This window comes from Pelobates fuscus, chromosome 11 (genome assembly GCF_036172605.1).
Source record: "Pelobates fuscus isolate aPelFus1 chromosome 11, aPelFus1.pri, whole genome shotgun sequence".
Lineage (NCBI taxonomy): Eukaryota > Metazoa > Chordata > Amphibia > Anura > Pelobatidae > Pelobates > Pelobates fuscus.
The window spans coordinates 114,813,894-114,885,982 of NC_086327.1; the positions used below are offsets into that span (position 1 = coordinate 114,813,894).

The 72,089-nt window shown below is 38.8% G+C and overlaps 2 protein-coding genes across 2 annotated transcripts in view; one reads left to right on the forward strand and one right to left on the reverse strand.

Annotated features, from left to right (window-relative positions):
• Positions 1 to 2,615: 2,615 nt before the first annotated feature.
• Positions 2,616 to 51,148, forward strand: LOC134577393 (uncharacterized). The gene is made up of 12 exons (XM_063436108.1): positions 2,616 to 2,928; positions 11,142 to 11,223; positions 11,731 to 11,787; positions 13,836 to 13,982; positions 24,471 to 24,557; positions 27,109 to 27,181; positions 27,352 to 27,494; positions 35,448 to 35,594; positions 36,623 to 36,709; positions 42,450 to 42,525; positions 49,802 to 49,878; positions 50,087 to 51,148. The coding sequence occupies exons 1-12, from the start codon at positions 2,840 to 2,842 to the stop codon at positions 50,156 to 50,158; spliced, it is 1,137 nt and encodes a 378-aa protein (XP_063292178.1). The 5' UTR covers positions 2,616 to 2,839; the 3' UTR covers positions 50,159 to 51,148.
• A 12,736-nt stretch (positions 51,149 to 63,884) lies between these two features.
• LOC134577625 (uncharacterized) overlaps positions 63,885 to 72,089 on the reverse strand; it is a 13,425-nt gene continuing 5,220 nt past the window's right edge. Inside the window, exons 2-6 of the mRNA XM_063436471.1 lie at positions 69,767 to 69,910; positions 69,007 to 69,094; positions 67,876 to 67,946; positions 65,997 to 66,134; positions 63,885 to 64,173 (exon numbers count right to left, since the gene is read on the reverse strand). Coding sequence (XP_063292541.1) covers positions 64,055 to 64,173; positions 65,997 to 66,134; positions 67,876 to 67,946; positions 69,007 to 69,094; positions 69,767 to 69,910 — 560 coding nt within the window. The 3' untranslated portion in view covers positions 63,885 to 64,054. The remainder of the gene's footprint in view (positions 64,174 to 65,996; positions 66,135 to 67,875; positions 67,947 to 69,006; positions 69,095 to 69,766; positions 69,911 to 72,089) is intronic.

Genomic DNA, 72,089 nt, shown 5'->3' on the forward strand with positions numbered 1-72,089 from the left:
GGTTAATACAGCTTGTTTGGGGGTAAGTGATTGCTTTGTGAATATGTCTGGGTGGGTAGATATGAGTATGTGACGTTTGGATGGCAGTGCATGACAAGGTAGATGGCGTGGTACCTGGCTGAATGTGTCAATGACAGCGTGAGCATGTGGCTGGAAATGTGACTAGGTTGTGTAAGCGTGCATGGCCTGGGGGTGAGGGTAGTATAGAGCTGCATCAATATTGCCCAGGGCCGTAGCCAGGATACCATACTGGGATCTCTTTCTAGAACACTGGGCTGTTTTCTGTAATAGGGGGGGTGTGTGTGTGTGTGTCGAGTTGTTAATGTGTCGAGGGGAGGTTTAGTATTGTGTATATGTGGTGGCTGATTGCTCTACAAGAGGGGGGCATAATCCCTGGTGGTTCTTTGGATTCCTGGTTCCCAAGGAAGAAGTGTGGGATCTGCACCTCTGTTAGGTGGTCCTGTGGATCCCTGGTGATACAGTGGTGGGTGAGCGGGATCCTTTGTGGTCCAGTGTGAGAGCTCGATTGTTTGTGATTGTACCAATATCCAGTACAGACCACTTTAAGATTATCCTCGCAGTTCAGTCAATGATTCAGAGCGGCTGTGGCACCCTGTGTCATCAAGAAGCGGTGGGGGACATCAAGGGTGCTCTTAAAGTGGTCTGCACCTGATATTGGTAAATACCACATTGTTGTGAAGAGGCGTAGGGCTGTGCAGGGTGTTTTTTTTTTTTTAATTTTTTTTTATTTCCCTGGTGGCATGAGGAGGGCCTGCTCAAAGTCAGAGATTTAGGCCTAGACATGGGCCCAATAGGCACCTGTCTGAGCCGAGCCCCTACGTGGCCTCCTTGGTCTCCTAATGCATAATCCAACTCTGTTCATGAGGCATTTGCTATGAAATTCAGGGCATTGTAATCCATGTATCTATCCTTCTGCAGCAATTGGACTGCCTTGCTGGACAGCCTGTTATGTTTGACATCTGTGAAGAATTAGACACTCCCTTCACAGGGGGATGCATCATGCACGATGCTAGTTGTATGACACAATGTATTAACTAAAGGGAATAATCTGGGTCAGTTTAAAGTGAATTTCAAATTTAAGGTTAAAATAGCCAAACTAGAACAATTCTCAGTCAGCTCTGCTTTCAGTTCGTCTACTCTGGCCTTAAATTTTAACTTCACTTTGAATGCTCACTTTAGTAAATAACCTTCTCTCCTAAATTCCGCAGGCCTGATAAAGAGGAACTTAAATATATATTTGATATTGTATTTTTTTTTCATTTCTTTAGTTGCCATAGCCACAATGGTTTCCTAGATACAAAATGTCATCATTTTGATTGGCAACATATGAAAATGCTGACTTTGTATATACGGAGGGTTCCTGATTGAAGTACTGACTTTCTACTTGCAGTATTTAAATTATACATACACCAGGGAAGCAATATTCCTACGTTGCCCATCACTAAGTCCTGGACAACATAGTCAATTTGGCATCACCACATATTTGCCATGTCATTCATACTTGAATGCTCTCCGTGTAAAAGAGGGGAGTCTTAATAACGAAGGAGCATGGCAGCAATTCAATGTGTAATACTTGTGACTTGTGGCGTCAGGTGTGTCTGAATAGTGAATCTGTCTGTCTGGCTTGTTTGTATGTCGAGTTGACACAGAGCCTGTCCAACAACTAGAGTTGCAGAACTGCACTTTCTTGGGAAGTAATGTCACAGCACATTCAATGTGCTCAATGTTTACTTTTTGGGCGATACAGGACAGGGTTCCCAAATCAGTCTCTCTCTTTGGATCCAGGACTAGAGAAAGCAGGAGAGGGGACTGTATGTTGAGGGATTTTCACTGAAAAAAATACCAATGATACACAAGAGCCAAAAATAAAAAAATATTTTTTTTTTTTTACTAATTTAATTGCATTTTATAGTGGTTTATTCACTAAACTGGGAAATTGTCACGAAAAATGAACAGTTTATACTATAAAAGCAATGCTGGGGGGAAACAGCTGAAATTTAACTTTTTTCAGTTGAAATATTTAGCTCTTAAAATTTACAATTACCTTGTAAAAAAAAAATAAAGAAACAAATAAAAACCTGTAACATACAACCAAAACTGCTGCAAAAAGTATGTTATTTAGGAAGCCATAGTGAAAGCCATTGTTTGCGAATAAAGAATCGAGTGTAAAAAAAAAAAAAGTTGCCATTTGTTCACTCTTAAAAAAATTGTTAGAAATCTTTTTATACTCAACAAAGAAAAGAGCCCAAAACAAATGGTATACATTTAGTATCAATAGCGTCATTCTATCTACTTGTCCTCCAATGCCTCTCTCAGAGTTGAATATCTTCCCCACAACTGAAAAGATTTTTCGCTACACTATTAATTGTGCGTTGTTATACTGTATTTCAGGTTCCTTTATCATCCCAGAGCGTTACACTCCTTCCCATCTCCCTTTTGTCATTTTGTCTGTTTGCTTTATGCAGGCCCCTTTTCATCCTGTCTAATAGTTTTTTTTTTTTCGTTTTTTTTTTTTGTTTTTTTTTGAGAAACTGAGAATCTTGCTGAAACATTCCTCCCCCCCTCAGGTCATCACTTTTTCTTTTGCAGGAAACTGAAACATGCTTTAACCTAACAGGAAGCTTTTTGCATTTCACACTACCGGTTTCTGATATGGCAGTGTGTTGAGTCTGTCCCCCACCCCCTGTACACAGGACAAGGAGTTTCAATCCTGGTTTTACGGAAGGATGTGGGAGTCCTTCTCCCTGAGCTTGTCTCTGGTTTGATACATGGTGGCCATGTCATGGAACCTGGATTCTTGTGACACAACTGTCCCAGGATGGGGTGCTGCAGTGTGACAGCCAGGAGAGTCAACTCCAAAGATGATGTCCATGAAGAAGTTGAGTTGCTACGACGAGAGGAGAGCAAGTAAGTGACTTCAGGGTCCACCTGTATTCTCAATATACATACAGAATTACATTTTGTTCCAATTATCAGTAGGGGAAGTAGGAAAAAAACAAAACAAAACAAAGCACAACTCACTAATGTGTTACATAGTGACATAGCTGAAAAGAGACGTGTCCATCAAGTTCAGCACTTCTCAATATTACCATGTGTTCTTTGGGAAAGTACCCTTGGATTTGGGGAAATTACTTTATTATGCCACGCAAGAGAAAAAATAATTTGCTTATTCTCCTTATCATAATGCATCATGCGTGAGTGTCATTAGTTACATCCTTTTGTTATCCCGTTGCTTCCTAAGGTGGCAAATCTGTTTCCTTTCAAACACTTAGAAGTTTTAATTTTGAATTGCAATTTTATTTCTAACATGCTAACAAGTACTATGGCAATTTGGCCATAGTGTGATTTTACATGTGTTCGTTTTTAACTATTTCAAAACCTGGATGGTGTTCAGTGCATTAAAGGGACACTCCAGGCACCCAGACCACTTCTGCCCATTGGAGTGGTCTGGGTGCCAACTCCCAGTACCCTTAACCCTGCAAGTGTAATTATTGCAGTTTTCTAGAAGATAGCCACTAGAGGAGACTTCCATGTTCATAGAACACAAAAAGTGGTTTAAAACGACTCTGGACGTCCTTACGCTATGTGAGGACCTCCAGCATTGCTGAAATCCCTATATGAAAGCATTGAAAGCATTATTCAATGCTGTCCTATGGTAAAGTCTAACATGCGTGGGTCTCACCCGCCGGCTGATGTCGATGGGGGAGGAGTGTAGGCGGAGCTTGACCCAGCGCCAAGGGACATTGGCGCTGGACTCCGGTAAGTCATTAAAAGGGTTTTAACCTCTTCAGCAACTTGGAGTGGGAGGCAGAGGGGCACTAGAGGGTCCTGCAGTGCCAGGAAAAGAAATGTTTTCCTGGCACTGGAGAAGGCCTTAAAAGTAGTTAGGGTTTACTATATCCAAAGCAAGATGTAATATGTGTAAAACGACTTTGCTCCAGGGGTCAATTAGCAAAATAAGGAAATGTGGCGAATTGATGAGAGGTTTAAACATTTGAAACCAAAAATAGACAAATTGGAAAAACTTTGCAGATGTATTTATTTTCATGTTATTTTGGCATACATTTTAGTTTTTTCTTGATTCAATGTATAACAATGTGTGATTTATAGGCTAAACACATTTTACTGAATTGTAAACTAAATCGCAAAATTCAGGCAACAGTGATGATTTGTAATATTTCTCCAAATTAGATGCAGTCACAATTTCAATGTTTCAGTCTAATTTTAAAATTTGAATTCCAATTCACTGCAAGTCGGTGTTAAGTCAGTAAACCCCTGTAAGTGTGTGGCAACGTTTGGTGAAAAAAAAAGACTTGTGTTCTGCAGAAAAAAAAATCTATACAGAAAACAAGAAGACTGAGCATTATGGAGAATATAGCTTCAACATATCTACAGTGTCATATTACTCTAACTCGTAATAATTTCCTCCGAATCTTCACCTGTCTGTGAGTCATAACCTTATCTTAATCTTTTTGAAGCATATTCCTGCTGCTTCGGAGGTACGGACAGCTGATCAGTCCACATTCATCTGAATCACATTTCAGATAAATAGAAATGCACAAGTCTAGTCAAGACCTAGCCAGCATTTTTTTTAATTTTTATTATTATTCTTTTTCTGTTTTCTGTGCTTTTAAGCCTGGTTTTATTATCTTGCATGAAATGTACTTTACCAGACACGATGCAGAAAGTCTGAATACAATACGAATATAAGCCCTTGATAGTTCAGGTTTTCTGCAGCCCTTGATCCAGCCAAATGTGTACCTTCCTACACTTATGCTTCGTGACACTAGTGTACATTGATACATTGATACAAATATGTTGCATATCCACTAAACATAAAGTTTGTAGATTTGCATGTAGACACATATGTATCTTCATATACACATACTCGTACAAAAACATCTGCACACACAAACACATCCATCTGCAGAATCAAAACAATATAGATATATAGCGTGTTTAACCTCCATATTGCATAACATAAAAAATATTAACCAGAAATGTTCCCTTAAGGATTATGGAGTTAACATTGTACATGCCTCACTCTGGGATGGCAGTGGTCATAAAGCCCCCCCCCTCCCCTCCCCCCCCAATTAAAGAAAACCTAAAACCTACCTAACCCTAAAAAAAATACAAATGCAGTGCAATAAAAATATTACTTGTTCTATACTCTGCTCAAAATGAGCTGACAAGGTGGCTTAACCCCCCAACAGAGTCAACCAATCAGAGTGCTCTGAATGATATTGCATAGACTGGGAAGCCAGCCAATCAAAGCCCTCTGACTGAGCTTGTATAATGTTTTCTCTGAAACTATGTTTTCAGCAGCAGGGTTAAAACTAGATGGGCCTGGCACCCAGACCACTTCATTGATCTGAAGTGGTCTGGGTGCCAATAGTGGTCCTTTAAGCTGTAGTTGTTCTGGTGACTATAGTGTCCCTTTTAGCTCCGACTTTGGCTTCTGCAGGCTATGTTATATCTGATGTTTCTGTTTTGGTATAAATCATATTTTAAGATATCCGTAAAATGTAAATATGTTGGTATAGTGTTTTCTGGTGGTAAAATAGCAGCATATTTTATAAATATTAACCTTAAATAAATCATGAGATATTTATTTGTTTAGTCCAAGCCTCGATATTCAGCTCAGCACAGAGAAACCTTTGAGTGGGTACGCAGCTAGATCTTTGTATGAAATGTTATAAATTGGTAAAAATCTAATTCTAGTGCTTTGAATTTGGAAATGTGTTTTTGTTTAACAAGAACGTTGATCTTGTGGTTTCCAGATTAGTTTAATTACAACACTCCATATTCTTATCACTTGTTTTATATTTACCAAGAAGTACAACAGAAACTAAAACAGGAAGTTAATTTGTATCGCAATGTTTAACAAGAAATAATGTTTATTATATGGATGCCGTAAGTAATATAATAGCATCAAGATCATTTATTTACTGTGGAGTCTGCTGACAAGTGTCTGTGTGTGTGTTTAAAATTAACGTTTAACCCCTTAACGCCGTTACGGCGTTCTATGCCATCCCGGCTTTAAAGCCGTTGCGGCGGCATAGAACGCCGTAACGGCTTAAGCCCCCAGGAGGTGAGATCTACTCACCTTCGCCACGATCCTCTTCTGGAGGGCTGCCTGACAGCCCAGGCAGCCCTCCCCTGGAAAATGAGGCCCCCGGGGGCCATGTGATCGCCCTCAAAGAGCGATCACATGGGCCCCCTATAGCTGGCTGTGGATCTGCCAGCAGGGGGGCTGTCTAAAATATCAGACAGTCCCCCTGCTGGTAGGTAGTGTAAAAAAAAAAAAATTAGACAAGTTTAAAATTAAATTAAAAGTATTTTTATATATTTATATATATATATATATATATATATATATATATATATATGTAACGTCATACAAAGTGTATTTTAATACTAATATTAGTGTGTGTGTGTGTGTGTGTGTATATATATTGTATGACGTTACATATATATAATATGTATATATACACATATATTAAATATACGTATAATTACAATAATAAATAAAATAATAAAATATATTGAAACAAAATTTAGTATAAATAATATATTCATATGTAATTTTATCCTAACTGTATTTTGTCATTAATATATATATATATATATATATATATATATATATATATATATATATATATATATTTGTAACAAAATACACTTAGAATTACATTCTATATATAACCACAAATAAATATATATATTGTGATAAAGTGAAGGCAGAGAGGCCATTTAACCCCAGGGGAAGTACGTGTAGTTTGTGTGTTGCACAACACAAAGCTAGGTTTAGTTATGGCCCCCTGGGGTGGAGCATTTGGAGAGAAGGGTGGGCCAATGCTCCACTCCACATTTTAGTGGTTTTCCTGGGAGACATAGATCCAGGCCAGGGTTTTTTGGACTGTCTCCAACCCACTGCTCAGCTGCAGATAATCAGCTGTAGCAGTGGGAATAAACCCCTCCCTGCTAGGCAGGTAAAAAGGGGGGGATTGCTGGCTTCCTCCCAGGAAGCAGGTAGGAGAGAGGCTGTTCTCTCCAAAGAGAGAGAGTCAAGGAGACTAGGCACTGGGAGTGCAGAAAGGGAAGCAGTTAAGGCTGGCTTGGAGCACTGGGAGTGCTGAGAGCGGACAAAAATCAAATATTTTGAATCCTAATATCCTAACACCTCACACAAAGACATAAATATATTCACTTACAGTGAATATACACAGAAACATACATTCACTTTACATGCAAATACAAGGTACATCTACAACAGTGTGTGTGTGTGTGTGTATATATATATATGTGTATATGTATATGTGTGTGTGTGTGTGTGTATATATATATATATATATATATATATCTCTATCTATCTATCTATCTGGAGGGGGCCCAGGTCCTAATTTTGCCCGAGGGCCCAGGACTCTCTGTCTGCCTCTGTCTGCCCCTAATGACAGATGCAAGAGAGGAATCAGTCGGGAGCTATTAACAGTTTAATTGATACGCTTTTATGAAGAAGTGGGTTTTGAATGATTTTTTGAAGGTGTGGAGACTGAATGGGCATCTAACAGAGGAGGGAAGTCAGTTCCACAGGAACGGTGCAGCCCTCGAAGTCTTGAAGGCGTGCATCAGAGGTGGGAGTACGGACAAAAGATAGACGTAAGTCTTCAGCAGAGCGTAAGGGCCTAGATGGAACATACTTGTGTATTAGGGAGGATAGATAGGTGGGAGCATTGTGGAGAGATTTGAAAGCAAGAACCAGAATTTTAAATTGAGCCCTATATCTTGCAGGAAGCCAATGTAGGCACTGACAGAAGGTGAGGCGTGGGAGGAACGGGCGGACAGGAAGATAAGCCTCGCCATCGCATTCATTATGGACTGTAATGGCGCAAGTTGGGAGCATGTAAGACCACCGAGAAGCGGATTACAGTAGTCAAGGCGAGAAAGGACATATCCAAAACCAACCAGCTGAACTGTTTAGCCTAAAGTTCTGGGCTCTCTGCAAATGCGTGAGAAACCTCTCTTCATAAATAGAAATGTTTTTTAGTGTGTTATGAGTACATGTAATTAATAATTATAATTAATTCTTCCAAAACAAAAATGTGACAGTCATCAGTGGTGATGTCATGTTGGGCAGGAATAGTTTGAGTACATTGTTCATGTGTTAACAATGTTGTGATTTTTGAGCAGTCTGTTATGAAAACACAACTTTAAAAAACACCAAAACAACTTTCAGTGAATGTAGTCGTTTTGTTGTGTAGATCAATGTTTTCAGCTTCAGGGATGAAATGCTTTGCCAGCTGTGGAATTTAAAATGTCACCATCCTTGCACGGTTGTATTTAGCACTGAGCAGTGTGTGTGTCTGAATTTAAGGCATATTTTTTTATGGAATGTTTTTTGTGTGTGTGTGTGTGAATGTTGGTGTTTGAATGCAGGCATGCATTTGTATCTAGCGTATACACTGCCACACACTGATATACACACACCGACATACATGTAAATACAGACACACCGATACATGCATTCACACTGATCTAGACACACTCACAGGTACACACATGTTTGCAATAACCCTCCTGTTGGCTTGCCTTTTTCTACAGAGGGGTGGCCTGCTTGTGGTGCTGTTGGCCTGATGTATGTAGGCCCTGCAGCAGCTGGATTAAGGGATGATGGTTGAGTAATAAGGCTGTGTTAAGGAGATTGTATCTCCTGCTGACATGGTTTACTGTTCTACCTAAAGGTTAAAGGGACACTACAGTCACCAAAACAACTTTAGCTTAATGAAGCAGTTTTGGTATATAGATCATGCCCCATAGTCGTGCGCACGGGGTGTGCCGGGTGTGCCTGGGCACACCCTAATCCCCATGGCACGCCTATGTATTAAGTCCTGCAGGAACAGCGTTCCTGCACTTTTATTTGAGCAGGAACGCTGTTCCTGCAGGCACTCAGCTCCCCTACCTCCCCCTATGTTCCCCCTGTCATGGGGGGGAGGAGGGGGGCCAAGAGGTGAAGGACCCCCACCCCCCGGTCAAGCGCCGGTCTCCACTCAGCTGCGGCGAGGGAGCTGTGTGCTCTCTGCTTCCTCTCGCCGCGTGCTGTTTGTTGATGCCGGAGCCTGAATATGACGTCATATTCCGTGAATGTCTGTGAATGTAGGTGTGTGTGTCTGAGAGTGTGAGTGTGTCTGTGAATGTGTGTATGTGTGTCTGTAAGTGTGTCTGTGAATGTAGGTGTGTGTGTCTGAGAGTGTGAGTGTGTCTGTGAATGTGTGTATGTGTGTCTGTAAGTGTGTCTGTGAATGTAGGTGTGTGTGTCTGAGAGTGTGTGTGTCTGAATGTGTGTGTCTGTCTGTGAGTGTGTGTGTATGGGTGTGTGTCTGTAGGTGTGTGGGTGTCTGTGAATGTATGTGTGTGCACGCGTATATATATGTGTGTGTCTGTGTATGTGTGTCAGTGTGTGTGCACATATATATATATATATATATATATATACACACACACACACACACACGTGTATATTATTTTTTTTGGGAGGTGGGAAAAGAGTTCCCACACTTTATTCCCCAGGACTTCACTGGAGATCTCCGGATCTCCCCTGTCGGCTCACGCAGAGTCGGCACTATCAGAGTGCCGGCTCCGCTCTAAGCCTCCATGGGCTGGCGGGGAGATCAAAGATCTACCTCACCAGCCCACAGCAACATGGAGGGAGGCAGTAGAGGACCCGGGGAGCTCTAGACAGCAGCTCCGCCAGGTTCCTCTCACGAGATCTGAGCATTGCCATGGCAACACTCAGATCTCGCGAGAGTTAACTCTAGCCCCGCATGCTAGAGTTCACTCTCCACTGGACCACCAGGGATGGCACATGGCAGCAAGGATCCCCCCTCCCTATATAAGGTAGGGAGGGGGGATATTTACTAATCTGCCCCCACCTCCACAATCCCTCCAAACATACAGCCCGCACGCTCACACACACAGTACACTAACCGCACCCTCACAAACACACACAGCACCTTTACAAACACACAATTCCCTCACACACAGCACACTAACAGCACCCTCACAAACACACACAAACAGCACCCTAACAAATACACGACACCCACACACATCACACAAACGGCACCATCACACGCACACGCACACATCACCCAGCACAGCACCCTCACACAGCACAGCACCCTCACACAGCACAGCACCCTGACACAGCACAGTAACAGGACCCTAACAAACACACACACACACACAAACACCCTCACCCACATAGCACACTACCAGCACCCTCACACCACCCTCACACAGCACACGAGCAGCACACCCATACACAGCAGTGTATGTGTGTGTGTGTGTGTATGTATGTATATGTATATGTGTGTGTGTATATATATATATATATATATATATATATTACATATATACACATGCGCCGTGTGTTTGTGCTTTAGGGTGCACACCCTAATGCAATAGGCTGCGCACGCCTATGTCATGCCCCTTCAGTCTCACTGCTCAATTCTGTCATTTAGGAGTTAAATAATTTTTGTTTCTGTTTATGCATCCCTAGTCACACCTCCCCTGGCTGTCACTCACACAGCCAGCATGAGAGCAATATGGTTTCATTTTCAATCAGATGTAACTTGTTTTAAAAGTATTTATGTACTGCTCTGTAAATTGGACTTTAATCACACACAGAAGGCTCCTGCTGGGTCTAGCAAGCTATTAACAAAGCAGGAAATAAAACATTCAACATTAAACAGAATATTCAATAAAGGAAGTTTACACATTAGATGACTCTTCACAGGAAGTGTTTAGGAAGACTGTGCAAGTCACAGTTGTGACTCGGGCTGAATAAACAAAGTGATTTCACTTCTAAATGGCAGAGAATTGAGCAGTGAAACTGCAGGGACATGATCTACACACCAAAACTGCTTCATTAAGTGAAAGTTGTTTGGGTGCCTATAGAATCGCTTTAATAGTTGGACAGTAACTTGGGGATCAAAAGTGCTGCAGACTCTGGCAGCATAACCGTTACATCAAGGTGCAAATGGTATTTTGATCGTCCCTTCAATGCTAAGAAATTCTGCAGCATTATCTATAAAGATCTGAATAAATGTTATCTTACATAGGAGACAATCGTCCATGAGATCTCCATCTACACCATTGCCAAATGGAGAAACTGCATGTTTTCGACAAGAGAAGAAGGAGCCGGTGAGTATCTGTTGATCTGTTGATACTCAAACTCAATATGTATTGATCATTTACAATTATAAATAACACACACATATACATAAATTATACATACATACAACAATGTACATAATAATCTGAACTGACAATATTATATTATTATTATTATTATTAAAGTCCTCATCCGTGTGTACTTGGACCTTCCATTCTTCTTGTAGAAGAAAGGTTCTCTGAGGGATGAAGTAAATAAGAATTCACTTTATAGTCTACAGTCAAGAACTATCACATTGTTTAAAAAATAGGGAATGGACATATTTTTGTCAAGGGCTACCTTTTTGAAGTAGTAAAAATACATACAAAGCTTTTAGATTGCAAACAATATATTTGAAAGGAAATGTAAATCACAAATCCCAAGCTTACCAATGTATATGAAATATTGTCAAACACATGTTATAAATAATGATTTATAATCAGGATGTTTAATAATGGCCATAGTTAAATAAATTGAGCTGGTTTGTATTCCAACAGATCTCAACTTCAGAAAATGGCTTATCCAGTACAAAGCAAGCACATTGTAACTCACAGGTAAAGCAATATGATGCTTAAATAGTAACTAAATATTCTATACTTCACTGTGTGTACATGAAAATTTAAGATTTGCTTGTATTCAGTTTACACCCTTATTTTCTATACATATATTATTTTTTTCAAAATATGCATTAGATGCAAGTTTTTTTTTTTTTTTTAGATTTTAAGTATACTTGTCATGGAAAAATTATATACCATCACTTTATTGAAATGAATAAAATATATTTTACTAGCCAAATAAGAAAACCCATCTGGGAAAAATTGATTTCATCTATGGTTGTTATATTAAGAGCAGTAAAGAAGCGGAATTCTCAGCATAGAAAGGTTATTTATCAGATTATGTATATTATTTTAAATAATATATAGACGATTTAAAAAAAAAACAAAAAAAAACATACAAATAAAAAACTGAATTTCCAATGACATAGTAAACTTGTGCATTTGGTTTCCATCTAATTGCAGTTTTGTCTGAATTCAGGCTCAACGGTTGTTTGAAAGCATGTCCCAAGAAAAAAGATAGAATGGCTTTGCCACAGAGAATAACAATTATAAAAGACAATCGGAAATGACAAAAATATAGTTCAAGTATTTTGAAAATATAGAGTATATAGTCCCATCAATAAAAGTTCTTGCATAAAAGGATGCCTCTAACTTAGAGGTGTGTGCAGCTTTGGACTTGGTGGCGGTGGTTGTCCAAGTTGCTTAGGTGTCTGTATATAAAAGGAGATAAAAAGCAGGGGAAACCAATAGTGTAATATATCAAAAACGCAATAAATATAATCAGAGTAGCGATATCACACTCACATGTAAAAGAGCTACCTCTTTTGGCATTTGAACAGTTTGCCTGATGGCAAGTATGTGTCTGGTGAGAAAGGCACTGTGCAAGTAATCTTACAGTCTAAAAGTCCTGACTATCTGCTATTTTTGTATTTGTATTAACATGTTTAAAATTGACCTTTAGGTGTTTTTAGTTGCAAAATTACAGTTTCAAACTTGCATTTTGAAGTTTTGCAAGATATTGAATAGCTCAGCAGTTTATCTCGTCCATTAATGTAAATGTACATGTACATGTACATATTTTGATCACTGTTTCCATACAACACAAACCTCATCTTCAGTAGTTAAATATAAAATTATTGATTTAAAGAAACTTTTCTTTTTTTTTCTTTCAAATTGATTTTTTTTTCTGTCAACCAATTCAAGGCAAAATGATACAGATGTCAGTAGTGTGTTTTTTTTTTTTGTGTGTGTGTAAAATTTGTTTGGTTAATGTGGGGATCACTGGTGGGACATGCAATTAATCATATAAAGCTTGAAATACTTTAAATACGCGATTCTATGTTACGTATCCCCATCATGCTGAATTTTACACTTCTATTTTATTTAATTTATTTTTTACATTTTGTTTTACATTTTACTGTGCTCTAAATCTTTAAGCCGAAAATGATCGCCACAAACTTGCACGATTTTTATTAAAAGCATAACTTTTTTTTAGATAGGATTCACAACAGTAGTGCGTGTTCACACTTCTTTGACACATCTTATGTATCCATTACTTGCTCATACATTCCTCTAAATTTGCTAAAATTAGCATTTTTTTTTTTTAAAGGGACACTATAGTCACCCAGACCACTTCAGCTCTATGAAGTGATCTGGGTGCCAGGTCCTCCAGGTTTTAACCCTGTAAACATAGCAGTTTCAGAGAAACAAATCAGTTTTCCTGGCCCTATAGGTTTTAAGATCCCCCCCCCCCCTCCTGTGGGGCTGAAGGGGTTAAAACAAACACAAAGGGCAGACTTACAGCTGCTCTTGAACTGCAATGCTTTACATTGCAGCACTAAGTGCATAAGTGTCTCAGCACCCAAAGCTGAAGTGGTCTGGGTGCCTACAGTGTCCCTTTAAAGTACAATGCATAAACCCACCTTATTTGTGAAGGGTCTCTCTAATGTGTTACTGTACATGGTTTACTTTTTGTAACCCTCTAATTTTTACTCTTTTCCTCTTATTATTGAAATTAATATGTCTTAATATTGATATTATTGTAGGCTACTTTATTTTGGGGGAAAAGCCACGAGAAATTAAATGAAACGATAATCTCAGAACCAATTCCTGGATGGGAAGGTCAGAATATCCAAACATACGGCAGTATTGCCATGTCTTCCTTGGCAGTCATGCAGATGAACCAAACTCAGGTACTCTAGAATAGTAACAATTTATGATATTTGAATTTGCATTCAACTGTATTTAAAAGGTATCAGTTAATTGGCCCATTTTGTATAGAGTGCAAAACTCTAGACAGGACTGACCAATGCTCCATTCTGAATCGGTGGCCTCTGCAGCTTCTTTAAAATTGTTAATGGCTCCTAATCTTCAGCATTAATATAGAACTGTTATAATAATTACTTGTATAAAGAGCTTTATGGGCTACTCCACGAGTAATATTAATTATCCTCCAATAACAGACTGTTCAGAGAGGGCCACAGGCTTTCAGCCAATAATAGCGCTTAGTGAGTTAGAGACTCCAACAACATTATTTGTCTTCTGCTGACTATATCATATTTCCACTCACTGTTCCACATCTACATACCTCTCTGGATAATAGAAAATCTACAATACAATAACAACAGAAAAACATAGTGCAATAATGCTATAACACTTTAAAATGGTGAGTAGATGCAAAATAGTCACACTCACAAACAGAAATTGATTGTAGGCGTTATCATAAACCTCAGGACTTGCGAAGCATCATGGCAGATATAGAGGAGAAAAAATATATAAAAATAATAGTGCAGAGTATCTTTGATAAAATGAACACTTTAATGTACAAACACACTTACAAAATAGAAGTGGGAAACAGGCACATCAATAAATCCAATCTCAGGATCCCTGGAATCAGGAACATCAAAATGACCAATGTCCAAAAAAGAGATGTGGAAATAAAATACAAAATAAAACCAAAATAAAATTCTGCACTACAATAGAAAGCCCTACGCGTTTCGTTCAGTAACCTGAACTTCCTCAGGGGAAAATGAATCTCCTAGTCTGCATGCAACGTCCTTCAAGTCCCGGTCTTCTTTTAAACTCATCTGAGTTTGGCGCGCAGTAAGTCCCAGCCTATCCGCACCATACTTCCGGGTTCGGCATTTTCCATACTTCCGGGTGCGTTCCAATGACGTCACCGGAAATGCGACTCCGGTTTCATCTTTAGACTAAACCGGAAGTGATGATGCGTTCCATTCGGCAATTTTGCGTTCCACCACTCGTCAAAGGGCGGAAATGGACCAAAAGGTGAAAAAACAATAATTACCAAATCAGAAATCGATCTCATATCCCATAAGTCACCAGGATATCACTAAAACAGTAAAACAAACCTTCCTCTATAAAAAATGTTTAAATACATAAAGGAAAATTATAGGAAAAATAGAAAAATATATATAAAAGTAGAAATAAAATATAAAAATAAATATAACATTTTTATGGAAAATAGCTTAAGACATATATATAGGGTCTTAAAGAAACAACCCATCAAAAGATATACATATATCTCATGCAACAAATTGGGTACTTAGAGAAAACAAACCAAATCAAACTCTACATTCAGCCCCCTTGGTTGCATAGTTTGCAAGGTGTATATCCAGTATCCTTCTCTTTTCCTCAATAGTAATCAAAGGTCACCGCCCCTTTCGTCCAAAGACACTTGTTCAATAACAGTACATTGGAGGGTACTGAAATTGAAGGAAGGGCATTTATTACAGTGCACTGGCACTGAGTGTGTTACCATTTTCTTTTTAATATTGTTTCTGTGCTCTTGGAATCTAATTTTAGCCTTCCTCCCTGTCCTCCCCACATATTGTAACCCGCATCCACATGTGATCAGGTATACGACGTGTGTTGAGGAACAGGACACCAGACTTTTGATTTTAAACTTCTTTTTAGTTTGGAAACTGCTGAAACTTGAAACAACTTTATGTTGATGGTTGCAACTGATACAGTTGCCACATGTGTGGAAGCCTGTTTTGTTCATAACCTTTTTATTCTCCAATCTAAAAGTGCTAGGTGCCAAGATTTGTTTAAAATTCGTTCCCTTCCTAAAAATAATTTTCGGAATTTGGGGGATTTGCATATTTAAATAGTCGTCTTCAATTAATAGACCCCAGTGCTTCTTAATGATTCTCTGTACATCAAAAGCCTTTGAGCTATATTGCGTATTAAAAGAGAAATCGAACATAGGGTTTCTAATGTCCGTCTTTCTTTTATTCACTAGAAGGTCGTTTCTATTTATATTTCCCACTTTTTCAATTTCTGCATCCAGAAGTTCCGAACTGTATCCCTTTTCTAAAAAACGATTTTTCAAAACTTCTGCTTGTGAATAAAACAGATCCAGATCGCTGCAGTTCCTACGCATCCTAATAAACTGGCTCTTAGGAACCCCCTTGAGCCAGTTTGGATGGTGTCCACTTGCAGTATCAATGAAACTGTTTGAATCAGTTGCCTTAAAAAATGTTTTAGTCTTGATTGCTCCACCCTCAATGAAGATGGATAAATCAAGGAAATCTATACTAGAAATACCTATCTTAGGTGTAAAAACCAAAGAAAGAGAGTTCTGATTGACGTACAGAAAGAACTTTTCTAATTCAACCAAAGGACCGCGCCAGATCACCAGGACGTCATCTATGTAACGCCTCCAGAGCACCAAGTTTGCACCATATGGGTTGTTGGACCAGATAGACGATCTTTCCCAGTAGTCCATAAACACATTAGCATAACTTGGTGCAAACTTGGTGCCCATCGCCGTGCCCTTTAATTGAAGAAAAAATTCCTTGTTGAAACTAAAAAAATTATGGGTTAAAATGAACCGAATAGCATCCTCCAAAAAAATTGAAAAGCAGGTGTTAAATTAACATCCCGTTCCAAATTATTTCTAACCGCCTCTACACCGAGATCGTGATCGATCACAGTGTAGAGAGAGGTTACATCCAAGGTAGCCCAGACAAAATCTTCCGCCCACTCAATAGATTCCAACTCTTGGATAAGGTGTTTGGTATCCCTGAGGTAAGATTTTGCTCCCTGAGCGTATTGTTGTAGATGGAAATCAATATACTCGGATAGCCTAGAGGTCAGGGAGTCTATGCCACTGATAATTGGCCGGCCAGGGGGTTTTTCTTTACACTTATGTAATTTCGGGAGAAAATAGAAAGTAGGTACCTTAGGGAATTCCGTAAAAATAAAGGAGTAGGTAGATTAGTCTAGAGTGCCTGATGATTTAGCCGTATTTAAAAGGGTTTTTAACTCTCCATTAAACTTAAAGTTCGGGTTATAAGTTAATTTTTTATAGGTGAGGTGATCGTCAAGTAGTCTGTATGCTTCTGTTACATAATATTCTGTAGACATAATGACAACCCCTCCTCCCTTGTCTGCACTCTTGATGGTTAATTCTTTTCTATTTTTCAAATCCACAAGGATCTTACTTTCTATACTCGTAAGATTCTTATGTTTGGTCTCCCAATTTGAGTTCTTCCCTAGTTTCTCAAAATCTCTGATGATCATTTTATTGAAGGCTTCGATCTGGCTACCTTTCTCATTAGGACAGAATTTAGATTTGGGTTTAAATTTCTGCATTGATTTATTGGTATTAGAGACGTCATTAGTATAGCCATCTATGCTTTTCTTAATGAAAAATCTCTTAATTGACATTTTTCTTGTAAACTTTTGGGCATCTATATGCAGCTGAAATAAATTTGGAGGTTCTTCCGGGACAAATTTTAAACCTTTACTAAGGAGAAGGATTTCTTGAGGGGTCATGGAGTACTTTGAAATATTGAAGACTCCTAGATTTTCTTCCTGCAACTGGGTGAACGTTAAATTCCCATTGCTCCTCCACTCAATCTCCTTTTCTTCCCTGGTGTGTTTCTTTCTCTCAGTGGCATGAATCGGTTGGTTAGGGGCAATTCCTGAGACCTGGGAGGAAAAAACTCAGTTATCTCTCCCTTTCTTCGGTCTCGCCCCTTCCCTAAAAAATCCCTATTATGTTGGTGACCATGCGTCTGTGGTGAGGCGGTGATTCTCTCAGTCGGAGAAGGGTCAGGTCTGGATCTAAAGGTCACCGGGGGCTGAATAGGTTTGTCATTTCTTAGTCTAGAGGAAGGTTTGTTATTCATAAAACGATTAGATGGAGATGTATGCCATCTTGAGTGTGAACCTGATTGGTTTCTCGTTTGTGCATTTTTTTCTCTGTCAAAATTCCTATGATTGTGTCTACCACTTTCTCTATATCTGATTTTTCTGTCAATTTTGTTAATCGTGGAATGAGTATTATTAGCTTTGTCACTTTTGTCTCTCACATATTTTTTATTTTTCGTTTGTGCAATACTATCATCTAATTTTTCTATTCTTTCAAAGAGAACCTTCTCCTTCTTTTTAAAGTCGGAGGAGTCTCTAATCAATTCATTAGACTCAGTCAGATTATTCATTTCTTTCGAAACAGCCATTAAATTCTCTTTCTCAAAATCGACAATTTCCATAAGACTTTTTGAGCATTTCTCTAAAGCTAGATCCCAACGTTCAATATGTTTGGATTTCTCCAATCCATTTGCAGGTCTTTTCTCAAGCCTAAGGCCTCTTGGAATTAAACCTTCCTTTAAGTAAGATTCTAGGAAGGATATCTCCCACCATTTTTTGGTTTCTCTAAATGAAAGTCTCTCCAGTTTGGAAAAATAATCATCCAGAGTCACATTAGATTCCTGTTGTGGGATAATGGAATTATTAAATAGGGATTGTAGCTTTGCTTCTCTTAGTTCTCTCAAATTTGAGAACATGCTCATAACTCTAATCGGAAAATATACAAATAAATGGTGGATCTGTATAGAGGAAAAAATATATATAACTAAATACAGAAATGTCCAGATACACCAGAGCGTGGATAAAAAAAGACACACACTTAGTGGGTAAATAGATAGAGAAAAACTCTAAAAACAATTACCCTTGTACTGAAGTATTGTAGATAAGGACTCCTCACAGTCCTCAGATTAACATGGAAAATAGAAAATCTACAATACAATAACAACAGAAAAACATAGTGCAATAATGCTATAACACTTTAAAATGGTGAGTAGATGCAAAATAGTCACACTCACAAACAGAAATTGATTGTAGGCGTTATCATAAACCTCAGGACTTGCGAAGCATCATGGCAGATATAGAGGAGAAAAAATATATAAAAATAATAGTGCAGAGTATCTTTGATAAAATGAACACTTTAATGTACAAACACACTTACAAAATAGAAGTGGGAAACGGGCACATCAATAAATCCAATCTCAGGATCCCTGGAATCAGGAACATCAAAATGACCAATGTCCAAAAAAGAGATGTGGAAATAAAATACAAAATAAAACCAAAATCAAATTCTGCACTACAATAGAAAGCCCTACGCGTTTCGTTCAGTAACCTGAACTTCCTCAGGGGAAAATGAATCTCCTAGTCTGCATGCAACGTCCTTCAAGTCACGGTCTTCTTTTAAACTCATCTGAGTTTGGCGCGCAGTAAGTCCCAGCCTATCCGCACCATACTTCCGGGTTCGGCATTTTCCATACTTCCGGGTGCGTTCCAATGACGTCACCGGAAATGCGGAAAAGTATAGAAAGTAAGATCCTTGTGGATTTGAAAAATAGAAAAGAATTAACCATCAAGAGTGCAGACAAGGGAGGAGGGGTTGTCATTATGTCTACAGAATATTATGTAACAGAAGCATACAGACTACTTGACGATCACCTCACCTATAAAAAATTAACTTATAACCCGAACTTTAAGTTTAATGGAGAGTTAAAAACCCTTTTAAATACGGCTAAATCATCAGGCACTCTAGACTAATCTACCTACTCCTTTATTTTTACGGAATTCCCTAAGGTACCTACTTTCTATTTTCTCCCGAAATTACATAAGTGTAAAGAAAAACCCCCTGGCCGGCCAATTATCAGTGGCATAGACTCCCTGACCTCTAGGCTATCCGAGTATATTGATTTCCATCTACAACAATACGCTCAGGGAGCAAAATCTTACCTCAGGGATACCAAACACCTTATCCAAGAGTTGGAATCTATTGAGTGGGCGGAAGATTTTGTCTGGGCTACCTTGGATGTAACCTCTCTCTACACTGTGATCGATCACGATCTCGGTGTAGAGGCGGTTAGAAATAATTTGGAACGGGATGTTAATTTAACACCTGCTTTTCAATTTTTTTGGAGGATGCTATTCGGTTCATTTTAACCCATAATTTTTTTAGTTTCAACAAGGAATTTTTTCTTCAATTAAAGGGCACGGCGATGGGCACCAAGTTTGCACCAAGTTATGCTAATGTGTTTATGGACTACTGGGAAAGATCGTCTATCTGGTCCAACAACCCATATGGTGCAAACTTGGTGCTCTGGAGGCGTTACATAGATGACGTCCTGGTGATCTGGCGCGGTCCTTTGGTTGAATTAGAAAAGTTCTTTCTGTACGTCAATCAGAACTCTCTTTCTTTGGTTTTTACACCTAAGATAGGTATTTCTAGTATAGATTTCCTTGATTTATCCATCTTCATTGAGGGTGGAGCAATCAAGACTAAAACATTTTTTAAGGCAACTGATTCAAACAGTTTCATTGATACTGCAAGTGGACACCATCCAAACTGGCTCAAGGGGGTTCCTAAGAGCCAGTTTATTAGGATGCGTAGGAACTGCAGCGATCTGGATCTGTTTTATTCACAAGCAGAAGTTTTGAAAAATCTTTTTTTAGAAAAGGGATACAGTTCGGAACTTCTGGATGCAGAAATTGAAAAAGTGGGAAATATAAATAGAAACGACCTTCTAGTGAATAAAAGAAAGACGGACATTAGAAACCCTATGTTCGATTTCTCTTTTAATACGCAATATAGCTCAAAGGCTTTTGATGTACAGAGAATCATTAAGAAGCACTGGGGTCTATTAATTGAAGACGACTATTTAAATATGCAAATCCCCCAAATTCCGAAAATTATTTTTAGGAAGGGAACGAATTTTAAACAAATCTTGGCACCTAGCACTTTTAGATTGGAGAATAAAAAGGTTATGAACAAAACAGGCTTCCACACATGTGGCAACTGTATCAGTTGCAACCATCAACATAAAGTTGTTTCAAGTTTCAGCAGTTTCCAAACTAAAAAGAAGTTTAAAATCAAAAGTCTGGTGTCCTGTTCCTCAACACACGTCGTATACCTGATCACATGTGGATGCGGGTTACAATATGTGGGGAGGACAGGGAGGAAGGCTAAAATTAGATTCCAAGAGCACAGAAACAATATTAAAAAGAAAATGGTAACACACTCAGTGCCAGTGCACTGTAATAAATGCCCTTCCTTCAATTTCAGTACCCTCCAATGTACTGTTATTGAACAAGTGTCTTTGGACGAAAGGGGCGGTGACCTTTGATTACTATTGAGGAAAAGAGAAGGATACTGGATATACACCTTGCAAACTATGCAACCAAGGGGGCTGAATGTAGAGTTTGATTTGGTTTGTTTTCTCTAAGTACCCAATTTGTTGCATGAGATATATGTATATCTTTTGATGGGTTGTTTCTTTAAGACCCTATATATATGTCTTAAGCTATTTTCCATAAAAATGTTATATTTATTTTTATATTTTATTTCTACTTTTATATATATTTTTCTATTTTTCCTATAATTTTCCTTTATGTATTTAAACATTTTTTATAGAGGAAGGTTTGTTTTACTGTTTTAGTGATATCCTGGTGACTTATGGGATATGAGATCGATTTCTGATTTGGTAATTATTGTTTTTTCACCTTTTTGGTCCATTTCCGCCCTTTGACGAGTGGTGGAACGCAAAATTGCCGAATGGAACGCATCATCACTTCCGGTTTAGTCTAAAGATGAAACCGGAGTCGCATTTCCGGTGACGTCATTGGAACGCACCCGGAAGTATGGAAAATGCCGAACCCGGAAGTATGGTGCGGATAGGCTGGGACTTACTGCGCGCCAAACTCAGATGAGTTTAAAAGAAGACCGGGACTTGAAGGACGTTGCATGCAGACTAGGAGATTCATTTTCCCCTGAGGAAGTTCAGGTTACTGAACGAAACGCGTAGGGCTTTCTATTGTAGTGCAGAATTTTATTTTGGTTTTATTTTGTATTTTATTTCCACATCTCTTTTTTGGACATTGGTCATTTTGATGTTCCTGATTCCAGGGATCCTGAGATTGGATTTATTGATGTGCCTGTTTCCCACTTCTATTTTGTAAGTGTGTTTGTACATTAAAGTGTTCATTTTATCAAAGATACTCTGCACTATTATTTTTATATATTTTTTCTCCTCTATATCTGCCATGATGCTTCGCAAGTCCTGAGGTTTATGATAACGCCTACAATCAATTTCTGTTTGTGAGTGTGACTATTTTGCATCTACTCACCATTTTAAAGTGTTATAGCATTATTGCACTATGTTTTTCTGTTATTGTATTGTAGATTTTCTATTTTCCATGTTAATCTGAGGACTGTGAGGAGTCCTTATCTACAATACTTCAGTACAAGGGTAATTGTTTTTAGAGTTTTTCTCTATCTACTTACCCACTAAGTGTGTGTCTTTTTTTATCCACGCTCTGGTGTATCTGGACATTTCTGTATTTAGTTATACCTCTCTGGATATAGTTTGCTGTCTTCACTTCTCCCCTGTTTCCCCTTCCGTCTTTTCCTTTTCTCTTTCCTCCCTCTTTTCTTTTTCTCTCTCCCCCTCTTTTCCTTTTCTCTCTCCCCCTCTTTTCCTTTTCTCTCTCCCCTCTTTTCCTTTTCTCTCTCCCCTCTTTTTTATTTTTTCTCTCCCCTCTTTTTTATTTTTTCTCTCCCCTCTTTTTCATTTTCCCCTCTCCCCGCTCTGGTCCCCTTTTCCCCTCTCCCCGCTCTGGTCCCTTTTTCCCCTCTCCCCGCTCTGGTCCCTTTTTCCCCTCTCCCCGCTCTGGTCCCTTTTTCCCCTCTCCCCGCTCTGGTCCCTTTTTCCCCTCTCCCCGCTCTGGTCCCTTTTTCCCCTCTCCCCGCTCTGGTCCCTTTTTCCCCTCTCCCCGCTCTGGTCCCTTTTTCCCCTCTCCCCGCTCTGGTCCCTTTTTCCCCTCTCCCCGCTCTGGTCCCTTTTTCCCCTCTCCCCGCTCTGGTCCCTTTTTCCCCTCTCCCCGCTCTGGTCCCTTTTTCCCCTCTCCCCGCTCTTGTCCCTTTTTCCCCTCTCCCCGCTCTTGTCCCTTTTTCCCCTCTCCCCGCTCTTGTCCCTTTTTCCCCTCTCCCCGCTCTTGTCCCTTTTTCCCCTCTCCCCGCTCTGGTCCCTTTTTCCCCTCTCCCCGCTCTGGTCCCTTTTCCCCCTCTCCCCGCTCTGGTCCCTTTTCCCCCTCTCCCCGCTCTGGTCCCTTTTTCCCCTCTCCCCGCTCTGGTCCCTTTTTCCCCTCTCCCCGCCCTGGTCCCTTTTTCCCCTCTCCCCGCTCTGGTCCCTTTTTCCCCTCTCCCCGCTCTGGTCCCTTTTTTCCCCTCTCCCCGCTCTGGTCCCTTTTTTCCCCTCTCCCCGCTCTGGTCCCTTTTTTCCCCTCTCCCCGCTCTTGTCCCTTTTTTCCCCTCTCCCCGCTCTTGTCCCTTTTTTCCCCTCTCCCCGCTCTTGTCCCTTTTTTCCCCTCTCCCCGCTCTTGTCCCTTTTTCCCCTCTCTCCCCTTTCTTTTTTCTTTTTTTCCCCCCTATACCAAGGGTATGTCATAGTTGGGCCAAATAGTTTATTACATTTTATATCAGGGATGGTCCTGGTGTTTACTACATTTTTCCTAATATTTAATCTCTCTATATAAAATGATATCCAGTGTCACACTGGTCAATAATGGAGAGAGTTAAGGTTGACAAATATATAGAATGTATGGCGAGAATAGTGTCTTGAGAAATGAGGGGGAGTAAATACTGTTTGGCAATGCATATCAAGATTAAAGCAGAGTACAGTGATGAGAACAAAAAAGTCCTAGAGTAAAATATTTTTAGACAACAAATCTAATTCAATTAGACCATCTAATGTTTTAATTTTTTGAATGTAATTAATTGCTTGTGTTTTGCAAGGTTTTTTTTTTTCTTCTATCATGATACCCTGGCTTCATTTTTAAGCATCCCCACATTATTTTTATTTGAAGGATATAAACACTCTCTACTCCATTTCACTAAAAATGAAATATTTAACATTTAAACCTGTAATGAATAGCACATAATGGCTAGCACATGATTGTAGGAGCATTTTCGTGTATATTCTGCTGTTCAGGTATACTCTCCAAAATTGTGTAATTATTTAAACTTCCAATCTGTTTTCATTATTATTATTATTCTTTCACAAAATTATATGAAAAACAAAATTTCAATGTACAAAAAGTACAGTAGCCAAACAGAAACCTGGCATCTGTATTACACAGGGCAATAGTCTCCTGTAATGAAATCTGAGATCTGCCAAGGAAACTCCCCTCCTCTATTTACTAGAGCATGCTTTTATTTTGTACAATCTGTTTTTCCACTTGATCAATACTGACATTAAGGGGAAAGGTAGGTGAAGTTTTATGGGCAAACATTTTTGCAAATGCCTTAACGTAATATTTGTAATCAGAATTTGTTTGCTGACACTGCATCACATTTTTTGTAGGAGTTATTCGAATGCTTTTTGGTTCTGTTTCCTTTTCACTTGCTGATCTTGACGATGGATCATCAAGAAAGGAGATTTGTTTACCAGGTAAGTTAAGTGTGCTTATGTGGCATATAGCGTGATAATACTGAGAGGGTGGGTTTGCAGGTATCACCCAACAAATATGAGATTTTTTTTGTATTAGTTTTTAAAGTGAAATAATACATTTTAATCCATATCCTTTGTTTGACTTTGATCTGGGTGATTTTTGGATATGTTGTTCACCCAGATCAGGACTATATGGGGATGTAATATTTATGGGGATATGTTATGTTTTGGGGTGTTTTCTGTACTTTGGGGGGAAATGTGTGTTTTTCTGCATGTGGATAATTGGGTTGTTGCATTGGCTACTTTAATTATATCCCAGGCAGAGGGAAGCAGGCCCGGACTGGCCAACGGGCACACCGGGCAAATGCCCGGTGAGCCGCGGTGAACATGGGCCAAGGCCGGCAGGGGAAGGTCCCAGGACTTCCCCTGCCGGTCTATGCAGGGCCGGCACTATCCGAGCGCCGGTCCCGCTGCATTCCATGGCGGGCCGGTGGGGAGATCAAAGATCAAAGAAACGTGCTCAGGTAATTGGAAGCATTGAGCAAGCATTGTAGAGTTGCTATCATTAAATTACAAAAAGCACCTTCTTGTTTATCTACATGAAACAAAATAGTAAACTAACTACAGGCATACGTTTTTTGTAACTTGAAAATGCAGACAGATTGTTTTATTTTATAAGAATCTACTTGTGTTTATTATAAAATATATTAATCGATCAATTTGTTACTTCAATTTTTTTTAATCATTGTTCTTTGTCCCTACCTACATAGTTTAACTTCTATGTTTTCCATTAAAATATATATACATTCTGATCTTGAGAAAGACCCTTTTTAGAGGTCGAAACGTCGATCGTTTGAACACTGTTTTTGCACAATAAACAGATTTAATACCTTTTCAAACCCAGGAGTGCGCCGTCATGATTTTTTGCTGCATATATATATTGCGGGTTTGCACCTTGGTAAATTCTTATTTATATATGTTAGATGGGAAGAGTGTCAAACTTTATTTTCCAGTGTTTTTCTTTTCCTTCAATTCGACAATTATCAATCTTTAAATATAGATTATAAATTGAGCTATTACACAAACATTTATACAAATTAATCAAAATAGGTCATAAGTAGGGATGAAGCGTCCTATTATAACCGTAAAAAAAATTGATGTGGATCGGGCAAGCACAGGGGGGTAAGAAGACAGCCTCCCACATCATATAGACATAGCAAAATTTCAATAAGGGTAATTGGCCGATAATTAGAAGTTTGTGTAGGGTCTATGTCTGATTTAAGAGTTGGCATGATGGAAGGAAGCCTGGAGCATCTCTGATGGAATAGTTTTGAGTCTCTTGAACTCTGTGAAAGTCCTCAACATAAAGGGAGCAATGCTACAATTTAGCTTCTGGTAGAAATCCGATGAGAAACCATCTGGTCCTGAAGATTTACTGCCCTTCAGATCACTAAACTCCTACAAGGAGAAGGGACTATTTAATTGGGTCATTTCTCCCTCAAGATTTTTTTGGAAGTTTTAAATTATCCAGGAACTCTGTATTTCTAGGGAGGAGGAATCGTTTGGTTTTAGGTTATACAGGTTCTTATAGTACTCTCCAAATGCTTTCCTTATTTAGTTTGGAGAAATACATTTTGTATTCCTCTCAACGATTTTCTTAATAGTTTGAAGTTTATTATTATTTTTTATTAATTTGTAAGTTTCCTACCGATTTTATTATTTCCATAGTACCAACCATACTTTAATATTAGAATTGCTTTATTTATTTGCTCTTGGGTTCTTTCTAACATTTTCTTTGTAATTATCTTTATTTCCTCTAAAACCATGGATCCAGACAGATCTTATGGAGCCTCCCAGACTTTACCAAATCTATAGATGTCGCTGAGGTCTTTCCCTTACTGTTTTTTTATATTAGCGCCCAGTTTTATAAGCCAGCCACTTATGACATTTGAAAGTACACCAAAGAGTAGCGTCTGAAACATCACCATTATCATTGTTAATTAAATTCCCTGACCTGGGCACACAAATCTTCAAATTTAGTTTCAGATCTTAGAAGGGTCTAATGTTGTCTCCTTCTGTCCCTGCATTTATACTCAGAATTATAGGAGGACTGGTGCATGATCTGACCATGTTATAGGTCCAATTCCTACACTGTTGGTCCACTCCAAGACAATCCGTGCCCTAGACTAGAAGTAGTCAATTCGTGTATATGACTGGTGGACGTTCCATTAAAATATAATTTTATTCTTTGCTTCGCCCACTAGTGTTATCCTCTCTCATTTACAATTTTCTTTAAATTGCATTCTCCACTTACTTATATATGAAATTAGATCTGTTGTCTTTAATAAACATTTTTTTTTAATTTGGTCAACTATTTATATACTTGTCTACCTACAGTAAGAACATTCTCTTTTAATTTGCACAGGGCTCTTTGAAAATAAAATAGTGTATTTCCCTTTTAAATAGCCTTTTGACACATAGCATCCTGCTGTTCACAAGTAGACAATGCATATTTTTCAATACAGTGAAACATTGTGTACATGCTTTTCAGGGACTTCTGCCTCTTTCTGGAATGAGAGTGATTTGCGCTAACACAAGTGCAGGCCACACCTTGCAAATCAGTGGTAAGTACACAATATAGCTGATTGTCTTAGTGTCCTTCTGAACATAAAACACACGTAATCTTAAATAAAGTATGTTTATGTCAAGTAGTCTTCTGCTAAATCAGATTTTATTCTGTGTTTACGGTCTACGTGGCAAATGAAGAACTGATACTTTGTCTTCTCTGCTATAGGGCCGATGATAGAACCTCGTCAAGTGTCTTGTCTCACTGCCAATGAGAGGAATAGCTGGATATCTTCACTACGGCACCACATCCATGAAGCCAATTCCTATTATCCTGCTATATTTCCCTCCATCAGCATATTGCCTTATGTGGTGAGTATAAAAGAAGTCTCAAATGCATAATGCATTGAGCGCTTCAGCGTGCAAACAACTGCATGCGATCGCAAGTCATTGAAATATAAATTGACTTTGATTTCAAACCTGACTATATCCCAACAAATAAGTTTACTTTTTATAAAAAATGCCTTAATGCACAAAGGGAAAATCATCTGTTTAAGAGAAAAAAAAATACGCAATTTTTAAATGACAAAAGTGTAAGAAAACATTTCAGATTATCCCTGGTGGTGCCTTTAAGCATCATTCTGAGCACCAAAACAACTTTAGTTGAACAAAGTGGTTTTGGTGTATAGATCATGTCCCTACAATCTCCCTGCTCAATTCTCTGCCAATTAGGAGATAAATCACTTTGTTTATGCAGCCACACAGAAGCCACACCTCCCTTTTATAGCATTTATAATTTTTCTTGTATATAATGTTAAACATATAAATTGTATCTATGAAATTAAAATGAAGAAAGTGACCTGAAGGTGCTGTTGTATAGTAATCCTTGAGCTTTAATTAAACGGGCAGAGTCTGCATTTCTACCAGCAGAGTGCAGCAGAGATTTGGCGTCTGTGAATGCAGAGGGTCAATTCGCCAGCGACGAATGGTTAAGTATACTTTACCTTAACAGGTCTCGGGTCGCGCCAATTGAGAGGAGCTGCTTGGCGTGGAGCAGGTAAGTATCGCCACAGAGTGAACCGTGATTCACTTCTGGCAGCTAACTGTATACCCAATATTATTGAAGGGTAGATGTTAGAGAACCAACAAAAGTTACTTCAAACGTGTAAACCCAAAGCTTTATCCTATGACTTCATTTAGTTTTAAGAATGGGAACTACTCTGCCCTACTCTCACCTGTCTCTCAGAATGTGACATTAATAGTCATTACTACTCTTTAATTAATGGACAGAATGCATTAATCATGAACGGGCACAGTTCTTCCCATTTCTCAGTGGGATGATCAGTACTATATGTTGGTAATCTATAGTGATATTTTTTGGTATAGTTTTCACAGGGTCTTGTTTATTAAGATATGTCTGTTAGAGACTGTAACTTGTTAAAGGGACACTATAGGCACCCAGACTACTTCAGCTCATTGAAATTGTCTTGGCGGAATGTTCATGTCCCCTTTAGTACTGCAGTGTAAAACATGTGTGTGCGTATTCAGTGTACTTTGTGTATGTACTCTGCAGTCTGTCTGTGTGTGTTTTCAGTGTACTGTGTGTATGTACTCTGCAGTCTTTTTGTGTAATCCGCAATCTCTGTGTGGATTCAGCAGTCTGTGTATGTACTCAGCATTCTGTATGTGTGTACTCAGCAGTCTGCGTGTGAATGTGTTCAGCAGTCTGTGACTGTATTCAGTCTCTAGTGAGCTTGTGTGTGTCAGTAAGCTTTTCTGCAGTGAGCATGTGTGAGTCAGCTTGTATTTAGTGAGCTTGTGTGTGTCAGTGAGCTTGTGTGTGTCAGTGAGCTTGTGTGTGTCAGTGAGCTTGTGTGTGACAGTGAGCTTGTGTGTGACAGTGAGCTTGTGTGTGTCAGTGAACTTGTGTGTGTCAGTGAGCTTGTGTGTGTCAGTGAGCTTGTGTGTGTCAGTGAGCTTGTGTGTGTCAGTGAGCTTGTGTGTGTCAGTGAGCTTGTGTGTGTCAGTGAGCTTGTGTGTGTCAGTGAGCTTGTCTGTTGTGAGCCTTGTGTGTCTATATTAGAGACCCTGTAATCTACACTAGAAGTGGGCAGAGATTAATTATGTCGGTAGGACATACTGGGCGGAGCTTTGCAGCAGTGGGTGTGGTACATTTTCAACGTATTAATTGATAGCTGTGCTGCAAAGTGTCCCTGGAATTTTTTTTTTCAAATGTTGGCAACTATGATGTTTGCAGGTTTATGTATTGAAATTTGTACCAGCGGGGGGGAGGGGAGGGGGGGGTGAAGAATCCCAAATATGTTCTTGTTTGTTTTATGTCCTCAAATTCAACATATAAAAAAATAATCATTTGCCTAACTTTACATATGCAGTCTACATGCATATACTGGGATAAGAGGGAGATTGGCCAATAGATGACAATTGCTTATGAATGCTATAGCTTTTAACACCTTGTTGAAATAAATAACTAAGGGAAAAAATTTGACTAATCAGCTTTTCTACTATGGATTATTTGTGAAAATTGGTTACTAGTGCAGCTTTTCAGGGACATACCTGTGATTCATACCAGCATTTGGCTATGGCTCTTTGCAAAACATGCAGGCATCTGGCACAATTAAAAAGTTAATGATGTAAAGACGTTTCTGCACAATATTTTTTTTTACTTTTGTGTATGGGGGAATGCTACCAATTTGACTTTTGTATTTGTTTTCTCCCAAAAATTGTGATTTATAAAAATGTTTGGCCATCGGTGGATTGTGAATAATTCTGTATTTCCATATGGAAGTGTGATCAGCAAATAAAACGGCCAATGGATATGCCATATTGTTTGCTTTGTAATTCCGACTTTAATATTTGTAGGCAGCACTAGTAGCCAGCAGGCAAATGGTTAAAAATAAATCAATAAAATAAAAACACGCAGTGGTGCTAGGATTAATAAAGATTTTATTATTTAGTAGACCTGCGTCCAACTGCCATGGCAATGTTTGTATCTACTAAACTTAGTGCAGCCAGATATTGCTACCCGGTCGCTAATAGAATCCAGGGGGGCCAACAACAAAATAAATAGGAGTTGGAAATTAAATGCTATCACACAGGAGAGGGATTCAATGTCCTAGACCCTCTGCCAGCGTGCAGCGACAGACTTAAAATATGCACAGAGCTGACATTTGCCGTCTGGAACAAATAACCACATCAAAAAGCAGAAGTGGTCATGGACATTGGAGTAATCCTTTAACCTTTATTAGTACGGTAAAAATAAATCTCTCACATTTTCTTAGATTAAAGTACTAATCAAAAATGTTTAGAAATAAAGAAAAATAATGAAAACTATTTTTTTTTATTATTCCTAATTGACATCTAAAGATCTATTTTATTAAAATTAGATCAGAAAATACTAATCTACGCCCCCTCCCCCCCCCCCCCCATATGTTGCAAGGCTACTGCTAATTGGAATTCCACCACAAGGTGGCCTCATACTACAGGAAATCTTCTTTTTCATAGTGGAGAGCAATACAGCTGTTGCCTATCGTGCCCTATATCCACTTACACTAAACTGGTATGTCCCTACTTATTTGGTGGCTGCCTGTCCCACAGTAGACAGCATGAGTGTGATGGCAAAGCATGTGTGTGTGGGGGGGGGGGGAGTTCGCTCTGTAATGACATAAAGCTTGATAGGAATACGCTGATCCAGTGGATTGTTGAAGTAGGTCACATGATGATTAAATTATGGCAACAGTTACCAAGTGGTGATACTGATGTAAAAACTGCCCCAGGGACACCTTTCAAAAATGGGTCTCCTATCTTCATGAAAATTACATTGGTCTGAAACCGACCTCTGTGATGGGACAGATTGAATTTCTAGACTTCAAAATTTATCTTAAACTCCTCAGGTCAATTGATCACATATTTGTATCACAAAAGTACGGCCCCCAATAGTTTTCTGGATTGGGGAAGTGTGAAATAATTCCTAAAACCGTTGTAACAGCTGATCACTAGCGGCATTCCATGTTTATTTTATTAGAGGGACACAGTATGGTAACTTCAGTAGTAGCTGGATGTCAAGATAAACTTAATGCCCAATGTGCAGAACTTAAGAAATAACTAAAATAGACCGTTAAACGTATTACCAGACCGTAGAATGGCCGGATATAACGTTAATATAGAATAGTACAGGACAGGCCAAGGTAAAAATAAACTGAGTGTATGTAAACTGTTAGAAAAGCCAAAGGTCAAGAGGTATAGAAGTCAGAAAACAATCCAAAGTCAAATTATACAGGAATCAAAATAATAAACGCACTCTCGTATAACCAAAATGCCTAAGGATGACTGTGATAGGTTACAACAGATCATGTGACAACTGAACATGAGTGCTTGACGTCACACGCATGCTCAGTCACTTGAGACCTATGGAACCTAAAAAAGGTTCTGGTGTGCAGTGGCCGGCATCTTTAATGCTTTCAGAGCCGGTAGATATATAGATATATATATTTAGAGAGAGAGATATCTATCTATTAACTTCAATTAGGAATTATAAAAAAAAACTTCTTATTTTTAATGGTAAGTTAAGCAGTTTAGACTAGTACTACAGCCAAATTAAATGTAATAACTTTATTTATTAATTACTGTCCACTTTCTATTCATCAGCTCTGAGAGTGAAACCTAGACCATGAGCCTGCACCCATGGGCATTGGGTTGGGTGTATAAAAATAGGGGGTGGTTAACAAGTCTAGTGAGAGATGAGACTTGCCTGTCAGAGTGCTCTGGGTGGCTTGCAAGTCAACCCCTTAGAATCTCAGAGCACTCTTTTTCCCACCTAAAAACCTCAAGCTACTTGGGACCCTTGCGGGGTTCACATAGGTTTACTCTTGTTACAGCGTAATTTAATTTTTTTCATTTATTTTTGCAATTTTCTTTATATATTTTTCACTATTGTATTAGATTTATTGCCCCTAACTATTAATAGAGATGAGGGGTTGATATAGCATTTTTTTTTTATCTGAGGGTAACTAGGGACTTGGCAGCCCCTTAACTAGTGATGTCCCGAACGGTTCGCTGGCGAATAGTTCCTGGCGAACATAGCGTGTTTGCGTTCGCCACGGATGGCGAACATATGCGATGTTCGGTCCGCCCCCTATTTTTTTTTTTTGTGGCCAAATTTACTAATACTAAGCAAAAATTACTTTGTATTAGTAAATTGTACCCCTACTCGCAATACCGCGAGTAGGGGCATGTCTATTAAACAGTGAGCAGCCTGTTTAATAGACATGAAGATTACATTTTTTTTTTTTAATTACGTCGGTTATTATGTTTTTTTTATTTGGCCTTTTTTGGGGCTGAAAAAAGATTTTAGAAGAAAGAAAACATCGAATGGTAAGTTGTTTTTATCTCATTATTTTTTTACAGGTTTTTAGTTAAAGGTCCCCCCCTCATTATTTTTAGGGTGAGGGGGGTAGGTAGGGGGATCATTTTTTTGGGGGGGAGGGGTGACTAGGGTCCCCCCCTTATTGTTAATTTTAGGGCCCCCACCCACCGCTCAGGGGTGGGGACGAGGGGACAGTAGGTCCCGCCCATATTGTTAATTTTAGGGCCCCACCCACCGCTCAGGGGTGGGGGCCGGGGGGGACAGTAGGTCCCCCCCTTATTGTTATTTTTAGGGCCCCCACCCACCGCTCAGGGGTGGGGGCTGGGGGGGAAAGTAGGTCCCCCCCTTGTTATTTTTAGGGCCCCCACCCGCCGCACAGGGGTGGGGGCCGGGGGGGAGGACAGTAGGTCCCCCCCTCATTATCATTATGGTCCCCACCCGGGGTGGGGGCCGGAGAGGGGGACGACAGTAGGTCCCCCCCTCATTATCTTTATGGCCCCCACCCGCCGCCCAGGGGTGGGGGCTGGGGGGAGGAAGGAGAGTAGGTCTCCTCCCCCCCCCTTCAACCACTATTGTGGCCAGAAAGAGTCCCTGTGGGTTTTAAAATTCACCTGCCTATTGAAGTCTATGGTGGTTCGCCCGGTTCGCGAATATTTGCGGAAGTTCGCGTTCGCGGTTCACAAACCGAAAATGTTATGTTCGCGACATCACTACACTTAACAAATGGGAGTGTGGGGTAGAGTTGTCCCCAACTTTGCTGGGTGGGCAATGGCATGTCCATTCCTCCTATTGTCCTTAATAAACCCTCACCTGAAGACTACAGGTGGTGGTGAAGACAAAGGCATGTCTAGCTCCCCATGCATTATTTTCAAATAGCCCTGCCTGCTGCCTCTTTTTGGGGATTTGGGGGAACACTGCTTTTCCTAATTTTATTCTACTAATACGGGATGGGATCTGGGGAATATTATGCTTTGCACCCCCAATTATTCATTAATTACTCTCATGACACTAGGTCCCCACCCATTTATTTTATTATTTCCCACTTAGTGCTCATGGGTTAGGACTGGGGTTGACATTAGGATGCCCCCTGCTTTTTTGTTTAATAAATCACAACCTGCAGGTCATGGTGGGCTACCACCACATCTCTCCACTAATGGGATATAGGGGTGGATAGTTTCTCCCCTTAATCTGTTGCCATACATCTTTAATTGTATCACTAATTGCCTTTTGTGTGTCTCTAAGATAGTTGCTTGCTTCTTAACACTGTCACTTGTTTCTTGACACTGTCACTTCCAAACAAAATGTATCTTATCCCTACTCCACTGTCAGATCTTATACCTAAAATGTAATAAAAATCTAATTCCTCAGGAATGTTACAGCAATTAAATGATTAGTGTGTACTGAGACATTCCCTTGAGTTTCCAAAACCCACCCCTAGGTGTCACTGCATACTGCAAAGTGACCTTTAAATCTAAAATATTATTTTCTGTTATATTTTGAAATAATTGAATTCTTTATTTCTGCTATCTGCAACCACAATATATATTTTTCCAGTCCTTAGAAGGCAAGCTGAATATCTTTTACTTTTTTAATTTCATGTCATGCCCACTACAATCATGCTGATCTACCCACTACACATTTTGTTTCCACTTACAATAATCCAATTGCTTGAATAGTCTCATGTGCTTCATATAGAGAGGGTAGATATCTATTGTCATAAATTAAATTGATCCATAAAGATTAACAAATACTATAAATGTGTTTTAACTTAATATCAACCGTACTACAATCTGCCCCCTTCCACCCCCCACATACCCCACTCTCAAAATAGCTATACATGAACAGAAACAAAAGTGGTTTAAAGGGACACTATAGTCACCAGAACAACTAGAGCTTAATGTAGTTGTTCTGGTGAGTATAATAGCTCCCTTCAGGCATTTTCATGTAAACACTGCCTTTTCAGAGAAAAGGCCCATAGGGACACCTCCAAGTAGCCACTCCTCAGATGGCTACTGGAGGTGCTTCCTGGCTCAGTGCTGCACAGTAAGCAGCCCTGCCGTTCAGCGTCCCCACGCTCTGCATGGAGACGCTGAATTTTCCTCATAGAGATGCATTGATTCAAAACGGCATTTGGCACCACCCCTGTGCCGATTTTAGCCATTCGAATGCTTTCCCCATGGATTGGGCATTGGATTGGCTAATAATCTGCCATTTTGAGGATATCACAAAGGGGCAGAGCCAGCACCAGGGACTTGCGTGCCGCTGGAAATAAGGTGAGTTTTAAACTTTTATATGGGGGCTTAAGGATGGGGCAAGCCACCTAAATGGTGGGTTTAGCACTATAGCGTCAGGAATATAATTTTGTGTTCCTGACTCTATATAGTGTTCCTTTAACTCATAATTGTCAGAGAATTGGCAGAGAAACTCCAAAATGGCAGTGGAACTGCAGGAGCATGATCGATACACGGAAACTGTATGCCTATAGTATCCCTCTGAATTTTCACTTAAGTGAATAATTCTGGAAGTGTCAGTGGCTTTCAACCTGTGTCCCTCAGTATATCTCAGTATCAGACAACCAAATTGACTCTACAGCTGTAGTAGGTTGTATGCAATGCTTTATAATATTTTTTGCGTGTTTGCATTGAAATTGGGATTCTCATCTGTCCATTAATCAAAACAAATTTGTTAGTATGCCGAGAGATATGCATATCTCACTAGTAAGGTCCATTAAATAAAGGTACCTTGAAAATTTGTTCTGTTAATTGAAGTGTTTTGGTCTAAAAAAAGTTGGTAGCCACTGCTCTAGATGGCTTATTTTTAAAGTTGTTTTTGTTTTTTAATATGTATATTGTGCATACTCTATTGATAGGTAGGTAGATAGATAAAGGAAAATGTTAATGTTTACGGTAATGAACTATATATATTTTTTCTTTCTCCAAAAGGTGCCATGTGACAATGTGTGGAAGAAGAGAGAACTCATTAAATATTTGACATGTTGCCCTATTCAGAAATGGGAAGGCAAAGCAATTCAGCACTTGGGCAATACCATTTTTCTCTCCATGGTTCGAGTGGCTCACACTATAGATTCGGTACAAAACCTTCATCTCTTATTGTAGACGTTAGAACCAGTTGGACGCAGATAATTTCTAGATACAAATCAGAAAATCATGATCTAGAATATTCGCCAACATCAACAAGGGTACTAATAACAAATACAAGCTTGTTGCAGCTGAGACAATACCCTACTTGCAAGAATGTTATTAAATGCTGTATTGTTTGCACCTGAGGTCCACTAATATTTAGCTGCTTAACTCCAGAAACACGATTTTATAGAAAAGCAATAACACGATGGTTGCTAGATATGTACATTTAGTTTTGGCCAAACTGCAATTTGTCTACATTTAGGCTGATTGGCTGTTCGTGTGAATTCAGCATTTCTGAAGTGCCATATGGAATAAAAACCAAGCAAACGACTAGCGCCATGGCCAAACATGTTCATTTAATTTGGATTTTCTCCCATGGACTGGTTTTGGGAAAAAAAGATGATTGATGGCTAGGGGACAGTTACCAAATGTTTTTATTCACAGATCAAGCGAGACATGAGAAGTGACCACTAGAGGAGGGGAAAAGAGCAGCAGAAAAAATATATGTTCTGCAAGATGTGTACGCAATGGCCTAGTTCTGCACCCTTTTTAGTAAATGCAGATTATTTTTCAGAATATGTTTTATGGATAACATCTGGACAAACAGAATAATTAACCGGATGTGTGTCAAGGGTACTAATCTGAATTTTATTTTCAGAAAAAAAAAATGGTTCACCTGAACCAAACTGTAACGCCAAGCACAAAATGTAATTTAAAAAATGTGATTTATAAAAGCTTAATTAGATCTAAGTGCTATAACTGAGACCATGGTGTTCTTTATGGTGTTGAGTCCAATGTAATCTCTTTTCCCCACTTTGGATACCATTTATTATTTATTTTAGTTTTCTGTTCACATTCAATGTAGAAAATTGCTAACCTTAAAGGTTAGAAAAAAATCCCAGGATATTGTCAATTGTTTTATATGTGCAAATATTACATAATTTCTAAAGCCAGATTATATTTCCAATCAATAGGACTTTGAAGATCGCCTTTTAGTATTGTTCCCAGATGACTTGGTATTCCTTTCTGTAGACACAGAGAAAACAACTGTAACGCACCAGGTGAGAGTCCAGCTGATACCCCAAAATTGACCCAAGGAATGTCATACATAATCTACTGGTCCTTTATTACTATTAAATTATAAATAATCACCAACATACGTGTGTGTGAATGTGTATATGAATATGTATGTATGTATGTATGTATGTGTGTATGTGTATATATATATAATATATATATATATATATATACAATAAACAATGCACAAGATCCAGCGCACTCTCCTATCCACTAAACAGCAACTTCAATGTTGACAGATTTTATTAGTTTGTAAAAGTTTTTTTTAAAAACACCTAATCTAGGCAAAAAAATTGGGATTTAGTTACATTATATGATCATACATTGCATAAGCCTGCCACAACGTCAATGTACAAATCTGTCAACATTGAAGTTGCTGTTTAGTGGATAGGAGAGTGCGCTGGATCTTGTGCATTGTTTATTGTATAACATGGCCCCCAGCAGCACCCCATTTGAGCATGTTTAGGTGAGTGCAACCATCCCCCCATGTTTCCGAATATAAATATATATATATATATATATATATATATATATATATATATATATATATATATATATATATATATATATATATATATATATATATATATATATATATATATATATATATATATATATATATATATATACACACACACACACACACACACTCATGGGAAAATGAAAGTACACCCTGTCTGATTTGTATGGTTTTACAGATCAGGACAGTACAATCATCTGTTCCTTAGCAGGTCTTAAATTGGATAAATCCAGCCTCAGATGGACACACGTTACACGGTGTCATGATTTATTTTAACAAAAACAAAGTCATGGGGGCATGGCTTGACAGGGTATTGAGCCTCCTAATAAAAAGCGAACTTAAGCTTACCTACAGCGACTATACACAGAGCTAACTGTCCCTGAGGCACCATGGACTAACGCACTCCCAGCAAACCACTCAAAAAAATCTCCCGATGCGGGTACAATGGTCACGAACCTGTTTGCGGCCTCTGCGCTTCACACCACGAGGCCCAAGATGGCGGCGAGAACAACTTCCTCATGCCTGCCTCCCTGCCCCCAGGCGCCCTAACGGAGGATGCACCGTAGATCTTAGCAAAACTGGCAGAGGTAAAGACCTTCCTAGCCTGCGAGATTGAACGGTGATCCAAAGCTGTGATGGCAGAGATTTACTCCCTGGGCGCACGGACCGCGGCCCTAGAACCTTACCACCCGGCTTGAATCTAGAGACGGCCCTGGAAGATCTTGAAATTGGTCTAGCTGAAATAACTTTTGCATCTGCGGCCTACCTGAACAAAGGAACAAGGGCCTGGAAGCTGGGATTGTCCTCTCCATCCTACAGCCTCTGCTCCCAGATATGCCTCCAGATCAATGGGTGGTGGAGCAGGCTCACAGAGCTCTCCGGGCACTGAGGGAAGACAACCTACTGCCAGGCAATATAATCGTGCACTTCCTCCACTTCCAGACCAGGGAGGCGGTGCTGAGACAGAGCCGAGAGGGCCCTATAATGTACCAAGGCCGGGAGCTCACCTTTTACCAAGACCTGGCCCTTTCCACTCTGCAGAAACCGAGAGAGTGGAAGCCTATCACGGACCTCCTGCATTCCAAAGACATACAGTATAAATGAGGCCACTCATTTAAACTCTTGGTCTTAAAGGAGGGCCGGCCCCTCATCCTCCAGCCAGGCACTGATCCTCTTCGCTTCCTCCTGGACATCAAGGCTCCAGCGACGTTCACCATGCCAAAAAAGATGACTACAGCGCTGCCAACCCAACCACGCGACTGGAGCACTGTGGCCAACTGATCCGACCACGTCGGTGACTCCCACTAACGTTACAGATTGGCGGACCTCGCCTGTCCCGACCTCTCCTGCACATTTGGTCCACCCTACATCCAGCCAGCAGGTACCGGGACTCTGGTATCTCCCCCTTGTTGGCCACTGGGATCCCTCGGAGTGTGCTGTGTCGTCGATCAGGGGTTCTCAAATGGAGTGTCGTAAGGCCTGAAGCTTTGTTAGGATTTTAGTGGTTGGATTGGTTTTGTGCCTTTGTTCAGTTTTCTGCATGGAGTTCAAAAGGTTTGTGAGTTTTATAGTTTTTAGCTTCTTTTTATGGGTTGCAACCTTAATGAGAGTGCCCTGTATCACCACTTTGAGTGTCCCAAGGTGTTAGGTTCTCTTGGAAGTGTGTGGAGATTTGTTGGTGATCAGTTTCCACAACGGTCGGGTCTTTGAGTAGTGAGGGGTTTAGTTTCCATTTCCATGGGAGGAGGTGTGTAGTTCGTGAAGGTATATGGCTACGTCTGCGTGGTCAGACCATGCTATTTTCCTTTTTAGATACATTAGAGAAGCCCGCGTGGTTGGTAAGAAAGAGGTCAATGTGTGAATAGATGTCATGGGGAGGTCTTGTGCCCTCCATGCGTCTGAGTCCTGTTTTATGGATGTAACAGTGTAGGAGTTTGTCTTGTCCACCCATGTCATGTGATCGTGTGATCCCTTAGCGAATGCTTCTTTTGGCAGCCTGGGATAGGTGCCGCGTTGAAGTCAATATGCCCGGCGAGAGGGATTCAACCAGATCGGCGATCCGCTCCCAGAAGTCCGGTGGAGGGATGTTGGGCGTGTATATATTAATAAGGTGTACGGTGCGTGAGTTGATCTAGCCCGTAACTAGGATGAATCTGCCTTCAGGGTCAGGGGTCTGGTGGTAGAGGAGTAGTGGGCATCTTTTGTGAATCATAATAGCTACTCTGTTGCATTTGCGGTAAGCCCTAGTCTCAATGGTGGCAGTATATGTGTGATCCTGAATGGAGACCTGGGGGGGGGGAGGGGGGAAGAAGTATAGCAGAGTGGAAAGAAAATAAGAAACTGTAAACCATCGCAGAGTAAGTCTGGTCTTAAACATTGCCAGACAAGTCTTCATGACTTTTTTATAACAATATATAACCATTCCCCGAAACACGACACCCTGGTTGACCCCCAACTTCCACAGATAAGACTTTCTCTCTACCATTAAACTGCCCAAACTTTACACCAAAGCAATTGAGGCTCCCAAGATGCGATAGATCTCAGCCTTAAAGGGAGGCAAAGCCTCGGTTCCAGACGGATTTGAGGGAGGCTACTACAAAATCTTCCTAGCCGAACTAATCCCGCACTTAGAATCCCTTTTTAATGACCTAATGGCCGGACACTTACCTGACAGGGACATGACTGGGGCTAACATAGTCCTCATCCCTAAACCTGGAAAAGATATCACGATGCTGGAGGCATATCGCCCTATCTCCCTAATCAACCACAATAGCAAAATCCTGGCCGAGATACTGGCGCAGAGATTGAACCCCTTTCTTACCCACTAGGTCCACCAAAAATAAAACAAAGCCAAAATGGAGAAACCATGTGTGGGGAAAAGTGCACTTTATGATTCAATAGATTGTAGAACCACCTTGAGCAGCCATAACTTGAATTCTTATTTTTTTTCTGTATGACTTTATCAATCTTTCACTACACTTAACTTTTCATTGTGGAGGAATATTTGCACACTCTTCTTTACAACCTTACTAGAGTTCATTGAGGTTTGCTAGCATTTGTTTATGCACAGCTACCCTAAGGTCCCCCCACATCATTGCAATCAGGTTGCGGTCTGGACTATGACTGGGCCAATCTTTTTCAGACATTCTGTTGTAGATTTGCTGATGCGCTTGGGCTCATTGTTCTGTTGAATGACACAATTTCAGTCAGGCTTTAGCTGTCGGGCAGATGGCCTCACATTTGACTCTAGAATACTTTGGTATATAGAGGACTTCATGATCAACTCAAGGACTGCAAGGTTCCCAGGTCTCGTGGCTGCAAAACAAGCCCAAACCATCACCACTCATCTCTGTGCTTGAAAGTTGGTATGAGGTGTTTGTGCTGATATGCTGTTTGTTTTTTTTCCAATGTGGTGATATGCATTATGGCCACACCTCTCCACTTTTGTCTTGTCTGTTCAAAGGACATTGATCCAGAAGTCTTGGGTTTGGTCAGGTGCAACTTTGCTAACCTAAGCCATGCTGCCATATTCTTTTTACAGAGAAGATACTTTCTCATGGCAACACTTCCAAACAAACCATACTTGTTCAGTCTTTTTTTATTGTCATGCACTTTAATATTTAACATGCTAACTGAGGCACATGGAGTCTGTGATGTAACTTTTTTGTTGTTGTTGCAATTTCCCTGAGCATTGACAGTCTGACCTTTGAAAAATCTCTGAATTGAATGAGAGGTTTACTCCTGGGAAGATTGGCAACTTTCTTTAATGTTTTGCACTTTTGAATAATCTTTCTCACTGTAGAATGATGGACATTAAAGCCAAACTGCTAAAACGTTGGCTTTTATAGAGATGGTCACACTTGCTGGTAACTAATAACCATGGGCATTTGATTAGAAGCACCTATGGAAGCCGTAATGGTTTACTTCGTCTTTCACGCATGGCTTCACCATTTTGGCTTTTTTGTTGTTGTTGTTGTTGAATCATGACACCGTGTAACATATCACGTGATGTTAATCTAAGGTTGTATTTACCTAAATTAAAACCAGATATCAAACATGTGATTGCTATTATGTCCTCATATGTATAAAACCATATAATTCAAAGAGGCTGTACTTTCTTTTTCCCCATTACTATATCTACCTACATTATTATTATTATTATTATTATTATTATTATTATTATTATTATTGCATTAATAACTATCTGAAGGACCAAGGAATGCTTTAAGCACCATAACAATAACGTTTACATAATTAAGCATTTTGGTGTATATATCATGCCCTTCCATCTTGTTTAATTCGCTGCCATTTAGGAGATAAATCTCTTTTCTTTCTGTTAATGCAGGTCTAGCCACACCTCTCCTTTAATTTTAAATGTGTTTACTTTAGAAGTTCTTATCTCCTGCTCTGTTAATTGAACCTTATTCACACACAGGCGGCTGCTGAAGTCTCTGGCCCACAATTGACAGCAGGACATACATACTAATAACATGCAATAATGAAAGCAAAAAAAATGGAGTCTACTCTCTTTCCCCTCCCCCCACCCACCCTCCCGGGAGTGTGTTAGAAGGTTGTGTGAGTTACAAAAATGGGGGAATGGCTAAGACTTCAAAAACAGAGTGATTTGACTGCTGAATGGCAGAGAACTGAGTGGTGAGACTATAGGGAATGATCTATGCACCTAAACCACTTAATTAAGCTTAAGTATTTTTGGTGCAGTGTCCCTTTACTTATGTTTTTTTTTCTATTTAGCAGAAAACATGTCACAAAGTAAATGTAAAAAATGACCTATACTTTTTTTTGTTTGTATTTCACTTGTGTATATTTTTACAACTATAATTATCAGTCAACTATATTGTAACATGCAATACATAATATAATATATCTGTGTGTCATTCTATAATTTACATTTTCCCCCTTTTACACAAGACTTAAAGTTTATGGATACATTTAATGACCAGACTATATCTGATGTTAGTTTTGATTGTTGAAAAAAAAAAAAAAATTACTCAAAGTGTAAACATGATTTGTTTATTTTATGTGGCTACTTAATAGTTTGTTAGATACCTTTCTGTTCGTAAAGTGACATTCTAAACCCAATTTTTTATTCTATTTTTTGACATGTACAATCAATATTTAGTGAGTTGGCCAAGCTTAAAATGTGTTTCTCTCTCTCTTTATTTATTTATTATTTATTTTTTTAGGGTACTCTTCCACTTAATGCAATTCATGTCAAGGAAGGTCTAACCTGGAATGGAAGATTGGAGTTCCAAATCGCAGGTGAGTGGAGTTCAAACTATATCTTCAGGGACCAATAAGGTGTGTGTTGTGTGTGTTTTTTTTGTTTTTTTTAAATAACCCCTACATCACACTGTTAGATAATCACCTGGAATACAAATATGTATCTTATGTAGCTGCTGTTGAGCCAGTAGCAAATCATCCAAATATTTGCGTCGTTGTTGTTGTTGATACAGATCTGTTTGTTGTTGACACACTATTTGATTCAATATCTGCTCTTTGGTGAACATATCTTAATTTTGTGTTTCTCTTTAAATAAAGAGATCAAATTTGTTCTACAGTTGCACAGGCACCTGTGGGCAGTGCATTGTAGTGTAAACTAGGCATTTGACTTGGGAAGCACTAACGGAGATTCTCTTAAAATATGCCAATTTCTCTCTAATGCTTTCATCTTTCAAGTAAATCCATACTCCCTAACAGCAGTGTCCAGTAAAGCAGGAAATCAATGGGCAGTGTAAAAGGGTTGGCCAGTGATGCAGATCAAGTAACCAGAACTCATGAAAGGGAAGAACATGTTCAAAAAAGGAGGCGTGTCTGCCCAAAGAATTCAAAGCCAACAGCATCCTGAGCTTGGCATAAATGCATCCAATGATGTGCTCGCTCCAAGCTTTCTAAGGACTGTCTCCTAGCACTCACATGTCCACTTGTCTCCTTACTGTCTTACTAGCAGGCAGAAGCTCCTGGTATGCAGTCTGAGACAGAGAAAAGGTGGAAGTAGTGCGTGTAGAAGAAATGCCACATGCCACAGTGTTAGATTGACCAAGTCAGTATTACCTTAACTAATTTAACCCCTTAAGTCCGGAGGGCGTACTATTACGTCCTTTTAAAAGCGGCACTAAACGCCGCCGGACGTAATAGTACGCCCTCCGGTTTTTAGTAACTTACCCGGTCACCGGCGGTCCCACGCCGGCGATCGCGGTTGGGGGGACTCCCAGGGAGCCCCCCCGCGGCACATCTTCCTCCTCCGGTGCCTCCCGGTCATGTGAGAGTGAGGTCCTTGCGAGGACCTCACAATCACATGGGCGGTATAGCTGGCTCAGGCATTGCCAGCAGGGGGACCAACTGTAATGACAGTTGGTCCCCCTGCTGGCTGAAAATAAAATAAAAATAATGTTAAAAGTGTAAAAAAAAAAATTTATACTTAGATCATATATATATATTATATATATATATGATCTAAGTATATATATACACATATACATACACACACATACACCGTCTAGGTGTATTTTAATATTAATATATATAATTATATATATATATTAATATCAAATTACACGTAGACTGATACTGATTAAATATATATATAATTATTGTTATATATATATTTATAAATAATATAAAAAAATAAATATGTAAATACGTAAAAAAATAAAATAAAATAAATAATTAAAAATAAAATATTAAAAAATATATAGATGTGTTTTATTTCGTTCTAACTGTATTGTGATATTAATATATATATTTATATCAAAATACACATAGAAAGAAATAATATATATATCTATATACATAAATATATACGTATATATCACTATATATATACCTATCTATAAATAAAAATATTAAAAAAAATACATATATTAATTCTACACATATATTTATGTAATAATTTTACATAATTAGGTATCCTAATTAATTACAATTAGCGGGACCTGCCTGACCACCCATGCCGAAAGTATAGGGAATTTAATTTGCTAGCACTATATTTAACCCTATAACTTTCCAAGACACCATAAAACCTGTACATGGGGGGTACTGTTTTACTCGGGAGACTTCGCTGAACACAAATATTAGTGTTTCAAAACAGTAAAATGTATTACAACCATGATATCGCCAGTAAAAGTGAAATTTTTTGCATTTTTCACGCACAAACAGCACTTACAGGGACGATATTATTGCTGCAATACTTTTTACTGTTTTGAAACACAAATATTTGTGTTCAGCGAAGTCTCCTGAGTACAACAGTACCCCTTATGTACAGGTTTTATGGTGTTTTCAAAAATTACAGCGTCAAATATAAGGCTTGTGTTTAATTTTTTTCACATTAAAATTCGCCAGATTGCTTACGTTGCCTTTATGACCCTATGGTAGCCCAAGAATGAAAATTACCCCTATGATGGCATACCATTTGCAATAGTAGACAACCAAAGGTATTGCAAATGGGGTATGTCCAGTCTTTTTTAGTAGCCACTTAGTCACAAACACTGGCCAAAATTGGCGTTTTTTGCATTTTTCACACACAAACAAATACGAACGCTAACTTTGGCCAGTGTTTGTGACCAAATGGCTACTAAAAAAGACTGGACATTGCTTATTTGCAATACCTTGGGTCGTCTACTATTGCAAATGGTATGCCATTATGGGTGTAAATTTATTTCCTGGGCTACTATACAGTCTCAAAGGCAACGTAACCAATCTGGCGAATTTCAATTTCAAATGTAACACGCTATATTTGACCCTGTAACTTCCCAAAACACCATAAAACCTGTACATAGGGGGTACTGTTTTACACGTGAGACTTTGCTGAATACAAATATGTGTATTTTATTGCAGTAAAAGCAAACAGTATTATGACATTGACAGTTAAAATGTCATGTAGAACGAAAAAAATCTAAAAAAATCGTATTTTGTCCCATTTTTTTCATATTAAATTATGTTTCATAGCTAAATATTTGATATTAAATGAAAGCCCTGTTTCCCCTGAATAAAATGATATATAATAAGGGGGGGTGCATTTAATATGAAAGAGGTGAATTACGGTTGGACAGACATATAGCGCAAATGCCAGGTTTTGTTTACGTTTTGTTTCGTTCACAACTTGTACATTTGGCTGCGGTGTTAAGGGGTTAATTTCAGCCAGTACACGTACGTTTTGTTTCCATATATCCCTCTTAAGTTTCCATACTTAAGCAAGAGTATGTGAAGAATAGTTAGGGTTGCCATCTTTCTTGGTAGAAAAAAAAAAGGCCTTACTAATTTGCATAACTAATTATGTATGCGTGACATCACATGATGTAAATCACAAGGAGAAAATTCTGTAAAAAAAAAAAAAAAAAAAAAATACAACCATGAAGTTTGATACACAAATCTTGTACAATGTAAAAGGAAGGATGTGTGCTACTAACTACAATCCCATTGCAGATATATTCATATGGGCAGAATGAATACCAGGAATTTTTTTTTTTTTTTTTTATGGTATTTTAAAAATATATACAATTTATATAATTCTTGATTTCGGTTAATTATGTTGTCTTATCCGCCTACAGCCTGCTACATTAGCTGTGGAATCATTTAAGTAAAATTGTCTAAGGTTTTTTGTAATGTATTATTATAAGTCGGTTTTCTTCGTTTTGTCGTGTTACTATCTCAAGGAAAAGACGTAGGTAGATTTCTGTAAATGACTCACACTAAACATTATCTGTTTTGGAAGCTTGTAAATGTGTGGTAGTCGTAGAAAGAAAATATTTTATATTATTCATTAAAGGAGAGTCATCTAAACGAAGAGGAATAGCACACAGTCATACCATTCATATACTGTTCTTGCCAACATTTTGTTTCACATGTCAAAATATTTCTTTGAGTTACTGTTTTTATTTTTGCGGCCTGCAAGTTATATATTTTTTATGAATCCTTTCCGAAGTATCTTTTCTATGCAGGTTTCAAATCAATTTAGATGAATTTAACAGTTAATAAAGGGCTCATTTCATAAATGGATGATTTGGCCTATGTTATACTTGAGAGAAAAACTTGCTTAAAATGTATTTTCTTTTTCTGTTGATAAATTTAAGGGTCAAAGTAATACTTCCTATGTGACAATTTAGAGGAAACTTTGAGATTCCTAGTGAACTTTCAATCAATTCACTAAATATTACTCAACCCCATCACTCAAGTCTAAGCTAAAAAAAGGATCAGCGTAGGAATCTGGATTCTTAGTGAGAGGAGGGACAGTGTAGCTGCTGCTGATTTGATAGGGAAATCGATAGCTACGCTAGTGTATTCAGTGTCCACTACAGTCCTGAAGAACTCATCTGATCTCTGCTGTAAGGACAGCACCCCAAAAAGCCCTTTTTAGGGCTTGAACATCAGTCTACTTTTTTTTTTCTGTGTAATCTAATTGAAGTTGCCTGCCTGCCAGCGTGTGTGTCAGACTCACAGCGTATACTGTGCCCACTTGCCCAGTGCCACCACTCATACCTGGTGTCACAATAGCTTGCATTTAAAAAAACAAAAAAAAAACTTTTTGGCTGTAATAGAATAGCAGTAAGTTTCCTTCACACGTGTGCATTTCAGGGCCTGCCAGGGCACAATGTCACACCAGTGCAACTCATATCTGGTGTAACAGTAGTGTACATTTAAAAAAATAAATAAATAAATAAAATACAATTTTGACTGTAATAGATTGACTAGCAGTTGTCTGCAAGCGTGTGGGTCAAGCCTACAGCATCTACTCTGCCAACTTCTGCCAGTGCACAGTGCCACTCATATCTGCTGTCACAGTAGCTTGCATGCATAGTACCACTAATCGAAAAAAAATGACAGGCAGAGGCAGGCCACCCCGCACTGGCCGCCGTGGTCGTGGTGCTGTGTCCCTTTTGGCCCTAGAATAAGGCCCAGTGTTCAGAGGCCACGTACCCTGAACTCGAAAAGTTCAGAGGACATAGTTGACTGGCTTCTGCAGCTTCCGCTCGGAACCTTAACGCACCATCCTCCTCCAGCTTAGCTTCGGGCACCTCTCAAGTTACCACTCGCCCGCCTGCCGCCACCACCAACACTAGCACCACAGCCGCTTCACTTGATCTGTCAGGAGTTATTTACACATCAGTTGGAAGAAATGAGTGATGCGCAACCATTATTGCCAGAGGATGTAGATAACAGGGATATGTCTCAGTCAGGCAGCATTACACACATGGACGTACGGTGTGATGATCATGATGTTGTACCTGCTGCTGCTTCCTTTGCTGAGTTTCCTAGGTCAAAAAAGTCCAGATTACCTCACCTTTATTAAGATGAATGAGGGATGGATCCCAAAGGGACTGACAGTGGGCGATACATTAGACTAAAAAAGGCCTGATGAGGGGGACGTAACAGGGAATAAACTGATAAGAATAGTACTACTTAACACACCACTCCTATCTGGTGGCACATTAGATTACACGCGCAGTGCCCCAAATTTGAAGTAGGAGGATCAACCAAGCATCTTTTTTCCATCTCCCGGTTCCTAAAATCGATGCCATATACACGTCCCCTGATAGGGGACGTAACAGGGATTAAACTGATAGGAATAGTACTACTTAAACACACCTTATAATAACGCAGAGAGAGGCAATGCAGAGAGAGGAGTCTGAAGAAGAAGAGGAGTCAGAGGAGGAGGTGGCTTTGAGGAGGTGGAAGACCAAACACAGCAGACGTCCCAGGGGGCTTGTTGTCACCTTTCGTGGACCCTTGATGTTGTACGTGGCTGGGTGGAGGAAGAGACCTTCAATGACATCAGTGAGGACAAAGAACGGGACATGGCTAGCTTGGTATCCAACCTTGTGCAAATGGGGAGTTTGCGGTCGTACAAATGGACTGTTTGCGGTTGTTTGCGGTGCGTTAAACAGGGAGTTTGGTCTGTCACTGTGAAGCAGGCGTAACCCTTACACTACCTGATCGATACAACATCATACCTGATGTTTTAAAGCACGTTATTCCAAACAATTTAGGAATGTTAGGTGATTTATGCCCTTTATGGATTAAAACCAGACTTTCATCAACTATGTAATTTTCCATAGGAGTTTTGCCATGGATCCCCCTCTGGCATGCCACAGTCCAGGTGTTAATCCCCTTGAAACAACTTTTCCATCACTATTGTGGCCAGAAAGAGTCCCTGTGGGTTTTAAAATTCGCCTGCCTATTGAAGTCTATGGCGGTTCGCCCGTTCGCGAACATTTGCGGAAATTAGCGTTCGCCATTCGCGAACGGAAAATTTTATGTTCGCGACATCTCTATTTACGAACGATAAACAAAGAAAAAATACAGAAAACTATTATTATTCAAAAAACCACATCTGTTTTTATTTTTCGAGTCACAAAAAAAGGACAAATCTGGCCCTGTCTATTTTGTGCCATGTAGCTCTCGTTTCTGAATGGAAAAAATACAATTAAATAAACCTCACAGAATATATAACATGGCTCAAAATATTTTCATTCTCCGCTCATCAGTGCCATTCAAATTCTTATATAATTAAGATCAATTTGATAAAGAACCAAAGGATAGAGGAGCTCATGAGAGGAGTAAACTCTATCTGCAGCCAGATGACCTGCAGGCTAGAATAACTTATTACCACTGGATCACCAAAATTCAGATAATGTTCCCCCTGACCTCATCCCATGCATGTTTGCTTCCATCCCAACCCCTCACACAATATAAAGGCCCTATAGCATACAGCACAGACACATACTGCACCCCTCACACACACATCCCCTTTACATTCTATTTAAACACCACGTCCCTTATACACACATACTCTGCATACCTTATACACACGCTGAATCCCCAATGCACACGCACTACCTTCCCAAAACACAAACTCTATAGCCCCTACACACACTTTGCCACCTATGCACACATATACTACAACCCTTATGCACACACTCACTGCATCCCCTATACAAACACTATGCCCGCTATATACATACATACACACACACACACACACACTACAACACCTATCAATGCACACACTCTACAGCACCTAGCCACACACCACAAACACAACTGAAACCGACCTAGTTACACACAACACTACAATCAACTCACTCTACATACATGCAATCCCACAAGAAGCCTCCAAGCACATGCACAATACAATTTCCTGGCCCCTTTTGTATCCCACTTATAGAGACACAAGAAACCATTCACAAGCAAATACAGCTCAAGCGTGTCGTTAAATCCACTTGCACTGAGCAGAACAAATACAGTTCCTTTTTATTATACTAGAGCACTTCAGCAGGGCTCTGCACATGGTCTGCCCTGGAGGAACATTGAACAATATTTTTCACTTTGAGGAAAGCGTGCCCATCATGATGGTGATGATACAACAGCCCCCCTTTGGCCACACACCTTTCCCACTGGGTCGCTGTAAAAAAAAAAGTCATCCTGGGCATTTTTATGTTCTTCCTTGCGCTTCCATAAATGTGTATTTATGTATCTACTCAATGGGTGTTTCTAAAGCATTGTGTGTGTAAACTAAATTGCAATTTCTTTGTGTCTTCAGGTGATCTTATGGAGCCAATCTTAGTGTTTTGTTTTACTTCCCATGATTACAACAAATGGATTTTCCATCTACAAAAGGTAAAACATGTTTATATAACCTTTTAAAAACATGGAACCACCAGCAACTGAACAATGGCTTAATTCAATTGTCTCTCTTCCAAAGTGCTGATTGGGATATACAAAAAAAATTGGGAGTAGAATATGTATTTTGTTTACTCTTGCCTAAAACATTATTTTATGTGCATTTTCTTTAAATAATTGTTCAATACACACGGTTTCATTGCAGCCAGAACAAGAAAGCGGTGGTATTGGCCTGCATCCACCACCATCCGTTCCTTTTAAATACAGAAAACGATAAGAACAAACAAATTTTTCTGGACGGATTTACAGTTTTTTTTACTGAAAACATTCAGAAACCGACAGTCTCCTGTGCAAAACTATAAGGTGGGATATTGAAAGTCAATCTGAAAAACGTCTAAATGTCTTGTCAATCCTTCAGTGTTTGGATAAGCGTAAACTTTCATGAACTGAGTGAGCGTGTCATGGGTTATCTTTTACTACTCAAAAGGAAGCGGAGGACCGTCATATTTTTAATGTCAGACCGAAAGAGAAGTGAGTCTTTTAAGATGTGAAATCTTGAAGAGGACCTGCAGCGCATTAATCGACCCCTTTTGCTCTTCAAACTTTAAAACATGTTAAAGGGCTGATCATCCAGTTTTATTCAACGCAATCTTTTTTCAAAATGAACTACACCTGTTTGCTTGAGCATGGTTTTACGTGTTTTATCCATGGTCAGACATAAGCTATTAAAACAAAAAATGTCTGTGTGTATGCTGTAAAAACTACCTTCAGGAATAGTTTGCTGTGTATGAGTTATTAGCTGTAGACTATGGTATGTGTGGAAGGTTCTGCTTTGTGCTTTCTTGTGTCATGCCCTACAGAATCTACTTAAATTGTGCAATTATTTATGTACCTGTTCTAAAGATACTGATCGGCTCGGATTGCATATACTCTGTATGGTGGGAATAGAGAGAAATGTCCAGATACATTGTATCTATTCACACATTTCAGAAATTTATTTTCATTGAGACATTGTAAGCTCAAACAGTGTTTACAAGATTAAAGTTATAAACCATGTAAAAGTGTGTTCTAATAAACGATGTAAAAAATACATTTGTTTGAAAAGGTTTAATCCGTCCATGTTTTGTTGTAAGAATAGTGTATTGTAATTCAGGTTGAAAGAAGATTTCAGTCCATCAAGTTTAGCCTTTCAAGCATTTTTTATGTGGTTAATTCAAAAGCAAACAAACAGCATCATTTCGAAGTGATTGCCAGTTGAGTCACTAAAAGGGAATAACCACAATACATCAGTCCGTATTAAGAACAGTGGTGCAACAAAGTTACCACCATCAGCTGCAGCCCACATACAAGAAGCTCCAGGTTTTAAAGTTAATTCTGTTAAAAAATAATATAATATGAATTAATTCACTTATACAATTTTACATTTATCATAATGATCAGTTTTACTTATTTGTCCCAATCACTATTTCTTGGTTGAGTGAAGTTTTCCAGCCTGGCTTTTTGTGACCTCAAATTGACAATTCCCTTTCAGTTATCAACAATTTCTAGTTTAATTAATAATCCTGAAACGGATTGTGGATGAGTTAATTAAATGAACAAAGGGTCACAATATCCCCCTGTTAATCAGGGAAGATATGCTCTATTATCTACAATAATAAAGTATACTTGTTAATACTCTCTCTATCATGTACCAACATAATGTAGACCCAATAGCGACAGACTCTCAGAGGAATGCTAGTCTTTCTGGCACTAAATGGAACTACCTCCCAGTTATTATAGGTATTTCTATAGCACCAACTTATTCCATAACACTTTACAATATCATAAAAGGGGGGAATTTAACACTAAATGAGATAAATACAAAATGTTACAGGAACGATAGGTCATGGAGGACATTGCTCAAATGAGCTTACAGTCTAGAGGAGGTGGGGTATAAAAACACAACAAGGGTCATCAAGGGGGACCGCAAACAAACAATCAAGGTGAGAAAGTAACAGAACTGGAGGTGTGAGTGGAGTGTGGTGCTTTAGGAGAGAGCCAGAGACAGGTTTGTAAAATAGAAGTTACTCTGAGAAGCCATAAGCATTTCTGAAAAGATGGATTTTGAGAAACTTCTTAAATGATTGAAGACTAGGTAAAAGTCTGATGGGTAAGCAGGATGTGCCAAAGGAAAGGAGCTGTCCGCAAAAAGTCCTGCAAGCGTGAATAGCAGTAAGGGTGTGAGCAGTGGACAGAAGGCCACTGGCAAAGCAAAGAAACTGAGAAGGGGCATATCTAGGAATCGGTAAAGAATAATAACAGGGGTAAATGTTTAGAGCTTTATAGGTAAGTGCTAGTATTTTTAAATGAAACCTATAGGACACAGGAAGCCAGCATGAGGATTGGCAGGGCAGGTGAGGTGTGAGAGGAGCATGGCGGCAGCATTCATTACAGATTGTAAGGGGTCCGTACGGCCTCTAGGGAAACCAATTAGGAGAGAATACAATAATGCAAGAAATTACTAGAACATGAACAAGCTCCTTGGCAGCATCTTGCATAAGAAAGGGGCGCACGTGGGCAATGATTTTGAGATGGAATCGACCGGTTTAAGCAACAGACTGGATATGAGGATCAAAAGTGAGGCCAAGATAAAAGTAAAGACTGAGATGGTGAGCTTGCAGGGATGGGCTGATGCTGGTACCATCAACTTGCAGTGTGAGCAAAAGAGGAGGATCAGTATTATGAGGAGGAAACATGATCAGCTCACTTTTAGAGAGTTTGAGTTTCAGAAAGCAGTAGGACATCCAGTTAGAGATGGAAAAAAGGCAAGCGTGACACGTAGGATAGCGGGGGAGAAATCAGGGGAGGAGTGATATATTTGGGTGTTATCAGTGTACAGGTGGTAGTGGAATCCAACAAATGAATGAGTTTGCCAAGAGAGGCAGTATAAAAAGAGGGCCAAGAACAGAGTAACAGAGACTGATGGATTGAATTTGAGTTTGGAGAAGGAGGACATGATCAAAAGTTTTAAAGAGAGCGTAATTAGTATGGCAAAGGCAATCATTTCCCCCACCATGTGCTCACAATTAAAGATAAAAGGAGAAACTTAGCAAGACAAAACAGGCCTAATTCAGGGTGTCAAGTGCTGAATAAGGAGCATTCTAAAGGTTTTCATAGAGATTGCCCCTTATTTTGCACATTGCCCTAGAATAGCACATGATAAATCTCCTCTAAAACCCAAAGTAGGCAATGGAAAGTGCTCTTTACATTACAGGAAAAGGTTATAAACTAACCCACTCCAACATTATCTAAAGATGTCTATGTTTAAAGAAAATCTAAATAAAATAACTCTCTAAACAATATGCAAACATAAATCAACTAGTTGCTGAGTGAGGAGTGATATATATATATATATAATTAGATTGTTTTTGTATTGGGTCCCTCTTCCATTGGTGTACTTAGTCAAGGGGCTGGGACAATGGACTGGAATTAACTCTGTCATACTCTACTAGAGTACCCCAAAACAGCTTTTTTTTTTTTACTGAGGGGATTTTGTCTGATACTATATAAACAAGAATATATATATTGTATATGTATCACAACTCAACTTTGAATTCTATGTGTCGTCTTGCTCAGAAATGCTTTAGACTTGAGAAAGGGAGGTTCTCCCGAAAGCTTGTCATTAAAACTTCTGTTAGTCCAAGAAAAAAGGTATTACAAGATACGCATTTTTTTCTGTTTGTTAGATATACATATATACTATTTATATCTTACAAATACTGCAGTACTAATAGTTGATTTAATTCTTCCACCAGCTGCCAGTGTTCTGGTTGATCTTGCATTTCATATGTATCTCTTCAAAGTTGTGTTTTAAAGCTGTTGTATACAGCAAACAAACTCCAAGGAATCAATGTTTAAAATGGAATAATGAGGGAAATTTGTATTCTTTGTTGAACTCATTTACATATGCCCACCCAGAATGCCTTACAGTACATACATCATTACAGATTTGTGATTTTTGCAGATCTGTGTTTAACAATATGTTGGCTAACCATTTACTTCAGATGTAAAGAATTTTCAATCACTTTTTTCCCCACCATAACTTTTTTTGGTATGTGCTAGGCCAGTAATACCAAGCCTCAAAAGCAAGCCAGATGATGAGTTGCATTAACAATGAAACAGCTGTCCATGAGTGGTTCACAGACTTTGCATCTCTTCCAGAGTTGTTTGAAAGCTGTTGTATGCAGCAAACATAAAGTCTCAGATCTGTGTTTTAACCCCTTAAGTCCGGAGGACGTAATATTACGTCCTGCAGGAACCGGCTCTAAACGCCGGCGGGCGTAATATTACGTCCTCGCCATAATGGCCGCCCACGTGGCCGGCGCTAATCGCCCGCTGCAGATCGCGGTCGGGGGGGATGCCTGGCCCCCCAGGCAACCCCCCCTGTGGCCGGTGACCGCGATCTGCAGTCTCTGATCGCAGTGACAGGCTGTCACTGCGACCAGTATTAAGCATGTGTCAGCCGATTTCAAATCGGCTGACACATGCGGCCGGCGGCTTTCCCCTTCTGCAGATCGCGGTCGGGGGACTTACCTGGCCCCCCAGGCAGTCCCCCTGGGGTCAGTGACCGCGATCTGCGAAGTCTGATCGCAGTGACAGGCTGTCACTGCGATCTCAAAGCACTCTGATCGCGGTGACAGCCTGTCACTGCGATCAGTGTTACATGTGTCAGCCTATTGGCTGACACATGTAACTGGCACAGTGATCCCCCTGCAGATTGGAAGGGGGGAGTGCTTGTACCACCCAGGCACTCCCCCCTGTGGTCAATTACCCAATCTGCAGGAGGTGATCACAGTGACAGGCAGTCACTGTGATCACTGATCCTGTGTGTCAGCCAGTGATGTGAAATCACTGGCTGACACTGTCTCTGACCCCTGTCCTGTAAAAAAAAAAATTAGTTCAAAAAATAAATTAAAAAAATTACAGTTACAAATAAAATATACTTAGATCATATATATTATATATATATGATCTAAGTATATATATATACACATACACACACACACATTTACACATACACGACGTGTATTTAAATATTAATAAATATATATATATATATATTAATATCAAATTACACGTAGACTGATACTGATTAAATATATATATAATTATTGTTATATATATATTTATATATAATATAAAAAAATCTATATGTAAATACGTAAAAAAATAAAATTAAAAAAATATTTAAAAATAAATAATTAAAAAATATATAGATGTGTTATTTCGTTCTAACTGTATTGTGATATTAATATATATATTTATATCAAAATACACGTAGAACAAAATAATATATATATCATAATATATATATATCTATATACATAAATATATACGTATATATCACTATATATACCTATATATAAATAAAAATATTAAAAAAAAATTATATATATATATACGTATATATACACATATGTATATATATACATATATTAATTCTACACATATATTTATGTAATAATTTTACATAATTAGGTATCCTAATTAATTACAATTAGCGGGACCTGCCTGACAACCCATGCCGAAAGTATAGGGAATTTAATTTGCTAGCACTATATTTAACCCTATAACTTTCCAAGACACCATAAAACCTGTACATGGGGGGTACTGTTTTACTCGGGAGACTTTGCTGAACACAGATATTAGTGTTTCAAAACAGTAAAATGTATTACAACGATGATATCGCCAGTAAAAGTGACGTTTTCTGCATTTTTCACGCACAAACAGCACTTACACGGACGATATTATTGCTGCAATACTTTTTACTGTTTTGAAATACAAATATTTGTGTTGAGCGAAGTCTCCCAAGTACAACAGTACCCCACATGTACAGGTTTTATGGTGTTTTCAAAAGTTACAGCGTCAAATATAAGGCTTGTGTTTCATTTTTTTCACATTAAAATTCGCCAGATTGCTTACGTTGCCTTTGTGACCCTATGGTAGCCCAAGAATGAAAATTACCCCTATGATGGCATACCATTTGCAATAGTAGACAACCCAAGGTATTGCAAATGGGGTTTGTCCAGACTTTTTTAGTAGCCACTTAGTCACAAACACTGGCCAAAATTGGCGTTTTTTGCATTTTTCACACACAAATAAATACTAACGCTAACTTTGGCCAGTGTTTGTGACCAAATGGCTACTAAAAAAGACTGGACATACCCCATTTGCAATACCTTGGGTTGTCTACTATTGCAAATGGTATGCCATTATGGGTGTAAATTTAATTCCTGGGCTACTATACAGTCTCAAAGGCAACGTAACCAATCTGGCGAATTTCAATTTCAAATGTAACACGCTATATTTGACCCTGTAACTTCCCAAAACACCATAAAACCTGTACATAGGGGGTACTGTTTTACACGTGAGACATCGCTGAATACAAATATGTGTATTGTATTGCAGTAAAAGCAAACAGTATTTTGACATCCACAGTTAAAATGTCACATAGAACAAAAAAAATTAAAAAATTCTTTTTTTCTCCCATTTTTTAATAAATTTTTTATATTAAATTATGTTCCATACCTAAATATTTGATGTTAAATGAAAGCCCTGTTTCCCCTGAATAAAATGATATATAATAAGGGGGGGTGCATTTAATATGAAAGAGGTGAATTACGGTTGGACAGACATATAGCGCAAATGCCAGGTTTTGTTTACGTTTTGTTCTGTTCACAACTTGTACATTTGGCTGCGGTGTTAAGGGGTTAACAATATATTTAATATCTATATACATAAATATTTGTATACTGTACACTATTCATCCTAACTGTCAATCTTTGTGACCTAAATTATTCTGATGTTACCTACTTTGGTGTCCCTGTTTTCTAAAGTTGCCTCATGTGTTTATATGTTTATCACAAAGCTCCTCAATAATGTACACTATGTTGTATAAACAAACAAAAGGAAAAAAACACAAAAGTGAATAAACAGGCATAAAAAAATGTAAAAGGCAAATGCATTAAGTGACGTTTTAGAACCAAGAAATTGTGATTGATCCTTTAAATAAATCTAAAAGTGCAGGAAATGTCCAAAACAGTACAGTGCCAGAACATACCAGTTTTAAAGTGAAAATCCAACACAATTATGTTAAAATCCAACACAATTATAGAGTGGAAAAAACATGATATCCATAAAAGCTGCAACAACCAGCAGCAGAGTGAAGCATAAAATCCTCAAATAACACAATATAAAAATAAATAAATAAAAAATGGTGCATACATATTTACATACAGTTGCAAGAAAAAGTATGTGAACCCTTTGGAATGATATGGATTTTATGCTTCACTGTGAATGTTTACATGGTGTGTTCAATAAAAACATGGCAACATTTCATTCTTTGTGTGTTATTAGTTTAAGCAGACTGTGATTGTCTATTGTTGTGACTTAGATGATGATCAGATCACATTTTATGACCATTTTGTGCAGAAATCCATTTCATCCCAAAGGGTTCACATACTTTTTCTTGCAACTGTATATATACTTACTATAGATCCTCCTTGGTACTCAGTGTGTAACCTTAAAAACAAACAGTAAAATATAGTGCAGACAATCCATACACGGTAATCTTAGGAAATCTTAAAGATATGTTTTACGTTGAGTGGATTATGTGCCTTTCTCACTTGATGGCTCAGGAGGGATAAAGCTCCCTGTGTGCGATAGACTCAAAATTATAAATCATAACTCACCAGTCGCTATTCTTAACGTAAAGCAATCTTTATTTCTAAAAATTTAAAAAACTGGCATGAGGGGAACACACAAATGTGTATATCGCAGGAATAAAGTCTATAAGCAGCGTCTCCAAATCAATTCACCAGTGTTCAGCATCTTCTCTTCACACTCGGCCTCAATCTCAGAAATAACGCATTTCACTATATTCCTTGGAGCTTTTTCAAATGCAGGTTAGAGCCAATCCAACATTTTGATCCAAACTGGACACTTAAAAAGCAATGAAATTACAAGTTTAAAATGTAGCAATTTGTGTGTTATATTTTGTAAATTAGCAATCTTATAAGAAATACATTACAGATATTTAAAAAAGTCTTTCCATGAAAATATAATGTATTGAATACCATTATTAAAAAGAGGAAATAATGAAAAAAAAAACACATTTGAATATCATATGTAATATTCAAAACCGTGAGTAAATATAGATAAATATCAAAATACATAAATAAAAAAACTTAGGAAAAAAGGAAAGGAGGAGGATAAATTAATGTACTCATAAAAGAAGGGGGTAAAGAGATGAATTTGATACAGTATCTTGGAAAAGTAAAAGACTAAAAAGAAATTGGATAAAATAAGGTTATTGAAGAATTGTCATTAAAAATAAATAAATCTGGAAAAGTGTTAGGATATGGAATCTCAGATTAAAATAAAAATGTGTTTTGTATACTGCAGTGGATCTGTTGTGGACTCAAATGCTGCAAATAAAATATATTGGTGTTGCTTTAAATTAAACTTTAACATAAATAAATGTATGATTAAGTCATGAAATCACCTAAAAATTTCCAAAGTTCCAAAGTAATTCTGTGGTGACTCATGGTCAAGTGGGAACTTGCAAAATATGAGTCAAAACAGCTGACCTGAAACAATCTGTTTCAACAGAACGGTCTACAAACAAAACCAATTGTGCAAGTTGGTCCATGACACATCACAACTCAATAGTTAATAGATCCTTGAACAATTTGTATTTGGACTATACGTTTCTGCCATACAGATAGGCTTAACTTGCTTTCTTTTCTGTTTTGAGTATATTTTATTGATACATGTTATTACTAAAGGGAATCTTCACCCACAAAACTTCTTCACAATTAAGTTGTTTTGGATGCAGAAGTCCATGGCTGCCACCTGACCTTAAGGTTTTAAACTGTTTTCAAATGGTTTAACTCCAATTGTGGTCCTGTTCATGCTGCCTACCCTCTCTTCTGCTTGACATGTGCACAGTCACCTTGTCGGCATATGCAAAAAAAAAACACCAATACACATTTCAATAAAACACTGACACCAGGGTTTTGACAAAATGATATCACAGCTTTTATTGATTATTAACATAAATTATAAAGGTGATTGTCAACAGCAGGCCCACGTTGAAACCAAAAAAAAGAAAAAGTTACCTGCGCTCTCTCCTTAATCCCTATGTCTATTTAGACAAAAGGAGGTCATTTAGTTGCTCCAATGGCCATTGGAGGGAATGCCCGCCTGCCAACGTCAAGGCAGACCCCCCTAAGCGGGTCCTAACACTGACCCTTCAGCCTGCTTCCTTGAGCTTCTGGCAAAGATATCTCTAATGAGACAGAAAGGGGTATTTTTATATACCCCCTATATACTTATTAACCCTTAAAAGGGAACACATGGGATGGGCGGCAGCATTGTAACCAGGCTGTGTGATCCAAAGTAAATACAAAAAGAGAAGTCTTGCGCTCACTCCCATTACTACTGGGCCGGCAGCAAGGACTACAGTACACATCAGCCCCATTATATAGTAAAAACCAAAGAAAAGAAAAAGTTACCTGCACTCTCTCTTTAATCCCTATGTATATTTAGACAAATGGAGGTCATTTAGTTGCTCCAATGGCCATTGGAGGGAATGCCCGCCTGCCAACAGTTCCCTTCTGACGAGCCTGGTTGGGTGAAACGCGCGCGTCAAGGGAATTACTATGCGGCTTATCAGATCAAGTTAGCTATCAGTCTCTATGCTTGCACTCTATTCTCTCCGTATACTTTACTAGTGGGGTTGGATTTAGGTGCCCTTGAAGGCACGGGGAGGCTATCCACGGATAGTTTATTTAGCAATTTCGGCTCTTTTTCTTATTGCTATTAACTCATCTCTATTTCTCCCCCTGTCATTCTGTGAATGTTTAGCACACCAGTGTTTTTTTTTTTTTATAATCCTGTGTCTTGCCAGTAACCATTCTAGTTCTACATCTAGTTCATATCTTGGATTCGGCATTAGACCATGATATTATAACAAGTGAAGAGTACAAATTTATACTACCGCATTTTACTCCTACCATTGCTACTCTATATTGCCTTCCAAAGATACATAAGAATTTGAACAATCCACCAGGGAGACCAATAGTGTCCGGTAATGGCTCTATTACTGAAAGAAGTAGCCAATTTTTGGAAAAACTATTACATCCATTAGTAATCAGCCTAAGATCGTACCTCCAGGACACTAAGCAAACACTCATTTTACTAGAGGACCTTATAGTACCACCTTACTGTATTTTAGGAAGCCTTGACGTGGTCGCACTCTACAATAATATACCTCACGAAAAAGGACTTGTAGCTACTGGATATTTCCTTCAGAAATCTGGGCAATTCACTCCAACACAAAGTGAATTCATCATCCAACATTTTAAAATACGTCCTAACACATAATTTCTTTGTGTTTAAAAGGAACATATTACCTCCAACTCAGGGGCACCGCTATGGGCACAGCTTGTTCCCCTAGCTATGCCAATTTGTATCTGGGTTGGTGGGAAGAAACTATCCTGGAACTTACTATCAAAGACACATATCAGTCCTATATCTATAATTGGCACAGATATATTGACGATATTTTGGTATTCTGGTTGGGCACCATTACTCAATTCGAAGAAATGGTCGATTTACTTAATGACAACACCACTGGTCTACAATTGATGCATGTAATCGATGCCGATCAATTAGTGTTCTTAGACCTCAAAATTAAGATTCTACTTGACGGAACAATCGAAACGGAGTTATATCGGAAGACCACTGCAACAAACCGTTTACTAAACTGGTCCAGTCACCATCCAATCAAACTCAAATCAGGCATTCCATATGGGCAATACTTACGGGCTAGACGCAACTGCTCCAACGACGAAATATTCCAACAGGAAGATAAAAAATTGCGTATAATGTTCAAACAAAAAGTCTATCCAAACAAAATTTTGAAAAGAGCATGCCAACAGGCGTCCGCAATCAACAGAAGTGAGAGTCTATGAAACCAGAGGCCCAAAACTGATTCCAAATATATCCGTTGTATCGAAACATTTGACCAATACTGGGAACCAGTTCTGGAAATTATGTCAAAAAATTGGCCCATTTTACAGCATGACAAAGACCTTAAAGATAACATTAGTAACTTTCCAACCATCACTGCATGCAGAGCAGGAAATCTCAGGGATTATTTAGTTCATAGTCATATTGAACCTAACACTCAGAATCCAACATGGTTAACACCAACAGCAGGGATTTATCAATGTGGCCACTGCAAGGCCTGATGGTACGTGAAACCATCCAAAACGGTTGTGAGCACAACAACATCAAAGGTATACAAAGTGAAAGAATTCATCAACTGCAGTTCTACCAAAGTCATTTACTTGATAACATGCAGCTGTAAGACTCAATACATTGGAAAAACATACCAACAATTCAAGAGAAGGATTCTCCAACACATTGGTTCCATTTCTAACCTGAAGGTTTCCACCCCTGTCGGAAATCATGTGAGATTACATCACAGTGGTGACCCCACTCACCTTACCTTCCAAGCTATAGAGAGACTATCCATGAACTCCAGGAAAGGCAATTACAACAAGATGTTGTTAATGAAGGAATAGACTAACCTCATGCTGATGATTTGCATTAACAATAAAACAGCTGCCCATGAGTGGTTCACTGACTTTGCATATTTCTCTAAGTTGTGTGTTCAAAGCTGTTGTATACAGCAAAAACAGACTCAAAGGATTCCATGTTTAAAATGGAATAAGGCAAAAATGTGATTCTTTGTTGAACTAATTTTCATATGCCCACCCAGAATCCTGTGCGGTGATAGATTGATTACAGGTAGGTTTTCATTCCATTTTCCCTCTTTTTTTTATACTAGTGGAGCCCCTGCCTCTAGTCTCCCTCAGTGGGACACTATATTTCCTATTAGAGATGTCCCGAACAGTTCGCCAGGAACTGTTCGCCGGCGAACATAGCTTGTTCGCGGTCGCTGTGGCGGGCGAACATATGCGATGTTCGGTCCGCCCCCTATTCGTCATCATTGGGTAAACTTTGACCCTGTACCTCACAGTCAGCAGACACATTCCAGCCAATCAGCAGCAGACCCTCCCTCCCAGACCCTCCCACGTCCATGACGAATAGGGGGCGGACCGAACATCACATGTTCGCCGGCGAACAGTTCCCGGCGAACTGTTCGGGACATCTATATTTCCTATGTTTGATATTGTGTGTGTGTGTGTGTGTGTGTGTGTGTATATATATATATATATATATATATATATACACTGCGTGCAGAATTATTAGGCAAATGAGTATTTTGACCAGATCATCCTCTTTATGCATGTTGTCTTACTCCAAGCTGTATAGGCTCGAAAGCCTACTACCAATTAAGCATATTAGGTGATGTGCATCTCTGTAATGAGAAGGGGTGTGGTCTAATGACATCAACACCCTATATCAGGTGTGCATAATTATTAGGCAACCTCCTTTCCTTTGGCAAAATGGGTCAAAAGAAGGACTTGACAGGCTCAGAAAAGTCAAAAATAGTGAGATATCTTGCAGAGGGATGCAGCACTCTTAAAATTGCAAAGCTTCTGAAGCATGATCATCGAACAATCAAGCGTTTCATTCAAAATAGTCAACAGGGTCGCAAGAAGCGTGTGGAGAAACCAAGGCGCAAAATAACTGCCCATGAACTGAGAAAAGTCAAGCGTGCAGCTGCCAAGATGCCACTTGCCACCAGTTTGGCCATATTTCAGAGCTGCAACATCACTGGAGTGCCCGAAAGCACAAGGTGTGCAATACTCAGAGACATGGCCAAGGTAAGAAAGGCTGAAAGACGACCACCACTGAACAAGACACACAAGCTGAAACGTCAAGACTGGGCCAAGAAATATCTCAAGACTGATTTTTCTAAGGTTTTATGGACTGATGAAATGAGAGTGAGTCTTGATGGGCCAGATGGATGGATTGGTAAAGGGCAGAGAGCTCCAGTCCGACTCAGACGCCAGCAAGGTGGAGGTGGAGTACTGGTTTGGGCTGGTATCATCAAAGATGAGCTTGTGGGGCCTTTTCGGGTTGAGAATGGAGTCAAGCTCAACTCCCAGTTTCTGGAAGACACCTTCTTCAAGCAGTAGTACAGGAAGAAGTCTGCATCCTTCAAGAAAAACATGATTTTCATGCAGGACAATGCTCCATCACACGCGTCCAAGTACTCCACAGCGTGGCTGGCAAGAAAGGGTATAAAAGAAGAAAATCTAATGACATGGCCTCCTTGTTCACCTGATCTGAACCCCATTGAGAACCTGTGGTCCATCATCAAATGTGAGATTTACAAGGAGGGAAAACAGTACACCTCTCTGAACAGTGTCTGGGAGGCTGTGGTTGCTGCTGCACGCAATGTTGATGGTGAACAGATCAAAACACTGACAGAATCCATGGATGGCAGGCTTTTGAGTGTCCTTGCAAAGAAAGGTGGCTATATTGGTCACTGATTTGTTTTTGTTATGTTTTTGAATGTCAGAAATGTATATTTGTGAATGTTGAGATGTTATATTGGTTTCACTGGTAAAAATAAATAATTGAAATGGGTATATATTTGTTTTTTGTTAAGTTGCCTAATAATTATGCACAGTAATAGTCACCTGCACACACAGATATCCCCCTAAAATAGCTATAACTAAAAACAAACTAAAAACTACTTCCAAAAATATTCAGCTTTGATATTAATGAGTTTTTTGGGTTCATTGAGAACATGGTTGTTGTTCAATAATAAAATTAATCCTCAAAAATACAACTTGCCTAATAATTCTGCACTCCCTGTATATATATATATATATATATATATATATATATATATATATATATATATATATATATATATATATATATATATATACACACACACATACTACATACATCTCATACATGCAACCCAACGGGCACATAAATGTTTTGAAATGTGTAGCTTACTTGAAATTGTGCAATATCTTCTAATACTGGAACACTACAGTTTAACATTTACAATACCAATGATCAAGGTAAATGGTCCTGCATTTTGTAAAATAAGTCACATTTCCCTTTTCACAAATGTCCAGGCCTGATTGAGCTTAGGATGTGTATGGGCTAAAACCTGTGATTATTGTCCATTGTTTAATTAGCAAATAGATGGTTTCTCTATTGTGCTCTCTCCATGTTCTTCCTCTGGATATTGACAGCTCCAAGAATCACCATCATCTTTTTGATTCACAATGATATGACTTGGAGGATGCGTCTCTGAAAAGAAAAATATAAAGATAATGAAAACAGAGTGTATGAAGTTCAGTTTATTCTACAAGTTACTTTATATGAAGTAGTTTTTGTGGCATTTCTATTGACTTTTAAATTCTTTTCCATAAAGTCCTATTCTACTGCAAAACTGAACTGCCTTGGTGATGTAATGACGTTATGGATCTAAATTAAGAGTGGGAATAGATCTCATAAACAAGGCTTTGAAAAGTGGATTAACACCTTCCCCATGCCCACTACCTTACTGTGAGTGGGGGCATGTCCACTAAACAGCAGGCAGTTAGAGACTGCAGTCATAAAAGATTAGCAAGTGGGCAGCTGTTGTTAACATACACGGGGACCTGGTTCAGCCCCTCCCCTCCTGCCACCATGGATGGCCATCATGTGAGGACTATAAATAAGGAATGGGGGTGGACAGATCAATTTCCACCCCTTGTGCTCCCATGGTAGTGCAATGAATGATGGTTGGGGGTCATAAAGTTCTCCTTTTTGTGTTTCCCTGTGTATTTGGATCTCATCCTCTATGTGTACAGAGAAAGGATTGGGGGCACACCCTAGACCTGCATTTTGCATGAAAGGTGCTGCCGCAGTGACTAAACTTCACAAATGAGAGAATAAATAGTTGCGGCGCACTCAGACTACAAAAAATATAACACAAAGAAGGCTACTAAAATGCCTATCTAAGAATAAATATGGGGATTTTGGTCCACCATATGGCCATATGTTGTGAAGCCCACACGAAAGTAGCATTTTATCCAGTCAGCACAGATCTCATCTGCAATAGTGAGTATACTCATTTAGCACCAACACGTTAATTGTTTAGTTTTAACACTGTTTTTAATTGCTTTCATCACTTATTTTTGTATACTCACTATGCTCTTACTAGGATTTAATTTAACTCCTTTTATTTTTAACACAAGTACTATTTAATTTGTCCCCCACATTTTAGCATAGGACCCACCGATATTGGGGTACTTTGAAAGTAGTGGTGGGCTTCACAACATATGGCCATATGGTGGAACCAAATCCCCATATTTATTCTTAGATAGGCATTTTAGTAGCCTTCTTTGTGTTATATTTTTTGTAGTCTGAGTGCTCCGCAACTATTTATTCTCTCATTTGTGAAGTTTGGTCACTGCGGCAGCACCTTTCATGCAAAATGCAGGTCTCGGGTGTGCCGCCAATCCTTTCTCTGTACACATTTTATTTGGAATCCAGACCAGATTCCTTTGGGGTTAAGTTATATTTTTTGTAGTCTGAGTGCGCCGCAACTATTTATTCTCTCATCCTCTATGTGGCATCTTGTAAAAAGGTCCATAGATAATGTCATGAAATAAGTCTGTAAAACTTAGTAACAGGTGTCGAGCAAGACTTTTTGTTTCAATAGGATGTATATGAATTTAGATGTCATTAACCTCTTTACAGCAGACCAGATTACGGATTTTTAGTTAACTGTTTGGGTTAGCAGCAGACATACATGAGTAATGAATACATTGGAAACCAGCAGCTAAGTAAAGGTAATAAGTTGCCATAGAAAGTATCGGGCACTTTTGGAAGCTACTTAGTGACTAACTTTTAGTAGTGGCAGTCAGTAACTTTTTGTTGCTACTTCTTCCAGGCAGCAAAGAACCGATACTTGCTGATTTCCATGGTAACACGGTAACGAGTAGCAGCTGGTTACTAAATAGTAGCAACCAGATTGCAGCTTGGCCCTAAATTGGGCTGATATTTTCTGTTAGAGCACAGGTTGCCTGAGGTTTGTGATTCAACAAATGGTATAACTAAATGATTGCATCTCGAATGAAACTGACCTGCTAAATGTTGGTGCCTGGTTTGCTTTACTTTCCAGATCAAGAAGTGAATAATGATTGACAATACAACTAAGACCACGAATGCAAAAAGAATTATAGGCCATTGTCCTTGTACAGATCCATATCTGCCGTTATTTTCTGAGCAGGGAGAAATGGTGTGTAAGCATTAGTAATTGAATTAGTCTCTAGATTTATTTATAAATAATTATAGAAATCAACATTTGCATATTAATGAATAGTTTTTTATACAAGTGGTTTGATACAAAGGGACAGGTGATTTTTCATCAGAAATATTAAATATATTAAATACATTTTAAGTTTATGTAGCTAAAGTCAGCAAATAATTTACAACCTTATTAGGATTCTTCAACATCGATAAGGCATTACAGGTACATTTTAGTCACCAAAAGAACTTTAGCTTAATAAAGCAGTTTTTATATATATAGTGCATGCCACTGCAGTCTCACTGCTCAATTCTCTGCCATTTAGGAGTTAAATCACTTTGTTTATGCAGCCCTAGTCACACCTACCTGCATGTGACGTACACAGCCTTCCTAAACACTTCCTGTAAAGAGTCATCTAATGTTTACACTTCCTGTATTGCAAATTCTGATAATGGCTTGCTAGTCCCTGAAGGATTGTCCTGTATGTAAATAAAGTTCAAATGACACAGCAGTAGATAAAAGCTTTAAAGATTTAAAGATTTAAAGTTACATCTGATTGCAAGTGAAAGCATTTTGTTTTCATGTAGGTTGTGTCAGTCACAGCTAAGCAAGGTGTGGTAAGGGCTGCATAAACAGAAATAAACATGATTTAACTCCTAAATGGAAGATAATTTAACAGTGGAACTGCAGGGGCCTGATCTATATGCAACCACTACATCATTCAACTAAATTTGTTTTTGTGACTATAGTGTCTGTTTAATAAAAACGACTTTAAAATTAAATAGTGCATTGAGACAAGTTTAGATATGTATGGAGAAGTTATAAGACTCTACTGCAAAAAAACCTCCATATTAAATACCAACCAGGTAACCAATATGTTGAGCTTGTTCATACCTACCAACAATCCATGGTTTGTCGGGACACTCCTGAACATTTTCTAACTGTCCCACTGTCCTGGGTTTGCCCCCCAGCATCCCACACCTGGGGACACCTAAAACCAAGTCTCCCTAAAGCACAATATGAGTGCATCTTCTGATGTACATCTGATTGCAAGTGAAAGCATTTTGTTTTCATGTAGGTTGTGTCAGTCACAGCTAAGCAAGGTGTGGTAAGGGCTGCATAAACAGAAATAAACATGATTTAACTCCTAAATGGAAGATAATTTAACAGTGGAACTGCAGGGGCCTGATCTATATGCAACCACTACATCATTCAACTAAATTTGTTTTTGTGACTATAGTGTCTGTTTAATAAAAACGGCTTTAAAATTAAATAGTGCATTGAGACAAGTTTAGATATGTATGGAGAAGTTATAAGACTCTACTGCAAAAAAACCTCCATATTAAATACCAACCAGGTAACCAATATGTTGAGCTTGTTCATACCTACCAACAATCCATGGTTTGTCGGGACACTCCTGAACATTTTCTAACTGTCCCACTGTCCTGGGTTTGCCCCCCAGCATCCCACACCTGGGGACACCTAAAACCAAGTCTCCCTAAAGCACAATATGAGTGCATCTTCTGATGTATGCACTGCTGCACAAACTGTGGTGCTGGCCAAAATGTTATGCATTCATGCTTGGCAGACATGCCCATTTTTTCAGATGGATATTGGCCTTTTTGAGCATAATCATCCCTTTAGGTTTCACCAGTGATGCCAGCTAAGTCTCTGGCATGTCCCCAATAAGTCTGCAACCCATCCTGGCTCCATACCTTCCAATGGGAGTGTCCTGTGATTTATGGACGTAGTCTGCATGTCTCGAGTGGTCAAGCTTAGAGTAGGTCTACAGGAGACAAGAAAAGGGTGTAACGTTTACTTGGCAATAATTACAGTAAACGCAAGGCAGTTTATCTTCTCTTGACAATGAAATATCAGTGAAAGTCACTCCTCTATACCAAAAAGGATATATAGAACATTTCCTCCACTCCCTTTCATGATGCAAATTGATGTGCATAATGCATTTACTTGTTATATTTCTGCCAATGGGAATTGCACAACGCTGCATGCACTTTATTCTTTTCAAACAAATGTGGAAATGTAGGTAACATTTGATAAAATGTCAGATGAGCCTCATTTGGATTACTAGAGAAATATCTGAGGGAGAAGTAGAACAGTCTCAAACACCTACTTCTGTTCGTCTATGCTCCTCCTCCAGACTTCCCTAGTTCTGCCTTCTAAAAAAAAGTTGGAAATGTTTTTTTTATTACATTTCTATTAGATCACGTGAAGGCATAGATTGCCTTCTGTACACAATTTTGCTGTGAAAGACCTGGGGTAGGACCTATATGAAGCCTGGATATTCCCTATTAGTAACCAATTTTCTGCTTCACCTAAATGTTAGCTGGCCTTTGAAACTACCTTTGAAATTACCTACTGTAGCTTTTTATGTCAATGTTTAGGTTTTAGACCAGTCAAAGTTTGGGCATTGGTTCATTTAGAGCACAGTTCTTTTTCATTCACCCACTTCAACCTCACTTGCTAAGTAGGAGCTTTCAGCTCTCCTGATGGCTAAGGTGAGGTGGGGAGCCTTACCTGCAGACAACAGGTCTGTCAAAGCATTATTAAAGGGTTTGACCACATACATGATTGGAGATGCGCCATGGCACTCCTAGTGCATTAACCACTACAGCTGCTTGGAGTGTAACTTTTACCAATCTGCCAAGAGATCATCAACTCCACTTGTGTCTATTCTCACTAATATGTCGTCATTGTGTATACACAATAGTGTTTTCCATAGCTCAGAGTTTCACTTGGCATTTAGTACAAGTATAAAATAATAAAGAAAGCTAAACAAGTTACACATGTTCGTAGCTATAGAAGTGGATAAGGACCATAACACTCACGTTGGTCTTGGAATGCAAGTCATATTTTTTATCTCAAGATTCGTCCCTTCTGGACAATCCACACATGTGTATTTATACCCATCGGTACCTTGAACAATATATGAAAGAGAATATTAAACTTTCAGGAACTTTCACTCATATCTAAAAATAGAAATGTTGTATGACTCAAAAGTAAGACATATGACTGAAATCTCTCGGTTTCAAGATCTAAGAGGAAATACTTCTTTAAGACACCAAGATCAAAGGTTAGGCTTATTTACTAAAGTGATAATTTATTAGAGAATGTTAGAGAATGTTTCCAGTTGGCTACTGTAGGCATGTGTTTCGACCTTAAATTTAAATTCACTTTGAATTCGCCTTGAATTCTTACTTTAGTGAATAACTAAACACACATCTCCTGTCAGATAGACAGCCACTAGAAGGTTGTTCTGCAACTTATCTTAAATTTTCAAAGGTCTTTATATTCAGTATCATCACACACAGGATAATTATGCTAAATGCATCCAGTGCTTCTAGACAAACATTGTTTGCTTTTCGAAGCACTAGATTTGGTCAAAGAACACCAGGAACGACATCTCACAGAAAGCAGATCGGGTTGCAGAGAGTAATGTGTCATTGGTTTACAGGTATGTTTAAATATTATGTAATTTATTCAATCTAAACACAAAAAAGAAAACACTTGACTTTAAAACTAAAATATTTTTATTTTCAATGATAAATTATTACTACTACGCAGAGGTTAAGAAAAAAAATAACTTACCTGTTCTTGTAAACAGCTGGTTTTTACCACATTGTATTTTCTTTGTACACAAGAGACAGCGATTGGTTTTACAAACATAACCTTCATTGCATCGGCATTGCTCAGGAAGAGATTGTTGATCAGGACAGGGGTTATCTGGTCTCACTGCAAAATTGGATAACTTAATTGTGCTAGTTTGACAAATGTTAACATTTATAACATTCTTCATCCTTGATATTTATGATAAGCGTGCTATTCGAATCTAAAATGTACCTACACTACAATGTTACCTTCAGTTAAAGGATAACTGTAATTAAAAAAAAAAGAGATGGTAAAATATGGTTATGATATTAAAACTTTTAATACAATACAGATAAGAGATTGCACATTCCAAACAATAAGAAATTAATCTGCGTTGCCTATCGGACTGTGATGGCAACATTCCTATTTAGTAGGCAATGGCCACACATGTTTGGGCAGAACCACAAGTTTTTCAATGCGGACTTTATTCAGATATGGAAGCTGGCAATGTTTCAGCTCTGTCACAGAGATCTTAACCTCTAGAAAGCTTGAGGAATGCTCTTTTACAGATCCAAAATGTTGCCAGCTACCATGTGTGCATGGAAGAACTTCTGTGTGTACCTGAACATTTGTTGCCTTTAACATTTTTTAATGACAGGTATCCATTAAAGGGGCACTATCACGTCATACCTACCTTTCCTAAGTATATTCCCCTTCTCCTGGGGGCAGAATGTGGGCAGAGGAAGGTAAGGATGTTGTGGTGCTTTGGATAATGATCTAGGTCCGCGAAGAAAGGATAAAAAAATGGTAAATGGGACCTGACTTATATTATAAACACTGAAGGGACCCTGAGGACTGGGAGAGTAGGGGAAGGGACATGACTTGACTTGACAGAGCTACTTGAAAAAGCAAAGAGAGAGCTGTATCAGTCTCACACATAAGCATAGGGGTCTCTCCAAAACCATAAAAGAAGAGAATGTCAGAGCAGAGTGATGACCAGCAATATTCCCTTCATCACTGGTGTTTTGGCAATGAAACTAGCATGTTAATGTTCTAGGAGAAAGGGAACACTGTTTTGGGAAACACTTATCTAAAATAGTGAAAAAATCTACTTGATATTCAAAGGAAAGCTGGTAACGTTTGGCCTATGGGACAAAAAAAATAACTTCCTTCTTATATGGAGGATGCAACATATGTATATGACATCATATATTCCTGTAACCTTTATTAGTATGATCTGCAGAGTATGAAGGAATATTCACAGAGAACTGTGCATGCCTAGAAGACACAATCTAGATTGCCTTCAATGACAAATTACATGTGTTTTGAATGTCAAGGTCGAGGTATTTGTCTCTTCTCACCCAGCGGTTACAGGCATATCACAATCCACTAAGAAGTATCCCAGTTGTCCAGACCAGGACTGGAGAGTAGTGATGTCGCGAACAGTTCGCCGGCGAACATAGCGTGTTCGCGGTCGCGAACACATGCAATTTTCGGTCCGCCCCCTATTCGTCATGGAGGTGGGAGGGTCTGCTGCTGATTGGCTGGAATGTGTCTGCTGACTGTGAGGTACAGGGTCAAAGTTTACTCAATGATGATGAATAGGGGGTGGAACAAACATCGCTCGGTTCCCGGCGAACTGTTCGGGACATCACTACTGGAGAGCACTGAGGGCACTAGCCACCAGCCCAAGCACAAGTCCACACAGTTAGCAAATACTCTACACCATTGTGCCTTCTGACATCCCAACACACCTCCTTCTTTTTTACTTTTATAAAAATAGTTTGAGGCTGCTGCCTGCAAATCTTTTGCCATCCCAACCATATCATTGGGCAATAGCTACACTGCCCCTTTACCAGCCCTCCCATTCTATGATTTTTAGCAATAATAAAAAAAACTTATGCCAATCAATTAATTTGGATCATATTTAATTATTGATTACAAGGGTAACAAATTAAGGAAACTATAATTAAAAAGGAACACTCCAAGCACCATCAGTTACCATAAGTTATGGTTCTTGAAGTGTTCCTTTAATTTTTGACTAGATGTCAACTTAACAATACAAACTTCTGGTCATTACAAAAAGGCCTACAAAGAAAACAATTGTCTTTTTAATTAATACAATTATCCAGTTAATCCAACTGGAGATTGAATATTAGCCTTGTTCACGGTGGAAAAATTTGGTTCACCCAAGTCACTTTGTCTGAACATAAAATTTGTGGTGGTTCTCAGAATATCAAACGTGAAAAAAGATTTAGAAAAATATTTTAGAAAAACATTGCCCTAGCAACAGCAGGAGTCATTTTATTTGAAAAGTCAGACT

Coding starts and splice junctions, on each gene's coding strand:
- LOC134577393 (XM_063436108.1), top strand. CDS start 2,840: ATGGGGTGCTGCAGTGTGACAGCCAGGAGAGTCAACTCCAAAGATGAT. Junction 2,929..11,141: donor CTACGACGAGAGGAGAGCAA/GTAAGTGACTTC, acceptor TATCTTACATAG/GAGACAATCGTCCATGAGAT. Junction 35,595..36,622: donor TGGCTCACACTATAGATTCG/GTACAAAACCTT, acceptor TCCAATCAATAG/GACTTTGAAGATCGCCTTTT.